Source organism: Sus scrofa, chromosome X (genome assembly GCF_000003025.6).
Source record: "Sus scrofa isolate TJ Tabasco breed Duroc chromosome X, Sscrofa11.1, whole genome shotgun sequence".
Lineage (NCBI taxonomy): Eukaryota > Metazoa > Chordata > Mammalia > Artiodactyla > Suidae > Sus > Sus scrofa.
This window is the reverse complement of record NC_010461.5, coordinates 63,544,440-63,616,528: the sequence shown is the minus strand read 5'-3', so window position 1 is coordinate 63,616,528 and position 72,089 is coordinate 63,544,440. Positions and strand designations below refer to the sequence as shown.

Here is a 72,089-nt window from a genome sequence, read left to right as displayed (position 1 = left end):
TATGCTAATCCAAAATATAGGAGTCAAGTATGGGAAGGAACAGGTAAAAACTACAACTCACTTAAAGAAGGCATCTGTTCAGTAGGACCTCATTGCTTTTATACAGCAGAAATTGACACAACACTGTAAATCAACTACACATTATTTTTAAAAATGAAAAAAAAACTAAAAAATAATGAAAAGAAAGGATTTGTGGATGACTAAAGGGAGCATATATGAAATGGAATTGGACTTGAGTAAGTTAATTTAGAATTGGCCCTAGAATCAGAATAACCTTGATTTGAATCCTAGCTCTGCCATTAACCATCTATGAAACCTTATTTAGATTGTCATTCTAAAACTCAGTTCTTTAATCAAGATAATGATTATATTTATAGTATAGGACTATAGTAAGAATTAAAATAAGGCAGTGGCACAATATGCATAGCACAGTGCTTAGTACATGTTAAGTACTCAATAAATGTTAGCTATCATACCAGAGACATTTACCACTCACAAGACCTCCATGTACTTTGCATTGCCCAGTCTCTTTGTAATAGGGCGAGGCTGTGTTATATTACAAGTTCTATCCCATAGGCTGTATGTGAAACTAATGTGTGTCACTTCTGGATCAATACCTAGAAATGTGAATGTAAAATACTCATGTTTTTCTGCTCTTCTGCCCTGTTGACCAAGTAGGCTGTGCACTCCATATAGTGTGGTTACATAATGATATATCCTCTGCTAGTTTGATCACTGAATTAAATAAATAAGAAGGAGAACTTCTAGCTGATCTACCTTAGAAATGTAGCATGAATGAGAAATAAACTTGGGTTGTTTAAGCCACTGAAATGTGGGAATTGTTGTTGGGCAGCATCATATAGCCTATCCTGACTGATTTAGTTACATCATCAGCAGCAGCAACATTATCAATAGTCAGGAGGGGTGGAGCAAAATGGCAGAGGAGTAAGAGGTCACACACACTTTCTCCCACAAACACATCAAAAAAACACATACACATGTAAAACTACTCACACAGAACATCAACTGAATCCTGGCAGAAGAACTTAAACCTCCAAAACAGGCAAGAAACTTTTGATATAACTGGGTAGAACAAAAGGAAACAAGAGAAAATGAATCAGGATGGGACTAGCATTCCTGAGAGGGAGCCATGAAGGAGAAAAGGAACCCACCTCCTGGGAAGCCATTTAACTGACAAAAGATTGGCCGAGTCAGCTGGACCTCAAAGTCACCAAGAAGAGTGCAGCAGCTGGATCAAGAACAGCAAAGCAGAGTGAGAGCCACACAGACCATCTGAACCACCAGCCCAGACACCACAGCCTGAGATGCTTGGGCAGGGGCTGGGCACTGAGACTCAGACTCTGGACGTCAGTCCCAGGGAGAGAATTGGGGTGGCATGAGGGGCTAAGGAGCAGTGCACCATAGACTAAGGAGGGGAACACCATTGCAGAGGGAACCTAGGAGAAGGCCTGGACCCACAGGAGAGGCAAGGGAGGGGAGAGGAAGAGGAGCAGGCCTCCATAGGACCCTCCCTGAGCCAGAGCACATGCATTCCCGAGGGCTTAGAGGGCAGGGTGGCTCTGCAGAGGCTACAGCAGTGAGAAGCCTCTTGTTTGTTTAGGGGAGATTAGGCACTTCTGCAGGCTACTGGTGGCCAGGTACCTGTTGTGTAGGCTAAGAGCATAAGGGGGCTAAGTGGCAATCTACAGGTGGCAGGGACAGACTGCAGTGGTTGTCTCAAAGGCTAGAGGGAGGCATGGCTTTCCAACACTGGGGGGTCTGTGAGTGGCCTCCACCAGCAACCCCAGTCACCGCAGGGGTGGGCAAAAAAGAAAAGAAGAGGGCATTGCAACCAATGATATACACTGCTACTCTCACTCCCCTGGGAACACACACAAAATGCAGCTGCCATGACCAGATGCTCTGGGTGACACCCAAACACTTGGTCATTGTCCCTTCCCAAGACCCTACACCTAGGAGCAACTGATGCAGCACCTCCTGCATTGGCTAAGTGGGAAAGGGTGTTTCTTGCATGTTCTGCAGGTGGCAGGGGCAAACCACTGAAGTTATTTCTCATTCCAAAGGTGGACATGGCTCACTGCAATTGGAGATATCTGAATAAAAATCACTTTCAGCCCCATTCACCTAAAGGGCACTGCAGAGGAGGTCATTGTGACTGAATACCACCTGTTGGTACTCTCACATTCCTGGGAACACACCCACCCTGCTGCTGTCACTGCCAAACATTCTAGGCAGTACCCACACCCCTGATCTCTGTCACTTCCCAGGATCCTGCAACTAGGAGCACCCTCTACAACACCTCACATATGGGCTAAGTGAGACAGGTTGCTTCATGCATGGTCTACAGGTGATGGGGAGAAAACACTACAGTTATCACTGACTCTAGAGATGGTCATGGCCTGCTCCCAATAGGGGTCCCTGAACAGGCACCACCTGAATTTCCAATCACCTCAGAGGTGGGCATTGCAATCAAACACAAGCTGTTGCTGCTCTCACACCCCTGGGAACATGGACACCCTGCTGCTGCTACTGCCAAATGCTCTAGTCACCTTGAAGATCTGCCTAGAGCTAATTACCACTTCCCAGGGCCCTGCAACTAGGCGTGGCCTGTGCCACCTTCCAGCAGGTCCTTGCTGCTGTTGAGAGCCCAATGACCACACACTTACTGCTGGCCTTACCCATTGCCTCCTTCTCCCTGAAAACACACTGAGCATCCTGGAAACAAAAGTCTACTTACACTGAAGAAAGAGACAGCAAATATTCAAACTCCCACACCAAAAATAAATAGTAACCCCACAAAAAATACAAAGGGGTTCTCTTGCATAGAAGTAGCCTTCCAAGACTACAGTCTGGCTTTCCCGAACTCACAGAAAAAGAAAAACACAAGCAAGAAGAAGAAGCTAGAAACTATTCCCAGTTAAAGAAACAGGAAATCTCGCCTAAAGCAGTCAACAATGAAACAGACCTCTGCATTCTGACAGACATTGAGTTCAATAGGAAGGTAAGGAAAATACTGAAGGAATTAAGAAAGGATATTAACAGTAATGCAGACTCCCTCAGAAAAAAACTAGAAAATATAAGGAGGAACCAAGCAAAACTAAAAAATTCAGTTTCAGAGATACAAACTGAGCTGAAGTCAATAAAGAGCAGAATGAATAATGCAGATGAATGAATTAGTGAGATGGAAGATAAAATAATGGAAATCAAACAATCAGGACAGCAGACAGAAAACCAAATGAAAAAATATGAAAGCAATATGAGATGTATGGGATAATATAAAGCAGGCCAATCTACACATAATAGGAATTCCAGAAGGAAAAGAATAAGTAAAGGGGATTGAAAATATATTTGAAGAAATTATGGCTGAAAACTTTCCAAATCTAAAGGAAACTGATATCAAGATACAAGAAGCACAGAGGGCCCCAAAAAAGTTGAGCCCAAAAAGGCACACACCAAGACATATTATAATAAAAATGGCAAAAGTTAAATATAAAGAGAGGATTCTAAGGGCAACAAGAGAAAAGAAAAGCATTAATTATAAGGGAATCCCCATTAGGCTATCAGCTGTTTTCTCTACAGAAACACTACAGGCCAGAAGATACATTTAAAGTGCTGAAAGATACATTTAAAGTGCTGAAAGGAAAAAAGTTGAAACCTAGAATATTCTATCCAGCAAGAATATCATTTAAATTAGAAGGGGAAATAAGGAATTTCTCAAACAAACAAAAGCAAAAAGATACAGCAATACTAAACCCCTTCTAAAAGAAATTCTGAAAGATCGTCTCTAAATTTAAAAAAAGAGGAGAAAAAAAAGACAAAAGGAGGAATTAGGATGGAGGAAACCACAATTGGAAAGCAATCACTTAAATAAGCCAGCATACAGATCTAAATATGAAGATGTTAAAAAAAAACCCTCAAAATTATACAATGTAGGGAAGGAAAGTAAGACAATATAGATTTTTTTAAATTTTAATGATGTGTCTGAGCCTATATGGCTATCAGGCAAAAGCAAGAAGATATAGGAAGGGCTTAACGTGCTTAAAAAAACAGGGCAACCACAAATCAAAACCAAACATTACATTCACAAAAAATGAAAAGCACTAAAACATAAAATAAATGGAAATCATCCAACAACAACAACAAAAAAAAGAGAAACACACAATCAACTGTAAAACAAGGTTTAAAATGGCAATAAATATATATATATCAATAATCACTTTAAAGGTCAATGGACTAATCCTCCAATCAAAAGACACAGTAGTAGATTGGATAAAAAAGCAAAAAAAATCAATCTGCTGGCTACAAGAAACTCACCCTAGAGCACCAGACACACATAGATTGAATGTGAGGGGATGGGAAAAAATATTTCATGTCAGTGGACAAGACAGTAAATCAGGAGTTGCAATACTCATATCAGACAAAATGGACTTTAAAACGATGGCCATAAAGAAAGACAAAGAAGGACATCCATTCAAGAGGAGGATACTACAATCATCAACATATATGCCCCTAATATAGGAACACTCAGATACCTCCAAGAAATACTAACAGACATCAAAGGAGAAATCACTGGGAATATAATCATATTAGGAGACTTTAACACCCCACTCACAATAATGGACAGATCCTCTAGATGGAAAATCAATAAGGCAACAGAGATCCTAAAGGACACAGTAGAAAAGTTAGACTTAATTGACATTTTCAGGACATCACATCCAAAACAGTCAGAATATACATTCTTCTCAAGTTCACATGGAACCTTCTCAAGAATTGATCACATCCTGGGACACAAAGCTAACCCCAACAAATTTAAGAGTGTAGAAATTATTCCATGTATCTTCTCTGACCACAATGGCAAGAAACTAGAAATCAACCATGGTAAAAAGAAATGAGAAAAAACTAACTACAGGGAGACTAAACAACATACTACTAAGAAACCAATGGGTCAATGAAAAAATCAAGAAGGAAATTAAAAAATACTTCGAAACAAATGATAATGAAGACACATCCACTCAAAATCTATGGGATGCCATAAAAGCAGTGCTCAGAGATAAATTCATAGCAATACAGGACTTCCTCAAAAAGTAAGACCTCAAATTGTCAACTTACACCACAACCTAAATAAATTAGAAAAAGAAGAACAAAAAAACCCCTAAAGTCAGCAGAAGGAAGGAAATCATAAAGATCAAAGAGGAAATCAATAAAATAGAGATTCAAAAAACAATAGAAAAAAAATCAATCAAACCAAGAGTTGGTTCTTTAAAAAGGTAAACAAAATTGACAAACTTCTGGCTAGACTTGCCCAGAAGAGGAGAGAAGGGATCTAAATAAACAAAATCAGAAATGAAAAAGGAGAAATCACAATGGATACTGCAGAAATACACAAAAACATGAGAGAATACTATAAACAATTGTACGCCAAAAAATTTGACAACTTGAAGAAATGTACAACTTTCTAGAGACTTACAGCCTGCCAAAACTGAATCAAGAAGAAATATATCAACTGAACAGACAGATCACTAGAGATGAAAATCACTCACCACAAATAAAAGTCCAGGACCAGAAGGATTCATGGGCTAATTCTACCAAACATACAAAGAGGAACTCACAATCATCCTCCTTAAACTTTTTCAAAAGTTGAAGAAAGAACACTCCCAAAGACATTCTATGATGCCACCATCACCCTCATTCCAAAACCAGACAAAGGTACCACCAAAAAAGAAAATTATAGGCCAATACCTTTGATGAATATAGATAAAAAAAATTCTCAAAAAATTTTAGCCAACTGAATCCAACAACATATAAAAAAGATTATACACAACGACCAGGTGGGATTTATCCCAGGTTCACAAGGATGGTTCAACATATGCAACACAATGAATGTCATACACCACATTAACAAAAGAAAAGTCAAAAAACCACATGATCATCTCAATAGATGCAGAAAAAAAGCATTTGACAAATCCAAATACATGATAAAAAATCTTACCAAAGTGAGTATAGAGGGAACATTCCTTAACACAATCAAAGCCATTTATGACAAACTCACAGCAAATATAATTCTCAATAGAGAAAAGCTGAAAGCCTTCCCGCTAAAATCTGGAACAAGGCAAGGATGCCCAGTCTCACAATGTTCTCCAACATAGTATTAGAAGTCCTAGCCACAGCAATCAGACAAACAAAAGAAATAAAATGGATCCAAATAGGAAAAGAAGAGGTAAGTCTGTTACTGTATGCAGATGACATGATACTATATATAGAAAACCCCAAGGATCCAATGCCAAAACTACTTGAACTGATCAACAAATTCAGCAAAGTAGCAGGACATAAGGTTAATATTCAGTAATCAGATGCATTTCTGTATACTAATAATGAACGATTAGAAAAGGAATACAAAAATACAATACCTTTTAAAACTGCACAACAAAAAATCAAATACTTGCGAATACACCTGACCAAGGAATTAAAGGATTTATATTCTGAGAGCTACAAAACAAAACATTGGTCAAGAAAATTTAAGATGTAAAGAAATGGAAAGATAGTCCATGCCCCTGGGTTGGAAAAATCAATATTATCAAAGTGGCCATACTACCCAAAGCAATCTACAGATTCAATGCAATCCCCATCAAATTACCCATGACATTTTTCACAGAACTAAAACAAACAATCCAAACATTTATATGGAACAACAAAAGACCCAGAATTGCCAAAGCAATCCTGAGAAACAAAAACCAAGCAGGAGGCATCACTCTCCCAGACTTCAAGCAATATTACAAAGCCACAGTCATCAAGACAGTGTGGTACTGGTACCAAAACAGACAGACAGACCAATGCAACAGAATAGAGAACCCAGAAGTAAACCCAGGCACCTATGGTTAATTAATCTTTGACAAAGGAGGCAAGAACATAAAATGGGAAAAAGACAATCTTTTCAGCAAATGGTGCTGGGAAACCTGGACAGCTGCATGCAAATCAATGTAACTAGAATACACCCTCACACCATGCACAAAAATAAACTCAACATGGCTGAAAGACTTAAATATAAGACAAGACACAATCAAACTTTGGGAAGAGAACATTCGCAAAACATTCTCTGACATCAACCTTACAAATGTTTTCTCAGGTCAGTCTCCCAAAGCAACAGAAATAAGAGCAAAAATAAGCCAATGAGACCTAATCAAACTGACGAGCTTATGCACAGCAAAGGAAACCAAAAAGAAACCAAAAAGACACCTTCCAGAATGGGATAAAATACTTTCAAATGATGCAACTGACAAGGACTTCATCTCTAGAATATATAAGCAACTTACAAAACTCAACAGCAAAAAAGCCAACAACCCAATTGAAAAATGGGCAAAAGACCTGAATAGACATTTTCCAAGGAAGATGTGCAGATGGCCAACAAGCATATGAAAAAATGCTCAATAACCCTGATGATTAGAGAAATCCAAATCGAAACTACCATGAGATACCACCTCACACGAGTCAGAATGGCCATCTTTAATAAGTCCACAAATAACAAATGCTGGAGTGGGTGTGGAGAAAAGAGGTCCCTCCTGCACTGTTGGTGAGAATGTAAGCTGGTACAACCACTATAGAGAGCACTATGGAGGTACCTTAGAAATATATACATAGAACTACCACATGACCCAACAACTCCACTCTTGGGCATATATCTGGACAAAGCTTTCCTTAAAAAAGAGACATGCGTCATTTGAAACAATTTTCTCCCATTTTGTAAGTTGTCTTTTTGTTTTCTTTTTGGTTTCCTTTGCTGTGCAAAGGCTTGTCAGTTTGATTAGGTCCCATTGGTTTATTTTTTTATTTTATTTCTGTTGCTTTGGAACACTGACTTAGGAAAACATTTGTAGGGTTGATGTCAGAGTATATTTTGCCTATGTTCTCTTCCAGTAGCTTGATTGTGTCTTGTCTTATATTTAAGTCTTTCAGCCATTTTTAGTTTAGTTTGGTGCATGGTGTAATGGTGTGTTACTAATCTCTAAAATATACAAAACTTATACAATTCAGCAGCAAAAAAATCAACAACCCAATTGAGAAATGGGCAAAGGACCTGAATAGATATTTCTACAGTAGGATGTACAGGTGGCCAATGAGTACATGAAAAAATGCTCAACATCCCTGATTATTAGAGAAATTCAAATCAAAACTACCATGAGATACCACCTCACACTAGTCGGAATGGCCCTCATTAATAAATCCACAAATAACAAATGCTGGAGGGGTTGTGGAGAAAAGGGAACTCTCCTGCACTGTTGGCGAGAATGTAAGCTCGTACAATTACTATGAATAACAGCATGGCAGTACCTTAGAAGTCTATACATATGACCCAGCAACCCCACTCTTGGGCATATATCTGGACAAAGCTTTTGTTAAAAATGACACATGCACCTGCATGTTCATTGCAGATCTATTCACAATAGCCAAGATGTGGACTCAACCCAAATGTCCATTGACAGATGAATGGATTAGGAAGATGTGGTACATATACACAATGGAATACTACTCAGCCATAAAACAGAACAAAACAATACCATTTGCAGCAACATGGATGGGACTACAGACTCTCATACTTAGTGAAGTAAGTCAGAAAAAGACAAATACCATATGAAATCACATATCTAGTATCTAATATATAGCACAAATGAACCTCTTCACAGAAAAGAAAATTATGGACTTAGAGAATAGACTTTTGTTTGCCAAGTTGGAAGGGGAGGGATTGTTAGGGACTGGGAGCTTGGGGTAAATAGATACAGAACATTGCCTTCAGGATGGATTAGTATCGGGATCCTTCTGTGTAGCCTTGGGAACTCTGTCTAATCAATTATGATGGAGGATGATAATGTGAGAAAAAAGAATGTATACATGTATGTGTAACTGGGTCACCATTCTGAAGAACAGAATATATATAATATATATTCTATTATATATATAATAAAAAAATCCACATGCACCTGCATGTTCATTGCAGCTCTATTCACAATAGCCAAGTCATGGAAACAACCCAAATGTCCATCAACAGATGATTGGATTAGGAAGATGTGGTATATGTACACAATGGAATACTTCGGCCATAAAAAAGAACAAAATAATGCCATTTTCAGCAACATGGGTAGGTCTGGAGACTCTCATACTGAGTGAAATAAGTCAGAAAAATAAAGACAAATACTATATTATATCACTTACATCTGGAATCTCATATATGGCACAAATGAACCTTTCCACAGAAAAGAAAATCATGGACTTGGAGATTAGACTTGTGGTTGCCAAGGCAGAGGGGGAGGGAGTGGGATGGATGGGGTGCTTGGGGTTAATAGATGCAGACTGTTGCCTTCATGATGAATTAGCAATGGGATCCCCCTGTGTAGTACTGGGAACTATGTCCAGTTACTTGTGGTAGAGCATGATAATGTGAGAAAATAGAATGTGTACATGTATGTGTAACTGGGTCACCAAGCTGTACAGTAGAAAAAAATTGTATTGGGGATATAACTATTAAAAATAATAATAATAACTTAAACCAGATAAAAATAAAATAGTCTGGTTGTAAATATTATAAAACACATAGGCCTATGAAAAGAAGTATAGAAACCATTATACAGAAAATATATATCACTGAATGGGAAAATGTGATTATGAATTATTTTAAAATATTTGTTTGTATTATTGTTGACCTTTATTAAAAATCATGGGGATTTATGCTTCAAAGGTTTTTAAGTGTAATCTAAATATAAGGAGGAAATTGTCAACTTTAAAAAAAAAATCTGTAGTCAATGATACAGCAAAAAGTTCAAAGGGATAGAAATCAACAGATGTGGCTTCCAGACTTGTTTCTCTCATTAGCTATGTCACCAGAGACAATTAACTGAAATGCTCTATACTTTAATTCATGCATTTGCCAAATGGATATATTTTTAGTTTTCCTTATAAGACTGATTTTTGTTAGGATAGCATATAGATAATAAATGTACTTTGAAAAGTTGAAATCTTATGGAAAAACATAGGAATATTATTGCTGTCTGGCTTGGGGTTTAGTAGTTGTTTATGAGAGCACTTAGAAGGAACTAAAGATAGCTCCACATTATTAAGAATACATTAAATTTTATTCCATCCTGGATCAAAGTGAATACTACGTTCATGGGCAAACAAGTTCTACTTTCTTGCAATATGAATGACTTATTTAGATAATAAAAAAAGAACCATGGCAAGAGTTGACTTATTAAATAGTACTAAGAAGAGAAAGATAATCTTTTATAAGATTTAATATACATAGTTACTTTTAGTATCTAGCATGATACAAATGAAATGACTTTAAATCTTATCCCATATATTGCAATAACCTGAATTTTATAGGTGACTGAATTTTGGCCAAAAGGCAGATGGTTGTTCTTTAATAACTACTATGTAATACTGCTCTGTCCCAATGCCATTATCATTTAATAAAATAAGTCTCCTTCAATTTTGACTTATTTTTACATTATCATCTATCTTTTGTCTGTTCTTTGAAAAGGCTGCATCATAGAAGTCAAGTAATATTTATGGGGATTAATTTATTGATGAAAACTGTTGGGTGTTTATAAAGAGACAAACTAGATGAGAAATTTTGATTAATAATTTGTGAGCAAAAATTACCTTTTATTTGTATTAAATTTTATTTGTAATTAGCAAATAGCCACAAGTACGACTTGAATAAATTCTATTATTTAAAAAATTTATATATAATGCATTTGGCAGCATGCTTTTAAAATAGCCTCCTAAAACGTATACACTTTTTTATAAATATGGCCAATTTTGAGGAAATTCAGAAAATAGGGAGTCTGAGAGCTTAAACAGATAAAATGTCTTTAAAGCTATGTATCTATATATCTATGCATATATATATATACACATACATATGTACATATATATATTTATAACACTGAAAACTAATGAGACCACTCTCTTTCCTGGATAATTTGTATTAAATGACTGTAATAGGATAATGGAAATAAATTGATCAGTGTGACAAAAATATAATTATCTTACAGTATAATATCACCATTGCTCCAAATATTTACCATGATCTCTAAGAAATATTTAAATTTAAATATTAAATTTAAATACTGGGCTGCTTAGACACAAAGCCATGGCCAAAATTGTAGAAACAATCCCAGGGCTGTCCCAGCCATGAAAAACAAGTGTGGTTGACTTGTACTTTAGCACAATTGACATTAAGGGTCACCTTTTAAAACAGACTCCAGAGAAAGAATTGTAACTAAACACAGTTTAATGATTCATCATTTTAATTTGCCAAAGACTATGTCCATACCTCAATTTACCATCTTAACCATAAGGCAATAAAGACTCAGGTATCCTATTCCAGTTTTCCATAGTGATTCAGAGTGGCAATATTGCATAATATCTGATTCTATTGCACCTATGTAGAGTTGGCTTAATATAGTGTGTGACTATTTGGTATAATCTTCAGTTCCACAGAATTATATATTGTTGATTGGCATATCAAAAAGAAATAGATAAAGGGAATAGTCTTTCCTTCTTTGGACTTATTTTTATTACTTACAAATGTCTGCATCAAGAAGACTCATTCCTTTGTAGTTCAAAGAACACTGAGACCAGATCTCTCTCTTTAGCTAACTTCAGTAGCAAGTGTGCAGTTTGAGCAAATCACCAACATCTCTGGGCTTTGTTTTCTTCATATATCTCCATGCTATTTTTCTATTCTATAAGTCAATGAATTTTAGAATATATGTAATCTCAACTAAGTAGATAAATGTGATCCACTTTACTTCTGTTGACATTTGAATTTGGCCCAAATTTCCTATGATATTGAAAGCCTGATTTCATATTACTGTTTAAGAATTGTGCCAAAGAAGCAAGAAAGTTCTCATTATTGGCAAATACATGAGGGACTTAGCTGAAGAGAAAAGGAGGGAAACCATATGATAGGCAGAATATAGACTTGCTAGTATTTCCCCACACCAGCCAGACTTTAAATGCCTTAGATCTAAAAAATAAATGTTGGTTTCCCTACATAAAAATAATTGTCTAAAATCTTTAGGCTGGCATATGGTCTTCTACAACCACTGTCAACCTCTCTGTCTGGTCATGTTTCCCTTGACTTTCACATTTAGGCTCTTTCTCCAACCAACTTGAGTCTTCAATGCACATTCTCTAGTCATTAACTTTGTTGTTGCTATTCTCATAACCTAAGGTTACTTCTCATCCAAATATTTATTTTTCCTAAATCCTAGGGCTAAGAAAAAATGAAGAGAAATCAATTTCTATAAAACTCTGCATATACCCTCACTGCACTAAAATGAGAAGATAAGAGGTTGCTTTTCTGTTATCTTTGATTTCAGCTATTTTCTCTGTAAATAGAGAAGGTCTGAGTCAGCTGTTCTAGGACTTAGTTAACATCATTGCATGTCGTGTGTGTGGTGACAACATTATCACATCACTCCAGTTAGACATTAAATCCTGTTGACTACAAAATATATAATTTAGTGTCCATATTCAGAGACAGATATTAAGTTTTAGCTATGGTTTTAAAAGACACATTAAGAAATAAGTCCATCTTAGGATATAATCATTATAAATACTATGAAAGTCTTATGGATTATACTTTGAAAGTATTAAAGTCATATGAGGACAGTTTAAAGGAACATGGAGTATATAGACAGGAGAAGAATAATTTTTTTAAGAGAAAATAATTGTCTCCAAACATTTAAAGAACTGTGATGTGGAAGAGGGAAGAGGGTTGTTTTGGGTCTAAACTTTATAATCAATTGGGTAGAAGTTACCAGGGAACAGAGGAATTTAAAGAGGATTTTCTGAATAAAGTTGTCATCCAACTAATTGGATTGCTTTAGGAAATTAACTACTTACTGGGGTAATATTCAATTATAGTTATGATCAACAGAAATGTCATTCAAAAATAGCAAAGTGGATTCTAATTCCAGATTCCGTTCCAAATTTAAGGTTCTGTGAATCAAGCTTACTTTTTGTTTTCCTTGTCAGGCACAAACTTTGCAATATCACATGGTAGAAGTAAAACTGTCCTCAAGTCTTTTTAAAATTTCTCTTTTCCAATAGAATCAAACTTGTTTATTCAGTTGGCTGCATGTTCCCCTGTGAAAGAACACCCAAGGTTTACTGCCATTTCTTCCCTTGCATTGTTCGCTAAGAATGAATTTACACAAGAGTCTTTCAGCTTATTAAGAATCTGAAATCAATATCAACTTTAATATATTCAAAGCTATAGTCTCCATACTCTATATACCAAAGGTTTACAATATAAGAAGTTAATATTTACATTTATTAACTAAACCTGATGAGGGTAGAGTAGAGCTTCTAATTTTCCGGAAAGGACATGGTGGAAAATGATATAATTGCTATTGAAATAGAAAATTTTCCTGTCACTCATGCCAGATGCTGAAATTAAAGAATGCAGTGCAAATACAGGTTTGAATCATGATAGAATCATTTAAAATAATTCCAGATGTTACAAATGTTTATTTCCAGAATTCTCATTGCCCTATAAATTAAGAGGCATTTGCAATCAAATAAAATTAATTTGGGTCATTTCAGCATTGATTAATTCAATAGATTAACATTTTTTCATCACGTGGAAAGTAATGTTTTTTTTAAAGCGAACAATAAATCTCCTGTGACCTTTCAGGTTCACTTCTTTTCACATGTAAAGATTTATTGGTGATGACAGCTAACAGGCATTCCTTACAAATATTGCAGTTTTGGAAGGTTTTTTTTGCATGTTTTGGCACTTTATTTTAGAGAGGAACTGAAGTAAGTTGCTGCCAACATTCCACTAAATTTCACCTCCAAAAATTTTTTTTTTGATTTCTCTACTATTTCAGGACAATATGCCTGGAAAATCCTAGAATAAGTACAGTTATTCTTTCCCCAAAGAATAGCCTCCTTTAATCAGCCCTTCCAAAGTTCAGGAGGTCTTATTTTCATTGGGGAAGTCCTTTAATCAAGATTAATTTTTTCCAGTTTTCAGTAACTGGATCTCTTCCTGAGTTTTCTTTAACCGTCCTTTTGGATGAAATTACCAAATTTCCATGGCAATTAAATGAAAAGTTTTGAGTGTATGGATCATTCCTTACAACAGTCACCAGAGTACAAGTGGAATTAAGTAAAAGGAAAAAAAACACAGGTTTTATCTGAATACCATAGGCTCACAAAATGTGGCTGAGCTCCTCTCCTGTGAAAGTTCTGATTTCTTGTCAGATGGATTTATCTGGACCTATTTTACCTGTAGCTCCAACAAGACTCTGATCAAAAGTTCTACAATCAAGAAAACAACAGCATAATATCATTTTTTCTATTATACAGAAAACAAATTTATACCATACAGAAACAATTGCTAAGTGGGAAAATCTTTTTTTCTAAGTTGCATTCCCTACATGTTTTTTTTCAACTATTGTTTTTACAAATATGAAGTGACTTTATATAATAAGATAATCATGCAACTACATGTATGCCTCTTCCAGGATGTTTGTTGAGACTGGAAAAGGACCTACAACATTTAGATGACATTTAATTACATCCACTCTTTTCTTCTTGAACAACTGAGTGCTCATGAGGAAAATGAATTCCCATGGCATTCAGCAGATGGTATTCTCATCCATCCTTGTTATCATCTGGTAAATTCTTTTAAAATACGTGAGAATATTTATGAGATGAACAAATTAAAGTGGAGAGGAGAGGAGAGGACACTGAATCAGTAGTTCTGTGTTAAGACTATATCAGAATCACCTTACAAAATTTGGAGCTAACAAAGTATTCCAGAATCTACCTACATTTCAATTCAGTTATTGTATATGGTATATCTGAATCAGATTTTCTGTAGATTAAATGCACCAAGTAATTTTTACTTTGCTTCTTTTTTAATTGATCTGTTTCCTTTTATACAACATAGCTTCCAGTACATGTGGGCATATAGCAATAAAAAGTCTCTACACTCTTTAACATGCAAACAAACTCAGAGGAAACAAGGCCTCTTTATTTGTCTCCTGCCCACTTCTCTAATTTAATCTCTCACCACTTTCCTCCTGAATCTACAATGTTTTAGCTACACTGCCTTTCTTTAATTTCCTCAATCACACCAGGTCCTTCCTGCTTTAGGAACTTCACACAGTTCCCACCTCATATCATTAAGACATTTTTTATGAAATATAATTGATTTATAACAGTGTTTTAGTTTCAGATGCAGCCATAGTTACAATAGCCAAGACATGGAAACAACCTGAAGTAAATTTTTAAATTAATAAATAAAGTCATTTCTGTGGAAAGGTTCATTTGTGCCATATATTAGATTCCAGATATGTGATATCATATGGTATTTGTCTTTCTCTTTCTGATTTACTTCACTCAGTATGAGAGTCTCTAGTTCCATCCATCTTGCTGCAAATGGCATAATTTTGTTCTTTTTTTGGTTGAGTAGTATTCCACTGTATATATATATATATATATATATATATATATATATATATATATATACCATATCTTCCTAATCTAATCATCTGTCAGTGGACATTTGGTTTTTTTCCATGTCTTGGCTATTGTGAATAGTGTTGCAATGAACACGCGGGTGCATGTGTCTTTTTCAAGGAAAGTTTGTCTGGAAATATGCCCAAGAGTGGGATTGCTGGGTCATATGGTAGTTCTATGTATAGATTTCTAAGGTACCTCAACACTGTTCTCCATAGTGGTAAGCATGATAATGTGAGAAAAAAGAATGTATACATGTATATGTAACTGGGTCACCATGCTGTACAGTAGAAAAAATTTTAAATAAATAAAATAATAAAAAATAAAGTCATGAAAACATTACAATAAAACATATTGGAATGTATTTACAACCTCATAATAGGTAAGATACTTAAACATGTCAGGAGTTGCCCTGTGGTGCAGTGAATTAAGAATCCAGTGGCATTATCATTGCTGTGGCTTGGGTCACTACTGGGGCAAAGGTTTGATCCTTGGCCTGAGAATTTGTACATGCTGTGGGTGCAACCAAAAAAAGTTTAAATTAAATTTAAATTAAATAAAAAATAAATGTCTTAAGACACCAAACCTATTAAGCAAAAACTTTATAAATTTGTGTATATTAAATAAAAAATACATACATAACAAAATGAACTTAAAATACAGATACAGATCAGGAGATATTTTGTAGAAATTATAGAACAAAAGCCTCTTTTCCAGAACATAAAACAATAAATAGCACAATCAGTCAAATCCTTGCCCAATGATATGGAGAATAATTCACAGAGAAGGAAATAATAATGGCCACTGAAAATGTAAAGCTCATCACTATCACTAGTGATTACCAACAACGTAAAAGTTAAATACAGTTTTCAAGCTTCATTAGCAGAAGGTCAAAACTATACAATACTAATGTTACCAAGTGTTGGCTATACAGAATGTTCAGGGACCTAGGTTTGATATTGCAATTCTGCTATTCTCTAGAGGGCTGTATTTTCTTGATATTGAATCCAGGTCACTACCATATCCATACACTAGCCTGTAGAAGAAATAAAACACTAAAGTGTTTGCAACTCTTTTTATATTTAATAAATATTTCATTTAAGAATAATTTTAGGGGAGAGAGGACAAGATGGCGGAGGAGTAGGAAGACACGCTCGCCCTCTCCCACAAACACAACAAAAAAAGCACATCTACAGAATAAATGACTCGCACAGAACAGCAACCAATCGCTGGCAGAGGAACCTAAACTCCAATAACGGCAAGAAATTCGTGACATTATTGGGCAGAACAGGAGAAAAGAGGAGAGTGAGAGAAGGCGAATCCGAGCGAGACGGGGGCTCCCGAAAGGGAACTGCGGAGGAGAAAGGGATCCCGCACCCTGGAAAGTCACCTACCGGGCGAAAGATCAAACGAACCGGAGGAATCTCGAGATGCAGAGAAGAGTGTAGCAGTAAGTTGGAGTACGGAAAAGCCGATCAAGAACGCAACGGACCATCTGAACTACGGGCGAGTCACCAAAAATTGAGACGCCGGGTGGGGGCTGGGCACCGAGACCTCGCTGCCGAAGGTTAGTCCCCGAGAAAGGGCCGGGGGACGCCTGGGGGGGGAGGGCTGGGCACCGAGACCTCGCTGCCGAAGGTTAATTCCTGAGAAAGGGCCGGGGGACGCCTGGGAGGGGGGCTGGGCACTGAGACATCGCCGCAGAAGGTTAGTCCCCGAGAAAGGGCCGGGGGGCGCCGCCTGGGTGGGGGCTGGGCACCGAGACCTCGGCTCCAGGGATTAGTCCCCGGGCTAGGGGGGCGGGGCAGAGCGGAAACTGCTTGGGAGGTCTAGAAACCATTTGACGGGGCAGAGACTGCCTGGGAGACTAGAAAACAAAGCTGTCGCAGAGGAAGGGAGCAATACTCCAGGAGTGGGGAAGGGGAAAGCCACATCAGAGGGAACCTGGGAGAAGAGCCTGGTCTGCGCCCGTGCTGGGGAGGGGAGAGAAGAAGGGGTGGGTCCCCATAGAATACCCCCCACGCCACAGCAAGCTTATAGGCCCACTAGCTAGCTGAAAACTCTGCTTCCCAGTGCATCCCCTCCCCCCACCCCCGCCACGCCCTATGCTCTCATGGACCTGGGGCTGCCTGCCATCCAGGAGGGCTGGCCTCAACAATTGCCTAAAGCCTACCACCGCAGGGGCTGTCCCTGCACAGGCCTGCTTGCCCTTTGGAGGGGCTACACTTCCGCAGAGCAGCACCAAACAGCACCAGCCCCCGAGAAAAGGCCTGCAGCCTAGAAAAGCTAGAACAAGCCTAGCCAGGCTGTGAATAGATCGGCCTAATTCTCGGACGGTTTTTCTGAGTCGGGTTGCCCCGGGGAGGAGCCTCTTCGGTTTCCAACGGCCCTGCTACCTGCCCAAGCCCCCAGGGGATGCTCTAGTGGACCCGCTGCATAGGACTGCCAGCTCCAGGCAGGACCCCCTGCAGCCCAGAAAAGCTGCAACAAGCTCGGCCAGACTATGAAAAGATCCGCCTACATTCTCAGGCTGTCCTTCTGAGTTGGGCTGCCCTAGGGAAGAGCCTCTCAGGTTCTCAGTGCCCCAGATAGCTGCTCCAGCCCCCAGGGGGGTGATGCACCCCTAAAAAGCAGCTGCCCAACACCGCCAACCCCCTGTAAGAACCCCACAGCCTAAAAACACCAGAGCAAGCTCTGCATGGCCAAGTGAAATCTGCTACCATCGCGGTGTGGACCTCTCAGTCCTGTCTGCCCTCAGGAAGTCCTCCTTTGCTTCAAAGAAACACTGTTAGCCCCATCAACACTCCAGAAAAGCCACACTGCCTCAAAAAAGATTGACCAACAACGCCAGCCCTCAGGAAATATTCCATGGCAGTGACAAGGCAAACACTGCCCGATAATGGACAGTACAACTCCCTCAGGAGAAAGAAAACAACAAGCAAGATGAAGAAGCTGAGAAACCACCCCCAGTCAAACCAACAGGAGAACTCACCTAAAACAGTCAACAATGAAACAGATCTCGGCAGTCTGACAGACCCGGAGTTCAAAAGAGAAATAGTGAAAATACTGAAGGAATGAAGAGAAGATATGAACAGTAATGCAGATACCCTCAGAAAGGAACTAGAAAATATAAGGAGGAGCCAAGAAAAACTAGAACATTCATTTGCAGAGATGCAAACTGAACTAGGGGCAGTAAAAAACAGAATGAATAATGCAGAAGAACGAATCAGTGATATGGAAGATAGAATAATGGAAATCACTCAATCTGGTCAACAGACAGAAAACAGAATCAAAAAACTGGAAAGCAATATAAGAGACCTATGGGATAATATAAAGCAGGCCAATCTACGCATAATAGGAATTCCAGAAGGAGTAGAAAAAGATAAGGGAATGGAAAATATATTTGAAGAAATTATTGCTGGAAACTTCCCAAATCTAAAGGATACTGGATTCAAGATACAAGAAGCACAGAGGGCCCCAAACAAACTGAACCCAAACAGACCCACACCAAGACACATCATAATAAAAATGGCAAAAGTTAGTGATAAAGAGAGGATCCTCAAGGCAGCAAGAGAAAAACAGAATGTTACCTACAAGGGAACCCCCATAAGAATATCAGCTGATTTCTCTACAGAAACACTACAGGCCAGGAGGGAATGGCAAGAGATATTTAAAGTGCTCAAAGGAAAAAATATGCAACCTAGAATACTCTATCCAGCAAGAATATCATTTAAAATAGAAGGGGAAATAAAAATATTTCCCAACAAACAAAAACTTAAAGAATACAGCAACACAAAACCCAGGTTAAAGGAAATATTGAAAGGGCTTCTCTAAACCAAAAAGAAAGGAAGGAAAGGGAAGAAAAAAGAAAAGAAAAAAAAAAGAAGAAGAAGAAGAGGAAGAACTAGGACTGAGGAAATTGCAGTCAGAGAGAAGTCACTCAAATAAGCCAGCATACAGACTTCATCATGAACATGCTTGAAACAAAATAAAATTAAAAAGAAAAAACTAAAAAAGAGTCATCAAAACCATAAAATGTGGGCAAGGGATGTCAGGAGGTAAATAACCCTTTTTGTTTATATGTATGTCTCTCTTCTTAATTTTAATATAGTAATGAAGTGTTTGAACTTACAGGACCATGAGGCTAAAACACACAATTATGGGAAGGGGTTAGCATACTTAAAAAACAGGGCAATCACAAGCCAAAACCAAATATTGCATTTGCAAAAAATGAAAAAAAAAACTACTCAAGCAGATAATAACAGGAGACCATCCAACCAAAAAAAAAAAAAAAATGGAGAACCATAGAATCAACTGGAACACGAGGTTCAAATGGCAATAAATAATCATCTATCAATTATCACCTTAAATGTCAATGGACTGAATGCCCCAATCAAAAGACACAGAGTGGCTGAGTGGATAAAAAGGCAAAAACCTTCAATATGCTGCCTACAAGAAACTCACCTTAGGACAAAAGATACATATAGATTGAAAGTGAAAGGGTAGGGAAAAATATTTCACGCCAATAGACATGACAGAAAAGCAGGAGTCGCAACGCTCATATCAGACAAAATAGACTTTAAAACAAAAGGCATAAAGAAAGACAAAGAAGGACACTACTTAATGATTAAGGGATCCATCCAAGGAGAGGATGTTACTATTGTCAACATATATGCCCCAAATACAGGAGCACCCAGATACACACAACAAATATTAACAGATATAAAGGGAGATATTGATGAGAATACAATCATAGTAGGAGACCTTAATACCCCCCTCACATCAATGGACATATCCTCTAGACAGAAAACCAATAAAGCAACAGAGATCCTAAAGGAAACAATAGAAAAGTTAGACTTAATTGATATCTTCAGGACACTACATCCAAAAAAAGCAGAATACACATTCTTCTCAAATGCTCATGGAACATTCTCAAGAATCGACCACATATTGGGACACAAAGCGAATCTCAATAAATTTAGGAGCGTAGAAATTATCTCAAGTATCTTCTCTGACCACAATGCCATGAAACTAGAAATCAACCACAGGAAAAGAAATGAGAAAAAACCAACTACATGGAGACTAAACAACATGCTACTAAAAAACCAATGGGTCAATGAGGAAATCAAGAAGGAAATTAAAAACTACCTTGAAACAAATGATAATGAAGACACAACCTCTCAAAATCTATGGGATGCTGCGAAAGCAGTGCTCAGAGGGAAATTTATAGCGATCCAGGCCTTTCTCAAAAAAGAAGAAAGCTCCCAAATGGACAACTTAACCCTCCACCTAAACGAATTAGAAAAAGAAGAACAAAAAAGTCCTAAAGTCAGCAGAAGGAAGGAAATTATAAAGATCAAAGAAGAAATCAATAAAATAGAGACTCAAAAAACAATAGAGAAAATTAATAAAACCAAGAGCTGGTTCTTTGAAAAGGTGAACAAAATTGACAAACCCCTGGCCAGACTCAATAAAAAGAGGAGAGAAAGAACCCAAATAACCAAAATTATAAATGAAAAAGGAGAAATCACAACAGATACAGCAGAAATACAAAAAACCATAAGAGAATACTATGAACAACTGTATGGCAACAAGTTGGACAATCTGGAAGAAATGGACAATTTTCTAGAATCTTACAGCTTGCCAAAACTGAATCAAGCAGAAACAGACCAACTGAACAGACAGATCACTAGAAATGAAATTGAAGAGGTCATAAAATCACTCCCTACAAATAAAAGTCCAGGACCAGATGGCTTCACAGGTGAATTTTATCAAACATATAAAGAGGAATTGGTGCCCATCCTCCTTAAACTCTTTCAAAAGGTTGAAGAAGAAGGAATACTCCCAAAGACATTCTATGAGGCCACCATCACCCTCATTCCAAAACCAGACAGAGATACCACCAAAAAAGAAAACTATCGGCCAATATCATTGATGAATATAGATGCAAAAATTCTCAACAAAATCTTAGCCAACTGAATCCAACAACATATCAAAAAAATTATACACCATGACCAGGTTGGGTTCATCCCAGGTTCACAAGGATGGTTCAACATACGCAAATCAATCAGCATCATACACCACATTAACAAAAAAAAGGTCAAAAATCATATGATCATCTCAATAGACGCAGAAAAAGCATTTGACAAAGATCAACATCCATTCATGATCAAGACCCTCGCCAAACTGGGTATAGAGGGAACATTCCTGAATATATCAAAGCCATTTATGATAAACCCACAGCAAATATAATCCTCAATGGGGAAAAACTGAAAGCCTTCTCACTCAAATCTGGAACAAGACAGGGATGCCCACTCTCACCACTGCTCTTCAACATAGTTTTGGAAGTCTTAGCCACAGCAATTAGACAAACAAAAGAAATCAAAGGCATCCATATAGGAAGAGAAGAGATCAAACTGTCACTGTATGCAGACGACATGATACTATACCTAGAAAACCCTAAGGACTCAACCCCAAAACTCCTTGAACTTATTAATCAATTCAGCAAAGTGGCAAGATATAAGATTAACATTCAGAAGTCAGTTGCATTTCTGTATACCAGCAATGAAACATTAGAAAAGGAATACAAAAAAATGATACCTTTTAAAATTGCACCTCACAAAATCAAATACCTCGGAATACACCTGACCAAAGAGGTAAACGACCTATATGCCGAGAACTCTAAAACTTTAATCAAAGAAATCAAATAAGATGTAAAGAAATGGAAAGATATTCCATGTTCCTGGATTCAAAAAATCAATATTGTGAAAATGGCCATCCTACCCAAAGCACTCTACAGATTCAATGCAATCCCTATCAAATTACCCAGGACATTGTTCACAGAACTAGAACAAACAATCCAAACATTTATATGGAACCACAAAAGACCCAGAATTGCCAAAGCAATCCTGAGAAACAAAAACCAAGCAGGAGGCATCACTCTCCCAGACTTCAAGAAATACTACAAAGCCACAGTCATCAAAACAGTGTGGTACTGGTATCAAAGCAGACGGACAGACCAATGGAACAGAATGGAGAATCCGGAAATAAACCCTGACACTATGGTCAATTAATCTTTGACAAGGGAGGCAGGAACATCAAATGGGAAAAGGAAAGTCTATTCAGCAAGCATTGCTGGGAAACCTGGACAGCTGTATGCAAAGCAATGAAACTAGAACACACCCTCACACCATGCACAAAAATAAACTCAAAATGGCTGAAAGACTTAAATATACCACAAGACACCATCAAACTCCTACAAGAAAACATAGGCAAAACACTCTCTGACATCAACATCATGAATATTTTCTCAGGTCAGTCTCCCAAAGCAATAGAAATTAGAGCAAAAACAAACCCATGGGACCTCATCAAACTGAAAAGCTTTTGCACAGCAAAGGAAACCCAAAAGAAAACAAAAAGACAACTTTCAGAATGGGAGAAAATAGTTTCAAATGATGCAACCGACAAGGGCTTAATCTCTAGAATATATGAGCAACTTATACAACTCAACAGCAAAAAAGCCAATCACCCAATGGAAAAATGGGCAAAAGACCTGAATAGACTGCTCTCCAAGGAAGATATACAGATGGCCAACAAACACATGAAAAAATGCTCCACATCGCTGATTATAAGAGAAATGCAAATCAAAACTACCATGAGATACCACCTCACACCAGTCAGAATGGCCATCATTAATAAATCCACAAATAACAAGTGCTGGAGGGGCTGTGGAGAAAAGGGAACCCTCCTGCACTGCTGGTGCGAATGTAAACTGGTACAGCCACTATGGAGAACAGTTTGGAGATACCTTAGAAATCTATACATAGAACTTCCATATGACCCTGCAATCCCACTCTTGGGCATCTATCCGGACAAAGCTCTACCTAAAAGAGACACATGCACCCGCATGTTCATTGCAGCCCTATTCCCAATAGCCAGGACATGTTTAGCACAAAGCTAACCTCAACAAATTCAGAAACATATAAATTATTTCACATATCTTCTCAGACCACAATGGCATGAAACTAGAAATCCACCATGGGAAAAAGAAATGAGAAAAAACTAACTACAGGGAGACTAAACAACACCCTCAATAAAACCAATGGGTCAATGAGGAAATCACAAAGGAAATTAAAAAATACTTCGAGACAGATGATAATGAAGACACAACCACGCAAAATCTATGGGATGCTGCAAAAGCAGTGCTCAGACGTAAATACATAGCAATACAGGCCTTCCTCAAAAAAGAAGAAAGATCTCAAATTGACAACTTAACTCACCACTTAAATGAATTAGAAAAAGAACAAAAAAAACCTAAAGTCAGCAGAAGGAAGGAAATCATAAAGATCAAAGAGGAAATCAATAAAATAGAGATTCAAAAAACAGTAGAAAAAATCAATCAAACCAAGAGCTGGTTCTTTAAAAAGGTCAACAAAATTGACAAACTTCTGGCTAGACTCACCCAGAATATGAGAGAAGGAATCCAAATAAACAAAATAAGAAATAAAAAAGGAGAAATCACAACAGATACTGCATAAATACACAAAAATATACAAGAATACTATGAACCATTATATGTCAACAAATTTGACATCCTAGAAGAAATGGACAACTTTCTAGAGTCTTAAGGCCTGCCAAAACTGAATCAAGAAGAAATAGATCAACTAAACAGACTGATCACTAGAAATGAAATTGAATATGTCATAAAATCACTCACTACAAATAAAAGTCCAGGACCAGATGGCTTCAGAGGTGAATTCTACCAAACTTACAAAGAGGAAATTATACCCATCCTCCATAAACTTTTTCAAAAGTTTTAAGAAGAAGGAACACTCCCAAAGACATTCTATGATGCTACCATCACCCTAATTCCAAAACCAGACAAAGAAACCACCCCAAAAAAAAAACTATCAGCCAATATCTTTGATAAATATCGAGGCAAAAATTCTCAGCAAAAGTTTAGCCAACTGAATCCAACAACATATAAAAAAGATCATACACCCTAGCCAGAAGGGATTCATCCCAGGTACACAAGGATGATTCAACATACACAAATCAATCAACACCATAAACCACCTTAATAAAAGGAAAGTCAAAAATCACATGATCATTTCAATAGATGCAGAAGAAGCATTTGACAAAGTCCAGCATCCATTTATTATAAAATCTTTCACCAAAGTGTGTATAAAGAGACTATTCATTAATATAATAAAAGCCATTTATGACAAACCCACAGCAAATATAACACTCAATGGAGAAAAAATGAAAGCCTTCCCACTAAAATCTGGAACAAGACAAGGATGACCATTCTCACCACTGCTATTCAACATAGTAGTGGAAGTCCTAGCCACAGAAATCAGACAAACAAAAGAAATAAAAGGCGTGCAAATAGTAAGAGAAGAGGTAAAACTATCACTGTATGCAGATGACATGACACTATATATAGAAAACCCTAAAGACTCAATCTCAGAACTACTTGAACCGATCAATGAATTCAGCAAAGTAGCAGGATATTAGATTAACATTCAGAAATCACATGTATTTCTGTATACTAACAATGAAACTTTAGAAAAGGAATAGAAAAACAAAGTACCCTTTAAAACTGCACCCCCAAAGTATCAAATACCTGGGTATACACCTGACCAAGGAGGTAAAGGAGTTATATGCTGAGAAGTGTAAAAAATTAATCAAGGAAATTCAAGAAGATGTAAAGAAATGGAAATATAATCCATGCCCTTGGATTGGAAAAATTAATATTGTAAAAATGGCCATACTACACAAAGCAATCTATAGATTGCAATGCATTCTCTATCAAATTACCCATGACACTTTCCACAGAACTAGAACAAACAATCCAAAAATACATATGGAACCACAAAAGACCCAGAATTGTCAAAGCAATTTTGAGAAACAAAAGCCAAGCAGGAAGCATAACTCTCCCAGACTTCAAGCAATATTACAAAGCCACAGTCATCAAGACAGTGTGGTACTGGTATCAAAACAGATATATAGAACTATGGAACAGAATAGAGAACCTAGAAATAAACCCCAACACCTATGGTCAATTAATTTTTGACAAAGGAAGCAAGAATATAAAATATATAAAAGACCATCATTTCAGAAGATATTGCTGGGAAACCTGGACAGCTACGTAAAAATCAATGAAACGAGAACACACCCTCACACCATGCACCAAAATAAACTCAACATGGATGAAAGACTTAAATATAATAAAGGACACCATCAAACTCCTGGAAGAGAATATAGGCAAAACATTCTCTGACATCAACCTGAAAAACATTTTCTCAGGTCAGTGTCCCAAAGCAACAGAAATAAGAGCAAAAATAAACCAATGGGACCTGATCAAACTGACAAGATTTTGCAAAACAAAGGAAACCAAAAAGACAACTTACAGAATGGGAGAAAATACTTTCAAATGATGCAACTGACAAGGGCTTAATCTCTAAAATATACAAACAACTTATACAACTCAACACCATAAAATCCAACTACTGAATGAAAAATGGCAGAAGACCTGAATAGACTGTTCTCCAAGGAAGATATATAGATGGCCAACAAGCACATGAAAAAATTCTCAACATCCCTTATTATTAGCGAAATGCCAATCAAAACAACCATGAGACACCACCTCACACCAGTCAGAATGGCCATCATTAATAAGTCCACAAATAACAAATGCTGGAGGGGCTATGGAGAAAAGGGAACCCTCATGCACTGTTGGTGGGAATGTAAACTGGTACAGCCACTATGGAGGACAGTATGGAGGTACTTTAGAAATCAATGCATAGATCTATCATATGGCCCAGCAATCTCACTCTTGGGCATATATCCAGACAAATCTTTTTTTTTAAATGACACATGCACCTGAATATTCACTGCAGCACAATTCACAATAGCCAAGACATGGAATCAACCCTAATGTCCTACAGATGATTGGATTAAGAAGATTTGGTAAATATACACAGTGGAATACTAGTCAGCCATAAAAAAGAACAAAACAATGCCATTTGCAGCAACATGGATGGAACTAGAGACTCTCATCCTGAGTGTAGTATGTCAGAAAGAGAAAGACCAATACCATATGATATCACTTATATCTAGTATCTAATATACAGCACAAATGAACCTTTCCACAGGAAAGAAAATCATGAACTTGGAGAATAGACTTGTGGTTTCCAAGGGGGAAGGGGAGGGAGAGGGATGGACTGGGAGCCTGGCGTTAATAGATGCAGTCTCTTGCCTTCGGGATGGATTAGCAATGGGATCCTGCTGTGTAGCACTGGGAACTGTGTCTAGTCTCTTTTGATGGAACATGTAATGTGTGAAAAATATGTGTAACTGGGACACCATGCTGTACAATAGAAATGAAAATAATAAAAGGTTAATAAAGTAATTTATAAGGAAGAGTGATCAAAATAGAAATTTAACATTAGAACTTCAAAATAATAATTTCTGAAGGCAAGTTCACCAACATATACTAAAAGTAGTGTATAGAAATTTGAGTAGAAACTAGTAATTTGTGTAATCTGAAAGTGTCTCCTACAAAGGGAAAATAGAAAATTTCCACAGAGAAACTCAGCAGACCACTTTATCCAAGTAATTTTAAATAATTTTAAGCAATAAACATATATGCTTTATAGAAAGAAATTACTAATATTAAATTATGCAACGAGGCAGGACAGAAGGTACACTCATTCATTCTGGGTGGGAATTAAAAACAGTCAAACACTTTGGAAAATAATTTGGCAGTTTCTTATAAAGCTAAACACATACTTGCCATAGGCATCCCAACCATACTCCTAGGTATTTATTCAGCTTATTTGAAAACTTGTGTCTACACACAAATACTTTGCATTTAAAAGTTTATGCAAGCTTTATTTCATGATCACCCCAAACTGAAAACAACAAAGGTGGTCCACTAACAGATGAATGAATGAAACAGGAATGCACAACTTCTCAGCCTTAAAACCTGAGTTATTAATAAATACAACATGAGTGATTCAAATGCTTATTGCTAAGTGTAAGAATACAGACTGAGAAAGCTACATGCTATGCAATTGTATTTACACAACGGTCTGGAAATCTCAAAATGGTGGAGAGTTAGAAAAGTCTAATTGTTGCCAGGGATTTGGAATGAAAGGGTGTTTGACCAGGCAAAACTCAGTAAATATTTTAGGGCCATGAAATTAAATGTATTGTATGTAATAGTGGATATATTACACTATATATTTATTGAACACAGAATACTTTATAGCAAAATAAAATAACATAAATTAATGAACAAAATTTTAAATCCACTCACGTGGTGGATATGGTATTGCTTATATTGTGAAAGGACAGAATATCCAAAATGAAATGCAGATTGTGACAAAACTGTTTGTCCATATCACAAAATAAGGCATAACCTCTCTGAAAGGAGTGGGTAAGAAGTGGTGCTGGCCTAAATAACTTAATTTTGTGAGACTATAAAAAGGAAATTCATGTAAGTAGCTGATAAAGTTGTTTATTGTAGAGGTACAAGTTAACAATTCTGAAACAGTGGTTCATATCAATGGAATTTAACATACATGTAAAGGGATGGTAGATGGTATGAGGCAGGTTTCTCACTTTGGGAGAGGGAGATTATATATAATCAAGGAGTTAAATCTAGAATAAACCATGTGGTATCAGATTAGAGCTGGATATTTCATGAGATAAATGAATATTAGCTTATGTTAACTTAATTTTAAAGATGAAAATATATGTAAATATATACACATGCATACATATACAGACACATTTAAATATGCACACATATACATGTATGTATGCTGAGGTAGGGAATGTACAAGATAGTCCTGGAATATCTTGTAGAGCTTGAAAGAAAGAAAAAGCTAAACAAAATTCTAAAATGACAATGGTATGTTAAAGGGACAAAGTAGTCAACTCAAAGAGCTCACAATAGCCAAAGCTTGAACAATTTGAACAACAAATTAAAAAATGTAATACTGCAGAATTCCAAATTTTATGTATATGCTATCCTCAAGGAGGTGGAGCATAACTCTGAACATCTTAAGCATAGGCTACACTTATTGACTTGTTGACAAAGAGTAGGCTATAAAAAAAGAGGGAAGGAAGGAAGCAAAAGAGGAAGGGAAGAAGGTAGAAAAGAAGGAAGGAGGAAGAGTGGTAGGGAGGGAAGTCAATTCCTAGTAGAAAAACTTAGTCAGTTGTTCAAGGTTAACATAATCAGTGATAAGTCATGTTAATAGTATGTACGTTTGAAATGATAAAATGTTTTACATCTGTGGTATTTCTCCAAAAAGCCCATAACCTCACTTAATTATCAGAAAAAAATTTCAAACAAATCTCAATTGAGGATAATTCTACAAAATATCTGACCTGTTATCTTCAAAAGTGTCAAGGTAAATGAAAACCAGAAAAGTCTGAGAAACTTTCATAACCAAGCAGAGTTTACGGAGACACGATGACTAAATGTAATGTGGTATAGTATTCTGGATGGGATCCTGGAAGAGAATAAGGACATTAAGTAAGACTAAATAAATATAAATAAATTATTGACTTTAGTTAATTACAATGTGTCAGTATTAGATCCCTAGTTGTAACAAATGTACTAATGTAAGATATCATTATTAGGAAATACTGTTTATGTGATATATGGAAACTTTCTGTACTATCTTAGTAATAATATTGAAAATCTAAAATTATTCTTTTTTTTTTTTATTATTTTCCCACTGTACAGCAAGGGGGTCAGGTCATCCTTAGATGTATACATTGCAGTTACAGTTTTTTCCCCCACCCTTTCTTCTGTTGCGACATGAGTATCTAGACATAGTTCTCAATGCTATTTAGCAGGATCTCCTTATAAATCTATTCTAGGTTGTGTCTGATAAGCCCAAGCTCCCGATCCCTCCCACTCCCTCCCCCTCCCATCAGGCAACCACAAGTCTCTTCTCCAAGTCCATGATTTTCTTTTCTGAGGAGATGTTCATTTGTGCTGGATATTAGATTCCAGTTATAAGTGATATCATATGGTATTTGTCTTTGTCTTTCTGGCTCATTTCACTCAGTATGAGATTCTCTAGTTCCATCCATGTTGCTGCAAATGGCATTATGTCATCCTTTTTTATGACTGAGTAGTATTCCATTGTGTATATATACCACCTCTTCTGAATCCAATCATCTGTCGATGGACATTTGGATTGTTTCCATGTCCTGGCTCTTGCCAAAGCGGCCTCACGTACCCTGATTCTAGGAAGGCAGTGGCTACAAGGAAAACAACAAACAAACAAAAAACCCAAGCTGCAAAAAACCCAATTACAAAAAACCCAATTACAAAAAAATGTAATTGTAATGTATACATGTAAGGATAACTTGATCTCCTTGCTGTACAGTGGGAAAATGAAAAAAAAATTATGCGATTTTTCAAATTTGTTTATGTAGTAAGTCTTAATGGAACTGTAATTAAGTTTAAATAAATAATACTTAACTGAGCATATCCACTAATTACAATGCAATAAAATAATAAATAAAATGTTCCATTGTGTATATATACCACCTCTTCCGAATCCAATCATCTGTTGATGGTCTTGCCTCCCTTGTCAAAGATTAATGGACCATAGGTGTCAGGGTTTATTTCTAGATTCTCTATTCTGTTCCATAGTTCTGTATGTCTGTTTTGATACCAGTAGCACACTGTTTTGATGACTGTGGCTTTGTAGTATTTCTTGAAGTCTGGGAGAGTTATGCCCCCTGCTTGTTTTTTGTTTCTCAGGATTGCTTTGGCGATTCTGGGTCTTTTGTTGTTCCATATAAATTTTTGGATTGTTTGTTCTAGTTCTGTGAAAAAATGTCCTGGGTCATTTGATAGGGATGGCACGGAATCTGTAGATTGTTTTGGGTAGCATGGCCATTTTTACAGTATTGATTTTTCTAATCCATGAACATGGTATATCATTCCATTTCTTTACATCTTCTTTAATTTCTTTGATTAATGCTTTGTAGTTCTCAGCATATAAGTCCTTTACCTCCTTGATCAGGTATATTCCAAGGTATTTGATTTTGTGAGGTGCAATTATGAAAGGTATTGTATTTCTGTATTCCTTTTCTAATATTTATTGTTGGTATACAGAAATGTGACTGATTTCTGAATGTTAATCCTATATCCTGCTACTTTGCTGAATTTATTAATCAGTTCAAGTAGTTTTGGGGTTGAGTCCATAGGGTTTTCTATGTATAATATCATGTCATCTGCATACAGTGACAGTTTTCTCTCTTCTCTTCCCATATGGATGCCTTTTGTTTGTCTAATTGCTGTGGCTAGGACTTCCAAAACTATGTTGAAGAGCAGTGGTGAGAGTGGGCATCCCTGTCTTGTTCCAGATTTGAGTGAGGAGCCTTACAATTTTTCTCCATTGAGTATTATATTTGGTGTGGTTTGTCATAAATGGCTTTGATTATATTCAGGAATGTTCCCTCTATACCCACTTTGGCAAGAGATTTGATCATGAATGGATGGTGGACTTTGACAAATGCTTTCTCTGCATCTATTGAGATGATCATATGGCTTTTGACTTTTGTTAATCTGGTGTATGACATTGATTGATTTGCGTATGTTGAACCATCCTTGTGAACCTGGGATGAACCCTACCTGGTCATGGTGTATGATCTTTTTGATATGTTGTTGGATTTGGTTGGCAAAAATTTGTTGAGAATTTTTGCATCTATATTCATTAAAGATATTGGCCAATAGTTTTCTTTTTTGGTGGTATCTCTGTCTGGTTTTGGAATTAGGGTGATGGTGGCATCATAGAATGTCTTTGGGAGTGTTCCTTCTTCTTCAACCTTTTGAAAAAGTTTAAGGAGTATGGGCACCAATTCCTCTTTATATGTTTGATAGAATTTGCCTGTGAAGCCATCTGGGCCTGGACTTTTATTTGTAGGGAGTGTTTTTATGACATTTCCAATTTCATTTCTAGTGATCGGTCTATTCAGTTGGTCTGTTTCTTCTTGATTCAGTTTTGGCAGGCTGGAAGATTCTAGAAACCTGTCCATTTCTTCCAGATTGTCAAATTTGTTGGCATGTAGTTGTTCATAGTATTCTCTTATGGTTTTTTGTATTTCTGCAGTATCCGTTGTGATTTCTCCTTTTTCATTTCTAATTTTGTTTATTTGAGTTCTTTCTCTCCTCTTCTTAGTGAGTCTGGCCAGGGGTTTGTCAGTTTTGTTTACCTTTTCAAAGAACCAGCTCTTCATTTTATTGATTTTCTCTATTGTTTTTTGAATCTCTATTTTATTGATTTCTTCTTTGATCTTTATAATTTCCTTCCTTCTGCTGACTTTAGGTCTTTTTTGTTCTTCTTTTTCTAATTCGTTTAGGTGGAGGGTTAAGTTGTCAATTTGGGATCTTTCTTCTTTTTTGAGGAAGGCTTGCACTGCTATGAATTTCCCTCTGAGCACTGTTTTCACAGCATCCCATAAATTTTGAGAGTTTGTGTCTTCATTATCATTTGTCTCTAGGTATTTTTTTAATTTCCTTCTTGATTTCCTCATTGACCCATTGGGTTTTTAGTAGCATCTTGTTTAGTCTCCATGTAGTAGGTTTGTTCTCATTTATTTTCCCGTGGTTGATTTCTATTTTCATGGCATTGCGGTCAGAGAAGATACTTGAAATAACTTCTATGCTTCTAAATTTGTTGAGGTTAGACTTGTGTCCCAATATGTGGTTGATTCTTGAGAATGTTCCACGTGCACTTGAGAAGAATGTGTATTCTGATTTTTTTGGATGTAGTGTCCTGAAGATGGCAATTAAGTCTAACTTTTCTATTGTTTCCTTTAGGATCTCTGTTGCTTTATTGGTTTTCTGCCTAGAGGATCTGTCCATTGGTGTGAGTGGGGTATTAAAGTCTCCTACTATGATTGTATTCCCATTATTTTCTCCCTTTATATCTATTAATATTTGTTGTACGTATCTGGGTGCTCCTGTATTTGGGGCATATATGTTGATGATAGCAATATCCTCTTAGATGGATCCCTTAATCATTAAATAGTGTCCTCCTTTGTCTTTCTTTATGTCTTTTGTGTTAAAGTCTATTGTGTCTGATATGGGTATTTCAACTCCTGCTTTCCTGTCGTGTCTATTGGCATGAAATGTTTTTTCCCACCCCTTCACTTTCAATCTATATGTGTCCTTTGTCCTAAGGTGAGTTTCTTGTAGGCAGCACATTGAAGGTTTTTGCCTTTTTATGCACTCAGCCACTCTGTGTCTTTTGATTGGAGCATTCATTCCATTGACATTTAAGGTGTTAGTTGATAGATGATTATTTATTGCTATTTTAAACCTCGTGTACCATTTGATTCTATAGTTCTCCATTCTTCCTTTCTTTTTTTTTTTTTTTTTTTTTTTTTGGTTGGATGGTCTCCGATTATTTTCTGCTTGTTTTGTTTTTTTTTTTCATTTTTTGCGAATGCAATGTTTGAGTTTGGTTGTGGTTGCCCTGTTTTTTAAGTATGTTAACCCCTTCCTATAACTGTGTGTTTTAGCCTGATGGTCCTGTAGGTTCAAATCCGTCATTACTATACTAAAATTAAGAAGAGAAACAAATAAAAAACAAAAAAAAATTTACAAAGAGTCTATTTTTTTCCTTACTTGCCTTGCTCACATTGTATGCTTTTGATGACTCTTTTTTTCTTTTTAATTTTATTTTGTTTTAAACATATTCATGATTAAATCCATATGCTGGCTTATTTGAATGACTGCTCTCTAACTGTGGTTTCCTCAATCATCCTTTACTTTAGGTTTAGGGAAGCTGTTTCAATATTTCTTTTAGCCTGGGTTTTGTATTGCTGTATTCTTTTAGCTTTTGTTTGTTGGAGAAAAATTTTATTTCTCCTTCTATTTTAAATGATATTCTTGCTGGATAGAGTATTCTAGGTTGCATATTTTTTCCTTTTAGCACTTTAAATATCTCTTGCCATTCCTTCCTCGCCTGTAGAGAAATCAGCTGATAACCTTATGGGGGTTCCCTTATAGGTAATATTCTGCTTTTCACTTGCTGCCTTTAGGATCCTCTCTTTATCATTAACTTTGGGCATTTTTATTATAATGTGTCTTGGTGTGGGTCTATTTGGGTTCAACTTGTTTGGGGTCCACTGTGCTTCCTGCATCTCGAATTCAGTATCCCTTAGATTTGGGAAGTTTCCAGCGATAGTTTCCTCAAATATATTTTCCATCCCCTTATCCTTTTCTACTCCTTCTGGAATTCCTATTATGTGTAGATTGGCCTGCTTTATATTATCCCATAGGTCTCTTATATTGCTTTCCTGTTTTTTCATTTGGTTTTCTGTCTGCTAACCTGATTGGGTGATCCTATTATTCTATCTTCCACATCATTAATTTGATCTTCTGCATTATTCATTCTGGATTTTACTGCCCTTAGTTCAGTTTGTATCTCTGCAAATGAATGTTCTAGTTTTTCTTGGCTCCCCTATATTTTCTAGTTCCTTTCTGAGGGTATCTGCATTACTGTTCATATCTTAATTCCCTCAGTATTTTCATTATTTCCCTTTTGAACTCTAAGTCTGTCACACTGCAGAGGTCTGTTTCATTGTTGACTGTTTTAGGTGAGTTCTCCTGTTGGTTTAACTGGGGGTGGTTTCTCATCTTCTTCATCTTGCTTGTTCTTTTCTTCTTTGTGGTGGAGATGTACTACCTGTGGCCAGGCAGGGTTTTCCTTGGCAGTGCTATGGAATGTTTCCTGAGGGCTGGTGTTGTTGGTTGGTCTTTTTTGAGGCAGCATGGCTTTTCTGGAGGGTGGGTGGGGCTGAGAGGGTCTCTCTGAAGCAAAGGAGGACTTCTTGAGGGCATACAGGACTGGGAGATCTGCACCACGATGGAAGCAGATTTTGGGAGGTCTGCACTGAGATGGAAGCAGATTTCATGTAGCTGGGCTGAGTTTGCTCTGGTGTTTTGGGGCTATGGGGCTCTTCCATGTGGCTGGCTGTGCTGGGCAGCTGTTCCATGGGAGTGCAGCAACCCCCAAGGGTGGGAGCTTGTTCTAGCTTTTCTGGGCTTTGGGGGCTCTTACATGGGCCTAGCAGTGCTGGGCAACTGTTCCACAGGAGTGCGGCTCACCCTGAGGGCAGGAGCAGCTAGCTGGGTCACTGAGAACCCAAGGGGCTCTTCCCCAGGGCAGCTGAATTGGGAGGACTGCTTCGGGATGGAGGCAGATGTTGCACGGCCGAGCCAAGCTTGTTCTAGCTTTTCTGGGCTGCAGGGACTCTTGCAGTGTGCTGGTGGTGCTGGGCTGCTGCTCTGTGGGAGTGCAGCAATCCCCCAAGGGTGGGAGTGGCTAGCTGGGCTGCTGAGAACCCAAGGGCTCTTCCCCAGGGCAGCTGAATTGGGAGGACCACTTTGGTATGGAGGCAGATGTTGCATGGTGGGGCCGAACTTGTTCTAGCTTTTCTGGCCAGCGGTCCTTTTCCAGGGGGCTGGCAGTGCTGGATGCTGCTCTGTGGGGGTGTAGCCCCTCCAGGGAGCAGGCAGGCCAGGGCAGGGAAAGCTCCTGTGGTGGTCGGCTTCCCACAAATGGTGAGGCCAGCCCTCTGGGATGGCAGGCAGTCTCAGGTCCTGCATGTGCACAAGCATGGGGTAAGGGTATGGGGATGCACTGGGAAGCACAGCTTTCTGATAGCTGGTGGGAAAGTGATCTTGCTGTGGTATGGAGAGTATTCTGTGGTGGCCCACCCCTTCTCCTCTACCCTCCCCAACACAGGCGCCTTGTCTCTCCTGCAGATCCAGCTCTTCTGCCAGGTTCCCTCTGATGTGGCTTTCCACTCCCCAGCCCTTACTGTATTGCTTCCTCCACCCTTGATGCTCTGCTTTCGAGACTCCCAGGAAGTCTCTGCCCCACCAATCTGACAGACCACTTCCTAGACCCCTGGGGCAGTCTCTTCCCTGTGAACCCTACTGACCAGTTTCTAGTTCCCCAAGCAGTCTCCTCACAACCCACCCCAGCCAGTTCCAGGGGACTAACCTCCGGAGCCAAGGTCTCGGTGCCCAGCCCCCACCCAAGCGTCTCTGTTTTTGTTGACTGTGCCAGTAGTTTGGATGATCTGTTTGGGTCTCACTCTGCTCTTCAGATCTTAGACTTATTGCTGCACTCTTCTCTGCATCTGGAGATCCCTCTGATTCGGTCGATCTTTCCATCAAGTAGGTGACTTTCCAGGGTGTGGGATCCCTTTCTCCTTCACAGTTCCCTTTCAGGAGCACCTCTCCAGCCCAGATTCCCCTCTCACTCTCCTCTTTTCTCTTGTTTTACCCAGTTATGTCTTGCCATTATCGGAGTTTAAGTTCTTCTGCCAGCGATTATTGCTGTTCTGTGTTAGTCGTTTCACCTGTAGATGTGTTTTGTGTGTGTGTGTGTTTGTGGGAGAGGGCAAGCGTGTCCCCCTTCTTTTCCACCATCTTGTCTCCTTCCAATTAAGAGCATTTAAATGAAAGATAACCAAAAAAGAAAAAATCTCCTTGGTCTCCACCCCATTTCTAAGAATGACTCCCTTGCATCTCTCTTCCAGCAAGTATCACTTACAATTAAGTTCTTAATTTCCTTTTGTGAAAGTTAGAATAAGCTTTCACTACATTGCATCTTTTATTTTTGTAAAAACAATATTTTTCACTTTCAAATTACTGTTTATTATTTACCTAAACTAGTGTTCCTTGCTCAATTGATAAACATTTTTTAGCTGTAAAATGCATTTTGTTAATATTGAGATGGACTGCATCAATATTGTTCAATTAAAGTTAAAGAAAGTTATTTTTATTTAATGGTTTTTCACTGAGTGTAAACATTTCCAAGAATACATTAAATTGTTAAATCATATACAAGAGTGTACAGCAGTAGAACAAAATATAGCACTGAGAAACAGATTTATGTATCTATTAGAATTTACTCTGTGATAATGATTCTATTTCAAAAAATGGGAATGTTCTATTTAACAAAAGATGTTACTACAATTGATTACCTAGTGGGAAAAATAATTCGTTACCCTTATACTATTAACAAAAATAAATTCCACTTGTATTAATTGTGTTAAAAATTTAATAAGCAAATTATTAAAAGGAAATATATATGGGATTTTGTTTATGACATTGTGTCTATGACAGCCTCTTTTGGGGTATAAAACTCAAAATACTTAACTAAGGAGCAATTTATTTAAGTTTATAGTTAAAGCCACTACATTACACAACACACAACAAATAATATTAAATTTCAAACTACAAGTCTACTCACAGAGAGCATGTGCTGGCCTTTGGCATCCATGCAAGTAAATTAAGATAAACAAGGAAGGGGTTGTCAACTTTAGTTGTACAGTAAATACTCTGAGGAGATACTTAAAATACTGATGCCCAGGCCCCACCATCTGTATAGGCTGGGCACTGGGATCTTTCCAGTTTTCTCCAGTGATTCTAATGTTTAGCTATAATTGAGAACCACTGCAATAGAGGCTTTGCAGCAGTTGTGGAATAGGGAGTCACTGTAGATTTGAAGGATAAATTCAATTCAGGGGAGTGTTGTAATCTAGTATGTTGGTCTACTGGGAGTACTGAGACAAATTTGTAGTGGGAATATTGGGGAACAAAATACATATGAATTTATTGAGGCTTCTCATATAGCTAGTAGAACTTATTTTAAAATTTGTAAATGTACTCAATAAAAAGGCTTGAGTACATGCTCTAAAAGTATCATGCTTTAATTTTATTTATTTTAGCATTAAAATATCCTCTACTTGTGAGGTAGGGAATTATTAGGAGTTGATTGTTGTTAATGTTATTACTTCAAAATAAGAGAATGGCAATCTCATTTGAGTATTCATATTTTTTAAAAAATGTTATTATTTAAAAAAAAGCCTAGTGAACACTGAACTGGATTCTTTAGCATGAGGACTTATAATTTCTTCACTTTTTAAAAATTTTTCCAACAATGTCCACAGGCATGATAGTTGTTCAGCTGACAGTTTGCAGTGACCTACATTGTGAAGTGTAGCTACTTCTTGTATTTGTTGATTTTTTTTTTTAATTTGTAACACCATGTGTGGACAGCTTTTGTCCTTAAGTGCCTGCTCCATGATATTTTGACCTGAGCTGTTTACTTGTCATTTGCAGACAAGGGGCTGTTTTTACATAGACATAAATCATATGGGCTTCAGGAGTTCCCATCATGGTGCAGTGGTTAACGAATCTGACTAGGAACCATGAGGTTGTGGGTTCGGTCCCTGTCCTTGCTTAGTGGGTTAACAATCCGGCATTGCTGTGAGCTGTGGTGTAGGTTGCAGATGCGGCTCGGATTCCGTGCTGCTGTGGCTCTGGCGTAGGCTGGCAGCTACAGCTCTGATTAGACCCCTAGCCTGGGAACCTCCATATGCCGTGGGAGCAGTCCAAAGAAACGGCAAAAAGACAAAAAAAAATCATATGGGCATCAGCAAATTGTGGATCTTTGTGAGCTTAAGCAAATTTTCAGATCATGGTGTGTGTGGAGAAGTGTTCAGTCACATAATGGATATGCAGGATCTTGCCTCAGCAAAGTCCTAACTCCACAAACAGCTTTAGACAAATTGTGTGTGGCCCTGGGCTTCAGGCTTTTCAAGTTTTCCTTTGACCTACAAAGATTTGTATTACCCTTGTACCAAAGACAGTTATTAAGTGAGCCTACAGGATTAGCCAGAACCCTAAAAGCCAATGCTCTAAAATATATATATTGACTCAGGATTATCAGGAGATTCACAACAAAAATTAATTATTTTAAAGAAAAGTAAGGTACAATAAAAAATCAAATCCACATCTTAGATGGATGTTGGTCTGTTTTGGAGAACATCTTCAGGCTGGGATTACATAATTCAGGAAGATGAAAAAGGAGATCTGTTTTAACAGAACAACTTTTGGAAGACTATTGACTCAGGAATATGTTAATAAAACTAATGTCTGGGTCAACAAGTCAAGGTAAAAGTAAAGGAAAAAATAGATCCAAAAATACTACTAACCTTATATGTGCTGGAAAATGAGATCTACCTTAAAAGTAAGTAAAATTGTTATCAATTCAGCAGAATAGTTTTAAAAGAGCAATAATAGAAGTAAGACTACTAGAAATATACACTACTTATTGCAGACATAGGTGCCACAGAAGTATATAGTACTTAGACACCAGAACATTCAAAAGTAGAGAAATGATGGTGACTTGAAAAATTAGTATTGGTATGAATCATTACCAGGTTCCCAGAGTTATAGGCTTTAAAAGTATTAATAGACCTTTCAATTCAGGAGAAAACCAAAAACAATTTTTCAGGTGACACAAGTGTAGAAATAATACCTGATCACAAGTCATTGTGAAGGCTGTATTACTAAAAAAAGCCAACACTGGATTGGATGCAGCCCCACTGTGCAAATAATAATAATAATGATAATAATAATTATAATGATAATAAATCTCAAGGAAAAATGAAGAGTAGGCCTTATGTGGAAGAAAATTACTTTGACTAACACTTGGTGCAGCTGCTATCACTGAACATTTCTAAGGAGGCTGGACCATGTCCCATGTCATTCTCTGAGACAAAACAGTATAATTGGTAGATTTTTCCCCAAATATAAAACATAACTAACCATGATATCTTCTTGTTCCAAATGGATTTTAAATTCAAAGATCATAGTTTGCAAAAAACTGGTATTAATGTATTACCTTCCTGTTGAAACTTAAGCCAAAATAGATTTATCTATCTTTATTGACAAAATATATTTCTTTTTGAATTAATGGTCTTGTTTATTATCTGCATTTTGTTTTTACTGCATTTCAACTCGTATAAGAGATTTGGGAGCCATATCATCAAAATTCCATCCAGGCTCCAGACACGGTTTCAGATGACCAAGCCAAAAGGAAACAGACCCCAGAATGGATGAAGGCCCCAGGACAAAGATAACTTAAGGAACAGTTAAGCCTCAAGGTAAATATAGCTGAGGGAACTGTTTAAATTTTATAGGATGGCCAAAATCCTCCTTCCTTGTTTCCCAAGCCCCCTTCCCCATTTCCTTGAGACTATGTGTTTCAACACACAGACCCCTGCCTATAAAAGATGCTCTTGCCCTACCAGCAGGGAGACTGAGTTCTCCCTCTCAGTGCCCCTGGCCACTCTGTTGTTTGATAAAACTGCTTGCAATCTCACTGCTCCACTCTCTCTCCCCTTCTACTCCACTGTCCTAATATTTTTATGCCAATACCCAGAAGGGTTACCCGGCCCCTCCTTTCAAGCTCTCCACTACCTCTCCAATTCCAGGAAGGACAACCAGGGATACATCAGGTTTATTCTCTAGGGTTCTCTGAAGGTCCCCCTGAAGCTAAAGGTCTAGTAGTTTCATCCCCGAATGGGTGGAAGTCTCCTGCCTCTTATTTTGTTTTCCTAACTGTCCTACATACTATTGAGGCTTTCAGTGAATGGAGGAAACTCTCTGGGACAACTGAGGACTCAGACTGGGGCAATTCTCCAGCGAGTTCCAAAGGTCATTTTGATTTTCACTCTCAGTAACTACCATTCTTAGGAATGAAAGTCTTCCTTCAATTCCCCTGTGGTTTGTTGAGCTTTGAGATTTCAAGTGACCTCCAATGATTTTCAACCCATTGTACTCCACACCAGTCTCAATATCACCAAAAGTGGAAGGTGAGTGATTTACAATTCTTTATTTCCCCTCCTCTACCCAAGTCTGAGCATTTATCCTCCAATTTATTTCCATTTCCAAAAGTATGAGCACTCAGTCATTTGGGCCTCCAATTGCACCTGGTTACAAGCAACCAGGTTGTCTTCTTTGTTGAAAAATACATTTTTAAATAGGGAACGAGTCCATTTCACATCACAGACCTCTTAGAGGGACTCCTCTCTGACCTTTGGGGTCATATTTTTTAATAGACATACCAAGGGGGAGTCTTTTGGAGGCTGTGAAGAAGCAGAACCAGTAGCAAAGTTTGGAAGTGGATGTTTGTGAAAATAATTCTCTTGGCTCATCCCAGTCTACAAAGAGGCATCCCCTGGGAGAGGTAGGAGTCTGGTAATATAGGGACCATCAAGTCACTCAGAGCAAAGGTAATCAAAAAGAAAACAAAAAGACAACTTTCAGAATGGGATAAAATACTTTCAAATGATGCAACTAACAAGGGCTTAATCTCTAAAATATACAAACAACTTATACAATTTCACAGAAAAAAAAAATACAACCTAATGGAAAAATGGGCAAAAGACCTGACTAGACATTTCTCCAAGAAATACATACAGATGGCTAACAAGCACATGAAAAAATGCTCAACATCTCTGATTATTCCAGAAATGCAAATCAAAACTACCATGAGATACCACCTCATACCAATCAGAATGGCCATCATTAATAAGTCCACAAATAACAAGTGCTGGAGGAGGGGGTGGAGAAATGGGAACACTCCTGCACTGTTGGTGGGAATGTAAACTGGTACAGCCACTATGGAGAAAAGTTTGGAGATACCTTAGAAATCTGTTCATAGAACTTCCATATGACCCTGCAATCCCACTCTTGGGCATATATCCAGACAAAACTTTCCTTAAAAAAGACACATGCACCCACATGTTCATTGCAGCTCTATTCTCAATAGCCAATATATGGAAACAACCGAAATGTCCATCAACAGATGATTGAATTAGGAAGATGTGGCATATATACACAGTGGAATACTATTCAGCCATAAAAAAAGAATGAAATAATACCATTTGCAGCAACATGGGTAGATCTAGAGACTCTAATTATGAGTGAAGTAAGTCAGAAAGAGAAAGACAGATACCATATGATATCATTTATATCTGGTATCTAATATACAGCACAAATGAACCTTTCCACAGAAAAGAAAATCATGGGCTTTGAGAATAGACTTATGGATGTCCAGGGGGAAGGGGAGGCAGTGGGATGGATTGGGAGCTTGGGGTTAAATGCAAACTGTTGCTTTTGGAATGGATTAGCAATGAGATCCTGCTGTGTAGCACTGAGAAGTATGACTAGTTACATATAACGGAGCATGATAATGTGAGAAAAAAGAATGTATACATGTATTTGCAACTGGGTCCCCATGCTGTACAGTGGAATAAAAAATTGTGTTGGGGAAATAACCATAAAAAAAATCTGACCAAACTTGGTCTCACCCCACATATTCAGGCCAAGTGCGTGATATTTTTCTGTAACATAGCATGGCCTCAATATAAACTGGAGGATAGCCAGTGGCCTGAAAATGGCAATTCAATTTCCAAATTCAAAGAGATTTGAAAACTTTCTCCAACAAAACAAGAAAGGGTCTGAGGTTCCCTATATCTGAGCTTTTGTTTCCCTAAGATCCCTACCCTCCTTATGTAAAAACTGCAATTCCTACCAGGTCTTTCTGCTCAGCAAAAACCCTATCTCCAAAACACAAAATCCCCCATGCCCTTATCCTTTCTCTCTCTATGAATTTGATCCTGCCAACACATCTGCCCCCCAACTCTCAACCAGCTACAGGATGAGGACTCTAACTCAGGTCATGGCCAGAACTCTCATTCCTCTCCCTCTTCTCCTCAAAGTCATACTTATCATATGTCCCTTCCTTCTTCCTCCTCATCCAGAACCTGAATAACTACCTCTCCCAGCCTCCTTTTTTTGTCCATATTATGGGCCCCTTAAATAGCTTAACATCATGCTATCTGTTCCATCTGCCAGAAACCCAATTTGAATCTACTCTTTTTTTTGTAACTGATGGGATTTACACAGTTGTACCTTATACATGGCTGAAACTTTGGAATGGGAAATATGAGGTCTCAGTTTTGCTTGTCTGTATATATCTTTGTGTATGTGAAGTGTATATATAACATTCACAAAAGTAATTCATAAAAGAGCTCAAATTAATTGGATTAAAGAAAATTGAGCACATGCAAATTCTCAAAATACATAGGTAAATTAATTTTAGGTTCACGTGAACAGGAAAATATTCAGTATTAAATTAACTTCTAATACTAAAGTTAAAGTTTGTTGATATAGACATGTCTTTAGAGTCATCAACATTAAGTATAATACATTATTGTACCTAGTTTTAATAGAAGTAAGAAGATGAGATAGACACCGAAACTTCAGTTATTAAACAGAGAAACCAAAGTCATTTAAGGCTATTAACCAATATGTTCATTGCCATCCTGTGATGTTCTCTACAAGAAAGTATTTTAAAAGTTAGTGCAAAACTTGAATTTGTATTTTGTCTCTCTGTTAAAAGAAGGCTTTCTTAAAATGCTGGTTTTGATAACAGATTATTTGGATTTATTTGCCTTTAATTTGTATTTGCTTTAGAAATCCTTTGTTACTTTGGTTGAATGAATAAGTAATGTTAAACAGCAATCTATTATTCTATCTGACCAGGTGTTTTTAAACTTTCCCTTATATATTTTTTAAAAACTTACAGAAGAGGTTTCCCTTTTCTCCACACCCTCATGAGCATTTGTTATTTTTAGACTTTTTAGTGAATGCCTTTCTGACTTATGTGAGGTGGTACCTCATTACAGTTTTGATTTTCATTTCTCTAATAATTAGCAATGTTGAGGATTTTTTTTCATGTGCCGATTGGCCATTTGTTTTTCTTCTTTGGAGAAATGTCAATTTAGGTTTTCTGCTCATTTTTCAATTGGGTTGTTTGTTTTTTGTTACTGAGTTGTATGAGCTATTTGCATATTTTGGAAATTAAGTACTTGTTGGTTACATCATTTGCAAATTTTTTTTCCTATTTTGTAGTTGTCTTTTCATTTTGCTTATGGTTTCCATTGCTGTACATAATCTTGTCAGTTTGATTAGATCCCATTTGTTAATTTTTTTAACAAATTTATATTGCTTGGGAGAATGACCTAAGAATTTTTAACAAATTTCTATTGCTTGGGAGAATGACCTAAGAATTTTTAACGAATTTCTATTGCTTGGGAGACTGACCTAAGAAAACATATGATTTATGTCAAATAATGTTTTGTCTATGATAACTTATAGTAGTTTTAGGTGTCATGTCTTATGTTTAAGTCTTTAAACCATTTTGAGTTTATTTCTATGTATGGTGAGATGGTGTGTTCTAACTTCATTGATTTACATGCAACTGTCCAACTTTCCCAACAGAACTTGCTGAAGACAGTATCTTTTTCCTATTGTCCATTCTTGCTTCCTTTATCCAAGATTGACCATAGATGTGTGGGTTTATTTTTGGGCTGTGTACTCTGTTCCTTTGATTCTTATATCTGTTTTTGTGCCAGTGCCAGACTGTTCTGATTACTGTAGCTTTGAAAGGCATTCACTAAAAGGTCTAAAAATAAAAAATGCTCGTGAGGGTGTGGAGAAAAGGGAAACCTCTTACATGATTGGTGGGAATGTAAATTGAATGCAACCATTATGGAAAAGAGTTTGGAATTTCCTCAGAAAACTAAAAATAGAATTACATATGATCCAGCAACCTCACTCTGGTGTACATATCCAAATAAAACTATAATTCAAAAACAAAAACAAAAACAAAAAACTATGTTCATAGCAGCACTATTCACAATAGCCAAGACATGGAAACAATCTAAATGTCCATAAACAGAGGAGTGAATATAGAAGATGTGGTACATATATACAATTAAGGACTAACCAGTCATTAAAAAAAGAGAAAAATAATGCCCATTCACAGCAACATGGATGCAACTAGAGAGTCTCATACTAAGTGACATAAGTCAGAAAGAGAAAGACAAATACTATATGATATCACTTATATGTGGAACCTAAAATATGACACAAATGAACTTATCCATGAAACATAAACAGACTCACGGACAAGAACAGACCTATTGCTGTGGGAAGAGGGGTGGGGAAGGGATGGAGTGGGAAGTTGGGCTTAACAGATGTAAGTGATTATACATAGAGGGGATAAACAACAAGATCCTACTCTATATCACAGCAAACTATATTCAATGTCCTATGATAAACCATAATGGAAAATAATTTTTAAATGTTACGTATATGTGTGTGTGTGTGTATATAAAACTGAATCACTTTGCTGTACCCCAGATATTAACACAACATTATGAAGCACCTATATCTCAATAAAAAAAAGTTGAGTAAAAAAAAACTTACAGAAGAAACATTGTCAAATGAAAAGTAAAAACAAAATTTATAAAGATTATGGCACACATAAATATAGTACATTCTATTTCTGCAAAAAATTAACTCTTCATTGTCCAACTTTTGCAATCCTGATGCCCTTGTAGCATGGTAACAGTCTGCTCCTGATTCAGAGAAGTTAATGTAGGTAAACAATAACTGTGAATTAAACAGTCAGGGCTGTGGTAAATCTAAGACAGCCACTTGGTTATTCCTGGCTCCCTGACAACCCCCCCCCAAAAAAAGTGTTTAGAAAGGTGTTTTCCATTTTGGGTATATTTACTACAATCCTAATATGGCTATATTTGTTAAAAATTAGGGTAATTAAAAAAAGTTTGTTTTGATTCATATTCTAGTTTTGTGTATTGAGGTTTAATGTCCAACTCACCTCCCAAATAGTTCTTTGCTGGTATGTTACATTATTGTAAAGATTAACTGAATTATTAAGAAAATATTCTAAGCTTGTTTCTGAAGCTGATTGCTATAATATGTCTCTGGGTGAATATCAGATATCCCATGATAACCATAGGACTATACATTCTAAAAAGGTGTCATTTAAAGGGCTCTCTACAGCCTAGATAAAAGGTTTCTTATCAGGAATTCTTAAGTGACATACGCATAAAGAAAATGAAGAAAATTAACTCTTAAATTTATTTTTCTCAGTTAAAAAGAGCTTCTACATTGGACGGGTCTATAGAGAGAACTACTGACTTCAAACTTACCTTAAAACAAGGCTCTAGTAAGAAAAACACCAATGTCTGGACAAAAATAAGACTACATTAGCAGTAGACAGTTATCTTAATATTGCCACACCTGACCCATATGGTTATTTGTTTTATTCTTGTCTTCTTTTGTTTTTGCAAACAAATCAAATGTTTTTCTATCATGGGCATGATTTTATTTTAAAAATCAATCCAATTGTTGTGTCTGTGGTCAATTACCTACATCTAATACTTCTGATTTATCTTGGGTGGGTTTCTCCCTTTCAAGGCCCTTATTATTGATCTTACCAGGTGGGATCCCCTCTCCTGGCTAATTAATACCTGTTCTGACCTAATCCATAAATATATTTTCTTCTAATGTTACTTAAACTCAATAAGCAACAAGTAAGACTTCAGCCAGGAGATATAACTTTCCCAGGCTATAGCAATTTAAACTTAAAGGCTCCCTTATTTTGGAAACAATTAAACCATCTAGGAATAGCCAACCTAATAACACCAGAAAATTAGGCTGAATGAACAAAGCCAGAATATAATTTCCTTTAAAAATAAGGAACTGTCTAAGCCAACTGAAAATGGATATACTGGCTGTACTTGGTGAAATCTTTTAACTTAAAATCTTATTTATGATTTTACTAATACTGCTATCTATATTTTTATTAACTGCTTTTACAAAATTTCTATTTCTTGCATTACCAGATGTGTAACCTAGTCTCTGATAAAATGATATACAATTCCATATGAGATCAGTGATCTCTAGATATTGGAAAATGCAACAGGAGGGAATATTTTCCTGGACCATAAAAGACCAGGGAGACAGGTGGTCCAGAGACTTTTGGCTTCTGTTAATAAGGCCTAGTCCAGTAATAGCACATTGGGAGTCTGGCAAGCAAAATCTTCACCAGACCCAGGAATGTTCATTCCTAGCACCATGGGACTAAATGTTCATAAAATGCCTCCCCAAAACTATGGTCAAATTTATGACTGGGGGAGCCTTGTAAACTGGAAATTGGCACTTGCCATCTGCCTCTACAATGATTAAATCTTGATCCAAGGAGGCTGCTGAACTTCAACACTCCCTGAAAGGCATTCACGGTGAAAATCTGAAATAAGGCACTCTGCACTCCGGAAAAAAAAAAAAAAAAAAAGAAAAAAAAAAAACTGACAGGACAGGCCTTCGGATAGTTAGATTTCAGATAAGGATTTTTATGGACCCAGATTCTTGCATCTTCTCATATCTAGAAAAACACTGAAATAATTAACAGTGACATCTGCATTGGCCATTAAGGAGAAGGGGCAGAATGGAGTAGCTGTGAGTCAGACATCGAATGTAATACTAGGTAATATTATTGGAGTATTTTTAGCAAAGTCCTTGTATTGCTAAGAACTTAAGCTTTATGTGCCCTGTCAGACTTGATATCACCAGATGTTCCCAAAGTAGCATCAGCTGGGAGCAGCAACCTTACATTTTCAAGGTCTCCTCTTATGACAACAGAAAGAGTACATGTAAAATGACTGATAGCTTCTGTAAATTATGTGTTAATACCACACAAAACAGTAAAACTTACTTAGATAAAACTACACTCCTTCAACATTACTGGTATCAACCTATATCCCAAACCTTTGTTTAATCTTATCTTCTTTTCTTCCCATCCCCTATAGTAAGAACCTAGGAATGTTAATGCATAAGTTGGACAGCAAGAAACAATGGCCTGTGAAAAACAACCGCCTGCAGAGATTAACCACCTACAAGAATTAACTGCCTTCTGTCATGGGACTCAACTCCCTACCTTTCCTTGGCCTTTCCCTCTATCCAATATTCTCTAGAGATGGAACACATCTCCATTTCATTCTCCATTTTAACAAGGCCCAAACAAGTCATCCAGTCCCTACTGAAACCATGTAATTTAGACACCTTTATCAATAACCCAGTCTTCAGAGTTAAACTTATAAAACCCCTGGCTATCACCCCTTAAGACAGGACATAGTTTTGAGGCATTAACCTGCTCTATTCTCATTATCCTGGCAAAACAATCAAGCTATTCTTTCTCTTCCTCAAAACCCTGTATCTGAGACTTAACTGGTGCCCCTTTACAAAGGCTGAATTTTTAGCTACACTACCTGCCCTTGCAGGAATTAAAAGAGCAGCAGCAATAGGCACAGGGACCACAGGCCTTTGAGAACAAGCTACCTGGTTCCAATGACAAGGAACTCAAAGCTTCTGGCCAAAAGCCTTTTCCCGATTTACCTAATTGTTCCCTTTTCTGGCCCCTCTGGTTCTTCTTTTACTACTAGCAGTGGCACTAGCTATATTATGACTATTTTCTTCTTTTTTTGCAGAGAATGATTAAATCCTTGACAGATAAACAAATCAACTCCATAATAGCCCTCCAAACCTACCAATACTACCAGATTTCTTGTACCTTGGCCACTTGAAATGACACCCCTTCTGAGAAGGAAGTAACAGAAGAAGAGACTTTTGCCCCTTTTCCTATCAAAAAAGGGAGGAATGTTAGGTGGTATCTGTAATCTGGAGATTAAAAGTAAAAAATGGAAGACACAAAATCAGCAATATCATCAAAATTCCACCCAGGCTCCAAACATGGTTTCAGCTGACCAAACCAAAAGGAAACAGACTCCAGCAGGGATGAAGTCTCCAGGACAAAGATAACTTAAGGAACAGTTAAGCCTCAAAATAAATATAGCCAAAGTAACTGCTAAAAATTTACAGGATGACTAAATCCTCCTTCCCTGTTTCTCACACCCCTTTCCCTATTTCCTTGAGACTACATGTCCCAATACACAGTCCCCTGCCTATAAAAGATGCTCTTGCTCTACCTACAGGGAGCCTGAGTTCTCCCTGCTCAGTGCTCCTGGCCACTCTGTTGGTTGATAAACCTGCTTGTGATCTCACTGCTCCAGTCTCTGTCCCCTTCGACTCTGTTGTCCTAACAGGGACAAGCATAGGAAATATATTACTATTCAAAAATGAATCAATAGGAAAAACTAAGGAGCGACAGATCCCATATAAGTCCAAACTCAAAGTAACAAACAACATTAGATCTTAAATCTTGACAATAATCTTCTTTGTCTCAATGCTCTGCCTTCCAAGCCTATTGGGGTGGTAATATCACCCCCAAGTTCAGTAGAAAGTTCCTGCAGTGACTTTCTATTTGTAGTCCAACTCTGCTTACATTCTATGACTCTACCAGGTTGGGTTCATTAGTCCATGACTCTGCTTGGTGGTCTTGTCTTGAAATCTAGGTGAAGTTAGACATGCCCCCAGACCTGTGTAGTTTGGGTACACTCTGTTTGCTGCCTGGGTCCTCCAGAGCAGTGGCCACAAAGTCCTGCACTGTGCCAGGGTTCATTGGAGCTATACCTGGGATGGATTAAGAACGCAATACTGGAGTATGGGGAGAGAAGCCTGCAATGTAAAATAACACAAAGTAGTGTGTGCTGAAGTCTCAAATGTGCTAGTGACCTCTCTTTTTAAGCCACCACTCTGCCCTCCAAGCCCTTGTACTCTGGGCCTGTGATGGTTTGGCAGCCCTGATGAGCTCTGAATTGAGTTCAAGATCATTATTCCATTGTCTTAGACAAAGAAAAAGTTGATCCATACTAATCTCCTTATCAAATATTTTTTTGGCTTCACACTTTGTATTCTTTCCTGAATAGGCTTTCTCATTTTTTTTGAAATATGGATAACCATAGAAATTTCCAAATCTTTGAGTTCTGATTCCTTTTTGCTTAGAAATTACATCTTGAAGTCATTTATTTCTTCTTTCATTTAAACAGTGAGGAAGAGGCAAGTTATATATTTACAACTTTGCTTGGAAATAGCTTCAGCTAAATATCCGATTTCATCACTCAAAAATTCTACCTTACATAAATTACTAAAACATAAAGACAATTTATCCAAGTTTTTTGCCACTTTGACAGGATTGACATTCTTCCAGTGTCCAATAACATGTTCTCCATTTCTGTCTGAGTCCTCATATGAATGGCCTTTACCATCCATATTTCTGCCAAAATTCTGTTTAAGATTACTTAGGGATTCTCTAAGAAGATTGAGGCATTTTCTGCAGTTCTTCCTTTTCTTTCTGAGCTCTTGCCAGAATTGCTCAGTTCCAAAGTTGCTTCCACATTTTAGATATTTTTTACAGCAGCAACCCCCTTATGAGGAACAATTTATGTCTTAGTCAGCTCGAACTGTTGCAGAAATGCCATAGACCGAGTGGCTTAAATATATATATTTATGTATGTCTTACAATTATAGAGGATGGAAAGTTAAAGATCAAGGTGCCAACTGATTCTATGTTTGGTAAGAGTCAACTTAACTGATTCATAGACAGCTATCTTATCATTATGTCCTCACATGTTTGAAGGCTCAAAAGAACTCAGGTTTTTCTGATTTTTATTTTTTTCCAGTATAGTTGATTTACAGTGTTTTGTCTCAGTGGGTTTTTTTTTTAAATAAAAGCACTTAGATCATTCATAAAGTCTCAATCCTCATGAACCAAACACTTAACAAAGGCTACATATCTGATTACCATCACATTGGGGATGAGGTATCAACATATGAATCTTGGGGGAGACACAAGTGTTCAGACTATAACAGCTTCTGTCTCTTCTTTTGTAAAATAAGATGGTTAGCTAAAATAATCTCCTGCATTCTTTAGAGATAGAAGATCTTTTTGGTACTCCTTTCCTAGTTTAGAATAACATGGACCTCTTTGGGAGAGACACACTTAATCTCAACAGGTATGAAGAAACTTGAGCATTGATTTTAATGGGCAATGATTTTTCTTCCAACTACCAATTGAATACCATCATCACAAAATTGAGACCATGACATGGTCAACAGCAAAAGCATTTGACAAAATTCAACATCCATTCGTGATAAAAAAACTTTTACCAAAGTGGGTATAGAGGGAACATTCCTTATCATAATAAAAGCAGTTAATGACAAACCTACAGCTGATATAATACTCAATGGAGAAAAGCTGAAAGCCGTCCCACTAAAATCTGGAAAAAGATAAGGATGCCAACTCTCACCACTTTTATTCAACATAGTATTGGAAGTCCTAGCCACAGCAATCAAACAAAATAAATAAAACGTATCCTAATTGGAAGAGGTAAAATTGTCACTGTATGCAGATGACATGATACTATTTAGAGAAAACCCTAAGGACTCCACATAAAAACTACTGGAACTGATCAATGAATTCAGCAAAGTAGTAGCATACAAGATTAACATTCAGAAATCAGTTGCATTTCTGTATACTAAAAATGTAATATTAGAAATTAAATATAAAAATACTTTTTAAAATTGCACCCCCAAAATTAAATGCCTATGAGTAAAACTGACCAAGGAGAGGAAAGATTTATATGCTGATAACTATAAAACATTAATCAAGAAAATTTAAAAAGATTCAAAGAAATAGAAAGATATTCCATGCTCCTAGGTTAGAAGAATTAATATTTTAAAAATTGTCATACTACCCAAAGAAATCTATAGATTCAGTGCAATCACTATAAAATTAACCACAACATTTTTTCACAGAACTACAGCAAACAATCCAAAAACTCATATGAATCTATAAAAGACCCAGAATTGCCAAAGCAATCCTGAGAAACAACAACCAAGAAGGAGGCATAACTCTTCCAGACTTCAGGCAATATTACAAAGCTACAGTAATCAAGACAGTGCAGTATTGGTACCAAAATAGACATACAGACTAATGGAACAGAAGAGAGAACCCAGAAATAAACCCAGACACCTATGGTCAATTAATCTTTGACAAAAGAGGCAAGAATATAAAATGGGAAAAAGACAGCCACTTTAGTAAGTGGTACTGAGAAACCTGGACAGCTGCATATAAATCAATGAAACTAGAACACAAAAATAAACTCAAAATAGCTGAAAGACTTAAGCATAAGACAAGAAACTATAAAACTTTTAGAAGAGAACATATGCAAAACATTCTCTGATATCAACTATACAAGTGTTTTCTTATGTCAGTCTCTCAAGGTAATAGAAATAAAAACAAAAATAGATCAATAGGACCTAATTAAACTGACGAGGTTTGCACAGCAAAGGAAACCATAAAAAAACATAAAGACAACCTATGGAATGAGGGAAAATAGTTTCAAACAATGCAAATGACAAGGGCTTAATCTCTAAAATATATAAGCAACTTGTACAGCTCAACATCAAAATACCAACAACTCAATTGAAAAATGGGCAAAAGACCTGAATACACATTTCTCCAAAAAAATATACAGATGACCAACAGACACGTGAGAACTCTAAATGGATTAAAGACCTAAATATAAGGTCAGATGCTATAAAACTCCTGGAGGAAAACATAGACAAAATGCTCTTTTATATAAATCACAGCAACCTCTTTGTTTGATCCACCTTCTAGAATAATAATAAAGACAGGAATAAAGCAATGGGATCTAATTAAACTCAAAAGCCTTTGTACAGAAATGGAAACGATTAAAGCAATAATGAAAAGACAACACACAGAATGGGAAAAAATCTTTGCAAACCATCGTTTGCAAACTTACAAGGGCCTGATCTCCAAAATATGCAAATGACTCATAGAACTCAACAACAACAACAATAACAAAAACCCAATTGAAAGATGGGCAGAAGACCTAAGCAGATAATTCTCTAAAGAAGACACAAGGATAGCCGAGAGACATATGAAACAACATCACTGATTATTAGAGAAATGCAAATCAAAACTACAATGAGGTACCACCTCATGCCAGTCAGACAAGTCAACAAATAACAAATGCTGGAGAAACTGTGGAGAAATGGGTACCCTCCTACACTGTTGGTGGGAATGCAAATTGGTACAACCACTATGAAAAACAGTATGGATGTACCACAGAAAACTAAATATAGAACTACCATATGACCCAGCAATCCCACTGCTGGGCATATATCTGAACAGAAATTTTATTGAAACATATGCATGCACCCTTATGTTCATTTCAGCACCATTCACAATAGCAAACATGGAAACAACTTAAACGTCCATTGACATGAATGGATTAAGAAGATGTAGGATAATACTAAGCCATAAAATGAGTGAAATAATACCATTTGCAGCAACATGAATGGAACTAGAAACTCTCATACTAAGTGAAGCAAGTCAGAAAGAGAAAGACAAATACCATATGATACCACGTATCTGGAATCTAATATACAGCACAAATGAACCTATCTACAGAAAAGAAACAAACACGTGGACTTGAACAGACCTGTGGTTGCCAAGGAGGAAGGGGAGGGAATGGGTTGGACTGAGAGTTTGGGGTTAGTAGATGCAAATTACTGTATTTGGAGCAGGTAAGCAATGACACCCTGCTGTATAGCACAGGGAACTAGATCTAGTCACTAGTAATGGAACATGATGCAGGATAATGTGAGAAAAATTATGGATATATATATTTATAAAACTGGATCACTTTTCTGTATAGCAGAAATTGACAGGTCATTGTAAATCAAGTGTAACAGAAAAATAAAAATCTTAAAAAAATAAAAGAAGCATAAGGAATATAAAAATTAAATAGTTAAAAACAGAAAACATTATAATTTTTTCATCTTTTTTTTTTAAATTGACTACCTAGATACGGTGTAAACATAGAAGCAAGAAAGAAACTGTAAGATACCAAATTTTGCTTGACAAGTCTTTCCCAGAGAATGCCTTATAAATCTTAAGTCTAAACCACATCATCATTAAACTTGTGGTATGAGGCACAAGATTGCTCAAATAGATATGCCAGTATGCTGTTTAGGAATGCATGCTGGGCTAGGAGTCAGGAAAATTAGGTTCTATCCTAGTTCCTTTACTAGGCTGAATTTAGTATTACCTCATAATCTGAGCCTAAAATACTTCTACCTAATGAATATAATAATGTCTTTTTCCTAACACATAAGTTTAAGAAGACTGAGTGAGATCATATACGTAGTAAAAAGTTCTTTAAGTTTATCCTAGTCAAACGTCATTGAGATTTTTAAGTATGTATTATAATGTGCTTCATCAAATTTTGGAAGGTTTTGGCCATTATTTCCTCAAATTTTATTTATTTATTTATTTATTTATTTATTTATTCATTTATTTATTTATTTTACCATTTTCTTCTTCTGAGACCTCCACAGCGTGTGGTGATATTCTTGATGGTATCTCACAGGTTTCTAGTAGTCTAACATTTTTCTTCAGTTTTTTTTTCTTTTTATTCCTCAGACTGGATAATCTCAATTGACCAATTTTTACATTGTCTCTTCTACTTGCTCAAACATGCTGATGAACTCTCTCATGATTGTTTTCTTTATGTGGCATATGAAAGTTCCCAGGCTAGGAGCCAAATTGGAACTTCAGCTGCCAGCCTATGCCAGAGCCCCAGCAACATAGAATTTGAGCCTCATCTGTGACTTATACCACAGCTCATGGCGATGCTAGATCCTTAACCCACTGAGCAAGGCCAGGGATTGAACCTAAGTCCTCATTGATACTATTCGTGTTTGTTACTGCTAAGCCATACCCCTCATGATTTTTTTTTCATTTCAGATACTGTATCTTAAACTTCAGAAATTATGTTTGATTTCTTTCTTATTTTATATTCCTTTATTGATATTCTTTATTTGATGGAACATTGTTCTTATAAAGTTCTTCAGGTATGGTTTCTTTTACCCCTTTGAAAAAAACTTAAAATAATTGATTTAAAGTCTTTTTCTAGTACATACAACATTTGGGTTTCCTCAGAGATATGTTTTATTGATTGCTTTTTCCTGTGTATAGGTCATGCATTCCTATTTCTTTGTATATCTCATATTTTTAAACTAGAGATTTCAATTTACGTATGTGGTAACTCTGATAATCAGATTTTCTCTTCCCCAGGCCTGTTGTTATGGTTCTTTGTTGTAATTTTGTCTAGTGAATTTTCTGAACTGATTATGTAAACTATGTGTTCTCTGTCATGTCTTGTGACTAAAGTCTCTGTTCTCTTAGCTTAGTGGTTAACTACCAATGGATAAAATATTTCCCTAAAGCCTGGGACCAATAAATTTTCCAGTCTTTGTTAATGGGCTCTGTGTGCTTGTTAAGACATGCATTAATGGAGTTCCCACTGTGCTGCAGTCAAAATGAATCCAACTAGGAACCATGAAGTTGCTGGTTCAATCCCTGGCCTCGCTCAGTAGGTTAAGTATCTGGCACTACCGTGAGCTGTGGTGTAGGTTGCAGACACGACTTGGATCCTGCATTGCTCTGGCTGTGGCATAAGCTGGCAGCTGCAGCTCCAATTCAACCCCCAGCCTGGGAACCTCCATATGCCACAGGTGTGGCCCTAAAAAGCAAAAAAAAAGACATGCAGTCACAACCTTCTGCAGGACAGTTTACAATACTGTCTTAGCCTTTACTTTTCTGCTTGCATAGAGCTTCAAGGAGCTTAGGGCCTTCTCATATCATTCCTGAGGCATTCACATAACCTGACACATGTATGTGAACCTCTAGATCCTCAAGACTATTTTGGATGTTTTTAAAGTCTCATGGCTATGTTGTCCCAAGATTTTCTTTTTAACCTTTTTGGTGTTTCTAATATTTGCCTTTTTACAACATTTCAGGCAGCTGTGGTTTTTTTGTTTGTTTGTTTTTGGTTTTGTTTTTTTTTTTTTTTTTTTTTTGTCTTTTTAGGACCGCAACTGCAGCATATAGGTGTTTCTAGGCTCGGGTCTAATCGGATCTGTAGCCGCCAGCCTATGCCACAGTCACAGCAATGCCAGATCCAAGCGATGTCTGCAAAATACACCACAGCTCACGGCAATGCCAGATATCCTTAACCCACTGAGAAAGGCCAGGGATTGAACCCACAACCTCATGGTTCCTAGTCAGATCCATTTCTGCTTCACCACAATGGGAACTCCTAGCTGTGATGTTAAAATATTCAATACCTGCTCCTACAGAGAGACATTTAGTACTGGGTCACTGGATGAGTTACAGCAAGATCAAATAAAAAAGCATTTTGAACATGCTCAACATCATTATTTAGTAGGGAAATGAATAGCAAAACTATAGAAAATATTTTACGTTCATGAAGATGGCCGTAATTAAGATGACAGATAATAGTAAATATAGGCAAGTATATGGAGAAATAAGAATCCTCATACATGCTAGTGAGAATGTAAAATAAATAATACAACTTTTGCTTTGGAAACAGTTTCACAATTCTTAAAATTTTTAAACATGGAGTTGGCATACGATTCACCAATTCTACTCCTTGGTATACACTTAAGAGAAATGAAAATGTATGTCTTTATAAAAACTGGAACACTATTCATTTATAACCAAAAAGTGGAAACATATGTCCATCAACTGACAAACATGATAAATCTATACAATGGGTTATTATTTGAAAGTAAAAAGAAATGTAGTATTGAAAAAAAAGGAAAAAAAGCCCCTTGAGACAGTCTTCCTAGGAAACCACCAGACAGATCGAATGACTGTTCTTTGAGAAATAAATACGCTTTACAAAAGTTCCAGCTCCATTTTTCTCTCTTCAATACTGGGAATGTGAGCTGATTTTTTTTTTCAAGACTGCCACTGAGCTGGTAACTGTGGGATGGGGTTAGAATAAATTTAAAAACCTCAAAACTCACTGTTCTTATTGAGATTCATATGTATTTTTTCTTTTACTAAATGCTCCCCAGATTGTTGCAAGTCCTTGGTTAATTTCCAGAGTTCTGAAAGCATTGATTCTGACAATTTGCCTGTCTTATATTGCTTTTATGGAGTGGTGAATTTTTGGAATTCACCTCTCATCCCCATTTTTGCTGATATCACTCCTACTTTTCACTCCTTCTTGTGTCATATTTTATTTTATTTTATTTTATTTATTTTATTTTATTTTATTTTTGACTAACTCACTCTCTACTTATCTATTTATTTATTTATTTGGTTAATGTAAATTTAAATTCTAGAATTTCTAGGTTTTTTCCCCAAATCTGAAATGTCATCTTATTAATTTCTAGTTCCTTAGTGAATTTTTAAAGTTTAGCTTCACAAATATGGAAAATCTCTGGTAATTTTATTATCTGGTATACCTGTGGCTCTGATTCTATTGCCTGGTGTCTGTGATGACGTGCATTGATGCTATTTTGTTTTTTCATGTACCTGATTATTGTTTGTGTATTAGATATTGTAGCTGAAAATTTATTTCTGGAAATAAGGCCTAGGATGATGTATTTATTTAGGGTAGACTTATGTATACTTTCCTCTAGTACCTTGGAACTGACAATCTAGGATCAACCTCAGATTTCAGAACTTAAGATTTTCTGGGCCATCAAAATGATATGAAGGTAGGCAGCAGTCCATGTGAGTTCTGGATTACTTCAAGTTTGTCCTTGCTTCTTGGCTACAGTTCTTCTGACTTTCAATACTACTTGAAGGGTTATTTACCAGGGCCCCCATCCCTTTCAGAACCTGGGTTCAAAGTTTTGCCTCACTAGTCCTGTGAGGTTGTCAAAAGCTCTACTCAGCCTTTAAGATGCCTCACCAGGATCAGTAGATGGAGATCCAAGTGCCAGGCTGCTTTCTCTGGACTCGTGTCTTCTCATATGTCTTTGCCCAGTACTCCTGATTTTGTGTGTTGATCTGCTTAGGAATATGATATTTTAAATGAAGGTACTCCTTTCTTTGCATGGCTCATATATTTAAGAGTTTCAATTATCAGAGTTTAGTTAAATAGTATCAGTCCTACAACTACATTGTTTATATTTCACTTACCAGTATATTAACTGCGAGTACTTGCTTAAAGACAAAACTTACTGCTAGCTCTTCAGTCCACAAATCAGTACATAAAAAACAGATTCACCTTATGATCAATGACCAATCACATGGATCCTCTAAAACTCTATAAGCAATTTCACTGTGCATGTGTTATTCAGTTCATGTTCACATAGAAAAGCATGTAGTTATGTCGCCTTCTTATCTCTCAGAGATATCTCATGTGGTGTTTTACAAAAATGGATAATTAAAATATGGAAATGGCCAACAAAGTTCAAAGTGCAACAAAGGAATAAAAAGGGATACTATTGCAAGTAAGAATTAACTCAAATATGAGAGGAATTCTAGAAGAAATAGCTGACTGTGGGAATGGTGACATTGCCAGCACTAAGAAACTATAGAGCCAGAGAAATTGAATGAAGGCAAATTTATATACATAATTGAAGAACGTGTGATGAAAATGATGAAGATATCCCAGAGGAAGTAATATTGGTAAATAATTCACATTAAAGGAACTCTGGGAGATATTTTGCAACATTGAAGTTATAAAGTGTTAGAAGCTGATTCAAACTTAGAAATGAGTATGATACTTCTCCAAGACAGAGAAAAGTTACCACCTTCAAATCATAAATTATATGTCCAGAAGGAGAATACTTTTTAGATCACTCTTAACACATTTTTACAAAGAAATAAAACACTTTAATTTTACAATATTTAAAACATTACACTAATAATAGTTTTATTATTTTTTGTTTTCATATTCATTTGTAACCAGTAGTAAGAGTTTTTAATGCTTTGACAAAAAATGTTTAAAGTCACAAAAATCATATTTTTTCCTATTTATTATTAAGATTGCTTTGCATGGCTTCAGCTTGCATGTCCAATTTTATAATCCCACATCATTGTGCAATGTATAGAGACTGCCTCTATTTTGCTGAACTTTTTCAGTTGTATTCAGCGGATGGTTTGGTGTAAATTAAATATTTCTGCATCATTCTGTACAATTTTCAGAGATTGTTTTTTCATACAAAGTCATATTTATTTCTGACAGTGACTCTGTGAGATACAGTGGATAGGTTTTATTTAGTCCTCTTATAGATGAGGAAACTGATACCTAAAGATGATTGATGGTCCTGAATTAAATAGCTAGTAAGTGTGAAACCGCATTTTGAACTCAGGTTTACTTGACTCTAAGTTCCTTGTTTTTAACCACTTTGCTATAATGATAGTTCTGGGAATAGAATCTGTTCTTCCAATTCAAGATACTTTTTGCACCACATAACATAACCTCTAACATCATTAGGATTTGCTTACTCAAACTTGATTCACTTTTCAAAATAGATAAATAAGTATTTCTGTCTAGAAAAATTACTTTTGAAATGGTAAAGATAAATCATTCAGTAAATATATATTTATTAAACTCCTAATAGACATGTTGGAGATACTCTAGAAACACAAAATGAGAAGTGGAGTGGTCTTTGCTTTCAGAAGTTTATGATTTTATTAGAGGACATTGTGAGGCATGTATTCAAATGGAAGATATTGTGGCCAAAGTGGATGTTAGAAGATTTAAAAGATAAATATAAAAAGGAAAATGATGCATAAAAAAGAAACTATTCTGAATTTTGAAGAATGGTTTGGGTAATGGTTATTAAAGAGGAAGATCATAGTGAGTACACAAAAAAGGGTGAAGACCAAGAACAAAAGCAGAGATATAGCAATGAGCCCCGTTTGCACAAGGAGTCTGACAGGGGTCTTGTTTCTAGCTTTGTTTAATGTTTGTTGTTAGCACTTGGGAGGTGGATAGGAGGAAGGAATGTCAGCAATCCTATCTCCAAGACTAATTGTTTACATTCAACTAATCAGAAGGAGATTCACCTCTGGAGGCTATAATTTGTTTAGGATGCTTCAGGAAACAGTTTTTGAAATGGGATTTCCGTCACTTTGACCTTACAATCACATTGGAATATTCTCAAGAACTGCCTTTTTCTGGTCCTGTCAAAATATTCACAATAGAAAAGTAAACAGGCCTATAAAATCATTCATCAGAACATCTTAAAAGCTTTGAGATAACTCTTGAGAAATTTGACCATTCAAACAGGTTCTAAACAAAATTTAATATACAAAGTTGTAGTTATACAGCATTGTGTAAAGCAACAGTTAATAAGATTCCATATATCCTAATATCATTTTATAGCTACTAAGTAAAAGTACCTGATTAGAAACAATAGAAATAATTCTGAACTTCCCAAATATCTGTACAAAATTGCTAACATCCCCATAATTACATTTTATAGTCAAACATGCAATTACTAGAATTAGCAACCAATGAAATATGAAATTATAAATAATGAGTTTGGAAAAGAGTTTGGCAATTATTCAAAATGTTAAATATAGAGTTATCATATGACCTAGTAATTCCACATCTAACTACATAGTCAAAAGAATTGAAAACATGTTTTCACATGATTGGTAAAGCAGTTTTATTCATACTAGCTAAAATGTGGGAACAATCTAAATGTCCACTAACTGAAGAATGGATACATAACATGTGCTATATTCTTACAATGTAATATTATTTGGCCATAAAAAGAAACCAAGTATTAATACATGCTACAACATGGACGAACCTTGAAAACATTACACTCAGTAAAAGGAGTCAAATGTGAGAGACCACATATTCTATGAAACCATTTACATAAAATGTCCAGAATAGGCAAATCCATAGAAACAGAAAGTAGATTAGTGGTTTCCTAGAGCTTGGGTGTTGTGTGGGAGGGGAGTAACTGCTAATGGGTATTGATCGGATTTATTTTCAGAGTGATGAAAATCTGTGAAATTAGATAGTGGTTGTAGCAGCAAAACTCTGTAAATATACTAAAAAACATTAAATAGTATGTTTTAAATAGTTGAAAATTTTGGTTTGGAAATTGTATCTTGAGGGAGCTGTTTTAAAAAAGATATGTAGTACATCTCTGGTCCCAGGGTGGCACAAGTTTGTTCCTTCCTTGGCTCTGAGATCATTGGCCAGAAGACTCTCTACTCATTCTCTCCAAGCCTACCAGGAAACAACTTCCCCTCATCCCTGGGCTAGCCAACCTAGGGTCCAGGGTGGCAATGGTAGTTGAAAGCAGGGATTTATTAGCCAGCCCAGCCAAGAAGTGCTGGGCCAGCAGGAGGATCCTGGCCCTCTGCCCTTGTCACTGCTGAGCCCAGAGAAATTAGTCCACATCCAGAGGAACAAGGCCAGCAAAGCTTCTCAGACTTACATTGCTCAGTGTGCCCCATGGGTTTTGGAGAGAGTTGAAAGAAGCACCTCAGCAGGGAGTTGGGAAACCATATTTTACAGAGTTTATGGGGTTTGTTGCAGAAGAAAGAAAACATTACACCACCCACACTCACACAAAATCTTCACATGGATACAAATGTGTACATAACAAATGTGAAAGTTGTCTTTCTGGGACAGGAACTGTATCACAGACCCAATTAAGCTCATGGGCTCTGATTTAGCATTCAAAGACCTATCCCAACCCAGCCCAGTTTGGAAAACATTTATAAAGAGCTGTCTACAGGCATAGACGGTTTTGTTCTTCCTGGTCATGGAGATTTATCTTGATGGGCCAGGCAAGTTGTTCTCCTGTTCAATGCTGTTCTCATGGTCCAGGCTCATCAGGCCAGTTCTCATAAAGAGAGGTTGAGAGCAATTTACCAACCCAGTTGTTCCCTGGCTCAATCAGAACTCCAAGGGCCATGTCTTCTTGCTCTGTGGCTCTTAAGCTCAGAAGATTTGCAGTGCCATTGATAGGATGCAACACCATGTGCTGCAGACTATGCATCCCTCCCTGCTGTCCATGTACAGAGAGTTCTTTGGATGCAGACATTTCTCAAAAAAAATTAGCTGCTGAAGAAAGTCCATCAAAGATCCCATTGATTGAAAAGATCTGTGACAGTGACCCTGAGGGTTTTGGGTCTCTAGGCAGTTTCCTAGAAACTGCGATCAAAATCTAGCCAGGATTTTCTTTCCACAGAAAAGAAAATCATGGACTTGGAGACTTGTGGTTGTCAAGGGTAAAGGGGAGGGAGTGGGATGGATTGGGAGCTTGGGGTTAATAAATGCAAACTATTGCTTTTGGAATGGATTAGCAGTAAGATCCTGCTTTGTAGCAATGAGAACTATGTCTAGTCACTTATGATGGAGCATGATAATGGGAGAAAAAAGAATGTATACATGGATGTGTAACTGGGTCACCATGCTGTACATTAGAAAATAAAATCATATTGGGGAAATAACAATTAAAAAAAATCTAGCCAGGGACTCAAAGATCACCCTGCGACTTCTGTCCTGGAATACTCTGTCCCTAAGTCAAGGTTTTTGAAACAGAGATGAGGTACTATACTTTCCTTCCCTTTGATACTACTTTTATGGTTAAAACTGGGCAATGAGCACATTTTTTGGTACAACCAGCAGCTACTTGTTTATATCTGATAGGTTAGACTTTAGGTTTTAAGGTGTTAGGTGTTTTTATTTGAAAAGGTGCTCTTTGCCCAGCATGGCATTCCAGTGTTAGTCACATACCCTGTCCCAGTGATTTTTCCTAGAGCCCTCAGTAAGCCCGATTATTTTTTTTTCTAGAAATTAGGGATTAATTTTCTGACCATAGTACAGGCGAGAATTACTAAGGAACCATACCTGGTGTAAAAGGTCATTGATAGGCAGAAGCTGGGGAAAGTGAGCTGGGTTTTTTTTCATGCTTAGGAATAAGGTATGAAATGAACAGAAAGGAGGAGAAAATATTTTTTTTCAAGAGGAAATGCTTTTTTCCTAGGTCCATCACAATTTGGGATTTTTGAGTCAATATAGACTGCCACTGCTGGGTTTGGGTTTTTGTTTGCTTGTTTGTTTCCTTTCTGTTTGTTTGTTTTGTTGGTGGGGAGGGCTGAAATCACTGGAAATTTTTTTTTTTTACAATACTGGTGAATTTTGCGTTTTTAAAAAATACTTAAAGGAAATGTGTGTGTACATATGTGTATGTATATGTAAATCCCTTTCTAAGAGACAGTCTTCATTGTGTGTGCACCTCCATCCTAGATCCTGTTAGAGATGCTGTTTTGCTTTTAGCTGGGCTAAAGGGATAACTCTTCTTGAGTTTATTAATAAAAGATGGTTATAGTTTCAAAAAAAGATATATAGGATATAGGATAATGAAAGTAAGAGGTCCTCTCTCACTTGTACTGATTAGACCACACTTGGGTAGGGTATTCACATCTTAACAGGATGCTTTGAAAGGATATTGTTGAAGGGAATTAAAGGCATTCTGAGGAGAGTTTCAAAGATGATGGAAGCACCCCAAAATACAATATTAACTAATACCTGATCTTGGACTTGAGGGAAAAAAATCTCAATAAATAAAATTGTTGGATCAAATGCCAAATTTGGAATAAGGGTGACAGATTAAATAAAGGTTTTGCATCAATGTTAAATTTCTTGAAGTTAATAACTGTACTGTAGTAGCATTAGAGAATGTACATAAATGCATACTGAGATATGTAGTGGCTAAAAGGCATGATATATGCTACTTTCCTTCAAAGGGCTCAGAAAAATATATTGTGTGCATATGTGTATGTGTGTGTAGTGTGAAATAAAGTAAATAAAAAACAAAATGAAAGTACTAAAAATTAGTGAATTTGGGTAAAGACTATATGGGTTCTTGCAAATGACATCTGAAATGAATATCATTGGACAGAATCAAGAAAGAAACAGGGATGTATTATACTGGAAAATCTAGAGAAGAAACCATTTCATCCTTTTCCAGTTTCTCTTAGCTCCCAGCATTCATTTTAAGGTCATATTTTAATACAGATGGCATAGAACACAGCAAATCAAAGTATATACCAAACCAACTGCCTTTCTAATTACGTATCTTTCAGAGATGCCCGTGATGCCTTGATGTATACTCAAGAAATGACAAAGTGGGAGTTCCCGAAATGGGTCAGTGGTTAATGAACTCAACTAGTATCCATGAGGACACAGGTTGGATACTTAACCTTGCTCGGCTGGTTAAGGACCTGGCATTGCCATGAGTTGTGGTGTAGGTCGCAGGCACGCCTCAGATCCTGCATTGCCGTGGCTGTGGTGTAGGCTGGCAGCTATAGCTCCAATTTGACCCCTAGCCTAGGAACCTCCATATGACCTGGGTGCAGCCCTAAAAAGACAAAAGACCAAAAAAATGAGGAAGTGGGTAGCAGTAGATATTACTAAGTGTACTGAGGGAAATTCTTTGTAATATTTAGCTGAAAAGAACTATGTAAATAGTGAATTCTCTTTTTCATTTGGTCTTCTTTTTTCAGACTCAGTGGCAACCTTCTTATTACAGTTTTTTAGAAGATTGAAAGTTTTTCCACAGTGTTGATAACCCATCATAGCCATGCACTGTTATGTTTTTGAAGCAAAGGTTGAAAACAAATAAGGAAAACAATGGCAGAATAGGCTAGTATTCATAGTATTCAGAGGAAGTATGCAGTTGACTTGGTTACTTCTAATTGCCTACAACCTAAGTTCAAAAGACATTTTTTTTGGTATATTCCATGCTTTGAGTCATCATAAGAAAGCTGCTTTTCATTTTAAGAGTAAACAGGATGGTGAAAGTAATATAATGAATCCTAAGCATTTCTTGGTATGTGACTGATATAACAGAGCTGAGACTATCTTAGACAAAAACAGTGTGAATAAAATTTATATTGGACAAAGGTTTTATTAGTATAGAGATGTAAACAGTTTCAAGGAGACAGAAAACCCAAGTTCTGATAACAATTTTGATAGTTAATATTATTGTACTTCTGAGCAAGTCATTTCTCTCTCTAAACTTCAGTTTGCTCCTCTGTCATAAGAGACACATTTTAATGCCAAAGTCATCACGTACTATTATTCTAATATAATAGAGAGAAACTTGATTTTATGGCATATAAAAATTCTACCAGGATTTCCTAATCTTGATTTTGATCAGTATGTACACTGTACCAATAAATTGTTTTTAAGATAACAAATTTTGAGGTCAAGGAGACTTGGGTTCTAGTCCCTATCTGCCATTACTAGCTGCATGATTTGGAGTCAATTAATTATCCATTCTTCAGACACAATAGTCTATATCTCCCACTCCCCCATCTCTGTATAGCCCCTTCCCTCCCCTCCCCCTCTCCACTAGTAACCAGTAGTATGTTCTCTCTGTAAGTCTTTTTTTTTGTTATATTCACCAGTTTGTTGTAGTTTTTAGATTCCTCATATAAGTGCTATCATACAGTATTTGTATTTTTGTCTGACTTTTTTCACTTAACATAATGCCCTTCAAGTCCATTCATGTTGTTGCAAATGACAAAATTTTGTTCTTTTTTTCATGGCTCAGTAGTATTCCATTATATACCTTCTTTACACATTCATCTGCCAATATGAGTTTAATACCCTATTTTAAAACAACACCTTAACTTCAATAGAATTCTTTAAAAAAAATAAGAAGGGTGAGCCTTATGAAAGGAAAAAGAGGCTAGGAAAATACTGCATTGAGTTGTTTGCAATTAAAGTGTCCTAACTGCTGCATCTTGCATTTTGAAAGTTTATTATTAAATATTTCACATAGTTTTATGTCACTTAGAATGCTTCTTGCAATTTATATGTTGAAAATCATTCAATTTTAGAAGCAAAAAAAAATAGGGAATCCTTAACGGAGGTAAGATGTGCTTCTAATTTTCCTGTGGATGTGAAAAACATTCCGAAAGTAGAATATTTGAAAAAATTTTACTATTGAGAGTACAAAAAAGGTACTAAGATTCAAATTTCTCATAAAAATAAATTAAAAACAGTGAAAGATTTGCCATTTATATTTCACACCACCCTCATCTCTCATAATATTGCAATTGGAATTATATCTTAGATGATATGTGCTAGAATTGCCTTATATACAAAGGTTACCAAGAAATTCTCCCATAATATGTACCTCTTGACAGTTAAAAAAAAGTTACACATAATAGTCCAATGAAAGAACCTAGAGGTCTTTATTGCACATTTAAATATCATTCTTATCACACAGGAGATTTTAGATAACAAGAAGAGTAGAACACAGGAAAGGCATGATTCAAAATATGCATTTCTTCGAAATGTTAGCGTCTGTACTACAAAAAGTTATATCACATATTCCCTTGATTTGGAGGGTATGTTATTCATAGGGAAGTGTCTTTTTGCCAGATCACACTCCTTAAAATCCACCCAATTACATACCAAGAATTGTTAGAATTCATATCATCTAATCAACAAGTTGTGTTAATTATCCCCATAGGACTAGAAGTTGTAGCTTACTCAAAGATTCCAGAGCAAGCTCCCTCTAGAAAATATTATATTTGAAAAAGAACTTATAAATAATTTAAAGCAAAAAATGAAAAATAAAACTATGAAATCTCCAAGTACATTGTGAATGAAGGAAATAGGAAGCAGCCATTTTCCAAGTTCCACACTCAGTGGGCTGGAATAGTGACTGTCTTCTCTGTGTTCTCATAGCACTTTGTTTATTTCCTGAATACTGTTATGTAATTTGTTATTGTGCTTTACAACTATCAGACACGATAGGAAATAGTTTTATAACTATAAAATTAGTGTTTTTGAGGCTGTTTCTACTGGCACAATAATAGTAGTGTTGATATGGTGGGCTAAGCAAGGACAGGTTAAATTTTTATGAATGTTTCCCACTTTCCACATAGATTCTTAGTATATCAAAATGATGAGGTGATTTGCAAAGTATATGACCTCAGTTTTAATCATAATCAAGAAGTCAATTTTCTCAATTAATACCATGGTTTTCTGAATTAGGATCAGTAACAATGTGACGTAGATATGTTTTATATAATAATGTCAGTGCCATTCTAAATTATTTTTGTCAAAATGTCCATATGGATGGTGGCTCCTCCCCTGAGAGAGTATTAAACTTATCATTTGCTCTTTTACAGAAATTATAGTTAGAATTCATATGCAATTCAATTAAACCAAAATTTTTTAATATAATGATTTTTTTCCATTTTAGCTGGTTTACAGTGTTCTCTCAATTTTCTACTGTACAGCATAGTGACCCAGTTACACATACATGTATACATTCTTTTTTCTCCCATTATCATGCTCCATCATAAGTGACTAGACATAGTTCCCAGTGCTACACAGCAGGATCTCATTGCCAATCTATTCCAAAAGCAATAGTCTGCATCTATTAACCCCAAGCTCTCCCAGAATCTTTAACAAAGTTATAGAAAATGAATAAAATATATGCCTTTAAGATATTCCTATCTTCCACAAATTAATAAAACTTTCTTGATTGTGGTCTACACTTGCTATCAAATTATTTGTGCATATCTGATAAAGACCTCAAATTCCATCACTGCACAGATCTTTTGCAGTAGGCATGAACTTTTTATTTTTCTACAATCTTGTCCCTTTACTCCCCAGCCTAGAAAACTACTATTCTTTTGAGAATGTTAACTTCACTGTTAAGTTTTCACTAAATATAATGGTCATTATTTATGGGCTATTTTAATACAGAGATCTAACATATCGTTAATTATTGAGCTTTCTGACTTTAAAATATTAGGGATCCCCAAAATTTTCACTGAGAGTATGTTTCTTAATAATTCAGATAGGGTATTATAGGCCAACATCTTGATTATAAGATTTACATAGAAAGAATGCCAAGACAAAGTTCATAAACCATGACATTATTTCAATACACCAGGAAACTTATCAAAAAATTGAAAATACAACATCAGAATTTTAGTAATACTGTTATTATATAATTGAGACAGCTTCAAAACTTAGATTGGAAAATTGCGGGATATTTCTGCTATGTTTACAAAACAGACATCCCTTTTGAGACTGTCTTAATTGCATGTTAACAATAGTACAGTATCATAAATATGATGAATTAAATGAGGATATAATTACTATTCAGAAGTCAAATTTTCCATTTTAATTAGATACCTTATGTGTTGAAATTATATTGTGATTTATAAATTCTTTAGCAACAGATTTTGACCATAATCAGAAAGTAATGGAAAAGAATAAACTAATGACACATGAAACAACATGAATTAATTTCATAGACATAATTATGGGTAAAAGAATTCAGACCAAAAAAACTATATACTCTATGATTTCATACATACTAATTAATTTTGAGAGAAAAACAATGTTAATTAATATCAGAATCATGGTTATCTGAGGATACTGACCAGGAGAAGGTACAATGGAGCCTTTGGGGTGCTGGAAATATGTCCTGTCTTTATCTGAATGGTTACATATGTGTGCAATGTGTGCACATATATAAACTTTCATTGAGTTGTTAAACTTACAATCTGTCCACTTTCCTGTTCATACCTCAAAAACATTTTTAAAAGAAAAAAAAAACTGCTACCTAGGAGAAAAGTAATAAAGGAAGTGGTACATATGCCAAAAAGTGAAATTATACATTGAAAAGTGTATTTATTCTTTTGGGGGTCATCTTAGTAACATACTGCTTTGGCTTGGGTTAGCATCAACCCCACAGTTCTTCTAAAGAGCTCTTCACCCATGTTTGCTTACTGCTATTCCAACACAATTCCAAAATATTTTTGTGAGAATAAACTTAAACAATACCACCCACATGTTGCTACAGTTTAACTCAAATGGAATTTCGGAGAACAAGGGACATTTTAAGATACTGAACAGACTACTGAGGCAGCCATTTCCTTTTATTTGATACTCTTTAAGAATTTATAACAATCTTTGCATTAGGCAATATATGCCATGGAGAGGGAAGGAGAAGTCAAGTTACCTTAGAAATATATTCTAGCCATAATTTCTTGATCAACCGGGCTGTGTCTCAAGGTATTTGACATATAGATGTCTAAGGGAATGGGATGTGCATTTCTTACACTTCTCAGAAAAAGAATTTGGGCAGGAACAAAAAAATTAAAAACTTTAAATGGATCATATTAGCTAAGGCAAAAAGTTGAATAGTTGACTAGTTAATAGTAAAGGCAAGTTACCTTCCCTGTTTTTTATTATGGTTCTTTAAAGTGTTTTTAATCCCTGGCCACTGTAAATGGCTAAGGCAAGAGTGGTCAGAAAGAAAAGAATGACTGTGTATATGTGTGTGTAAATCATAGTTTGAACTAATTATTTTTTTATATTCTGTTATCCAAACATCATTTCTTAATTTGGTGTTACACTGAGAGTTGACTGTACCTGCCTGGTGTATATCATAACTTTATTCTATTGATAAAATATCCCGTCCTTTTATATTGATTCTCATGCAACTTTACCCTGTTGTGTATTTCTATGTGTATCAACTTCTCTTTGAAGTCAAGGGAGTTCTCAGGGAGAAAGATGAAAATCTTGTTGCTAGTTGGTTAACATAGGTAAACAAATATCTTCTGTTTTATTGTGTTCCTGTGAACTCTCGCACAGAATTTAAAGATCCAAAGGAAAACAAATGAATCACATGATTTCGACTTGACCTTGAATCATAACACATATCAGAGATGGGAGTGGGGAGTCTTTCCGGGTGTTGGAAAAACTGAAACCTAAAAGAATGAGTGTTAAAGAGAGCGTCACAATTTATTTCCTCACTGCATGTTCTGAACAGAAAGCCCTGAATTAATATTCTTCATAAAAATTACTGACACTTGGTGGCAAATTCAAAGAAGTCGTTATCATATTCAGTCTTGCTAAAGCAAAGGAGGCACATCTTGTAACAAAGGATGCTTAAAATTGTGTTGTAATAAAGTGGACATACCAAGATAGAATATGAGATGGCTTAGTTGTTTCAAGTGAATTTGTTGTTAATCAGAAAACTGACTTTCTAAAAATTATTATGATAGCCCATATATTTCTATATAAGAGTATTACTATATTTTTGTTTAGTATTATTAAATATGTCATTACATTATTGCTGCCAGTCTTTGTGCACAGGAGATAAATAAACAGAAAGCAGTTTTAAGTCTCAGAAATAAACTATAGTGGCAGCAAATTTAATCTGGTGTTAATTATGCTTGTAGAAAGTTAAATCAAGCATCAAAAACCGCAGATTATTTTAGGCTTCCTCTAGCATAAACAGAAAGCCTTGAGGGTCCATAGCATATTATTTTTGTTGACAGTCTTCTAGTTTTTGACCAATTGACTTCATGTTTCTGATAGACTCTGTTTTGATTGCCCTTAGCTCTATTTTCTCTTGGCCTCCAAGCAGCAGTTTGTTAATCCTTCCTATTATTGCGTATTTAAGCAGGATTACAAACTTCAAATACCTTGTAAAATGAACCTGTATACAACCTTTCAAAACCACTTAAGTGACCCAGCGATGGAAGTATCAGCCTTGTAAGTAAATACAGAATATTTTGAAAATCATGCCAAGTGTTTATTTATGAAACATTTGTAATTACTATGCAAGAATGAATGAAAGCTCTGGAAAATGTAAAACAGCAGTGTTTTGCATTAAATTATTGTTTAGCCACAATGAGGAAAGGATAATACTCTTTAAAAAAATGTCTGTTCTAATTGAGGAGTGTAATTATGTTCTATAAGATCATTAACAAGCAAATGAAGATTTCTAAACTGCAGAAACTTTGGTAAACATGTAAAAGAATGTCACTACAAAGAACAAGCCAAAAGATGTGAACAATGGACATATTTCACTGAAAGAATTTCTTGCAATTATATACACCTAAGTCATGATTGATCAAGTAATAAAAATTTTATTTTGTCTCTTTAAGTCATTTCTTTTAGGATTCCAGAATATATATCTTGAACTCCCCTCTTTCATTTTTTCAAGCAGGGCAGAACCATTCTATGCTTTCTTAGGGATTACTTTCTATTTCCTTCTGCCCTTCATTCTTTCCTTCCTTCCTTCCTTCCTTCCTTCCTTCCTTCCTTCCTTCCTTCCTTCCTTCTTCCTTTCCTCCTTCCTTCTTCTTGCCTGCTTTCCTGTCTACCTTCCTTCCCTCTTCATCTCTATTCTTCCTACCTTTCAGCTCTCCCTCTCTCCTTCCCACTTTCAACTTTATTTCTCTCTCCCCATCTCCATCTCTCTGAAATCTCATAAATATTTTTAAACACCCAATCTGTATGACATCTCGAGGTGACAATATCAAGTAACATAAAAGGTCCTGCCCTCAGGGAGTTCATAACTTAGAGAAATGGTCATGAACATCAAAAAGTACAATATAGAGTGTTATAACCTTATAAAATACAATAACATACTATAATAAAGGTATTCACTTGTGCTAAAAGAAAACAGAGAATGTGCATATGAATTAGACTGACTGGAGGAAGTGATGAAGAAGTATCCTTGGAGATTGTGATGCTTATTATGTACTTTAAAGGACAGATCAGAGTTAAATGCAGTAATATTCACAATGGCCAAGATATATTTATGCACATACAGTTAAATATTATTCACACTTTAAAAAGAAGGAATTTCTGCAATTTGCATCAACACAGATGGAGCTAGAAGACATTACATTAAGCTTAATAAACAAGACATTGAAAGGAAAATAGTATGATACCACTTATATGTGAAATTTAAAATAAGCAAACTCTTAGAAACAGAGAGTAGGGTGATGTTTGCCAGGGGCTGAGGGGAAAGGGAAATTAGATGATTTTGGTCCAAGAGTACAAAGCTTCAGCTATGCAAGATAAATGAGTTCTGGAGTTCTAATGTACAGCATGGTGACATTTGCTAAAAAGATAGGTCTTAAATCTTCTCACTACAAACACACACATGCGTGTGCATGCACACACACATGTACAGGTGATAGATATGATAATTAACTGGATTTTAGTTATCATTTCAAAATGTATATGTAAATAAAACATCAAGTTGTATGCTTTATATAGAATTTAATATATCTCAATATTAAGGAACAGATAGGATATGTGTAGGGCCCCATAAGCAGTAAAATGAACATATACTTCATCATGATTATTTCGGTTATTCCAGATGCATTCTGGAATCAAAGTACTGTATACTGTGGGGAGGGCTCACATGTGCAATATGACAAGGGACAAAACCACAGAAATAGACAGTAGAATATGAAGTGCCATATGTGCTAAACTTAGGAAACTGACTTTAGTCTGAAACGTCTGGGCAGCCTTTAAAGGATTTTAAGCATGCACATGGAAGAATCATGTTATGGGTGCATAAAAGATCACTTTAGAATTAGTTAGTGTGAAGGAAAGGAGGATGAGATAAAGCAGGAAACCAGGTTTGGGACTTATGTAAAAAGTTGGCAAGTGCGGATGAAACATATAAGGAAATGGCTTTGGAATTTCAACGGAAGGAAGAGACTCGAGAGTTATCAAGGATGTGTTCTCATCAGGACCCAGTTATATCCTGTAACTGTCCTGATTTGATTATATCCTGTAGTTTTTTTTTTCATAGCATTTATGATAGCTCTCCCTACTATTCAATCACTCCACATCCAGTGTCTTTCACAACACCTTTTACATAGAAAGTGATTAATAAATACTTTAGAATAAATTAAAATGACCTATAATGTCAGGAAATTTTTGGTTCAGAACATGAGGTACTGAAATTTGCTGTTTCAGAGAAGGAGCAGTTCTAAATTATGGCAAAATCCAGAATATACTCATGGAAGTGAGTAGGTGAAATGAAAATTGATTGAAGAGCCAATAATCATGATACAAAGGTGTCGAATGGGTACACTATGTGGATATTATTTTGATTCTTTTTTTTTTTTTGTCTTTTTGCCATTTCTTGGGCCACTCCTGCGACATATGGA

The 72,089-nt window shown here is 36.4% G+C and overlaps 1 pseudogene; it reads left to right on the top strand.

Annotated features, from left to right (window-relative positions):
- On the top strand, positions 34,464-61,231 carry LOC100519697 (annotated as a pseudogene).